This window comes from Camellia sinensis, chromosome 9 (assembly GCF_055761805.1).
Source record: "Camellia sinensis isolate YWXY chromosome 9, ASM5576180v1, whole genome shotgun sequence".
Taxonomy (NCBI): domain Eukaryota; kingdom Viridiplantae; phylum Streptophyta; class Magnoliopsida; order Ericales; family Theaceae; genus Camellia; species Camellia sinensis.
Window position 1 is genome coordinate 30,012,862 of NC_138969.1, and position 72,089 is coordinate 30,084,950.

Below are 72,089 nucleotides of genomic sequence, written 5' to 3' on the forward strand. Positions count from 1 at the left end.
TCTGACATTTGAATGATTGGGCCAAAGGCCGTCTGACACGAATGATAGTCTGACATATAAATGATTGGGCCAAAGGCCATCTGACACGAATGATAGTCTGACACGAATGATAGTCTAACATGAATGATAGTCTCACATATGAATGATTGGGCCAAAGGCCGTTGACACGAATGATAGTCTGACACGAATGATAGTCTAACATGAATGATAGTCTGGCATATGAATGATTGGGCCAAAGGCCGTCTGACACAAGTGATAGTCTGACATGAACGATAGTTTGGTATGAATGAGTGGGCCAAAGGCCGTTGGATATGAACGATTGGGCCGAAGGCCGTCGGGTCTGAATGATTGGGCCAAAGGTCGTTAGATACGAACGATTGGGCCAAAAAGGCCGTTAGACATGAATGGATGGGCCAAAGGCCATCAGGTATGAGTTAATTAGGCCCGAGGCCATTTGATACATCTAGAACTTTAGTCGATTGATACATTAAATAGAAACATGAATTAGGCCCAAGGCCGTCTGATGTAACTGTTTCAAAGATTGTTCATGTATCTTCCTTAATTGATATTATTCACTGGGCTTTCGCTCACGCTCATTCATGATGTAGGTGAGCCAAGGAACATCCAAACCCAACCTCGGTGAAATATGTGAGAAACAATCAAGGTTTTGAAGAGTCAGCCCATACGTCACAATGTTCAACCACATTTAGTTTCAAGGTGTTGATTTAGAAATTCATCGAACGATAATATTCTAAAGTTAAGGCAAGGGAAATCTCTAGGATGGCGGGTGACAATAGGTTTTTAAGTTCACCTCCTTGTACCACCTTCCCTGTTGAAGCACAATTAGAGATGGACTTGATGCAATATTGGGACATACTGGGCTTTATGTTGTAGCTCACTATGATTTTATACAATAGTGGAAGTTTGAAGCTCGTATGATGATTGAGCCAAAATAGAAGTAGCTCTTATGACGGGCTTTTGTGTAAACCATTTGATGAAGAAAACAGAAAACCTTTGCCTGAAGGGGGTTTTTTTTTTTCCCCCTTCATGTTTTAATAAATATTATTAAAACACAATAATACCCACTTCATGAAAATTTCAGGACACAAAATCGATACCTTATGTAGTATAGGTTGAATGATCCAGCTGCTGTTGAGTGACAATAAGTGTAGTGATTGAATCACCTACATATTTAGACAGAGCATTATATAATCAGTGTGGTTGCTGAGAAAATTAAGCAAAAGAAATGACAGATTCTTCAAAATCATTTTGTCTCGCTAGTTCTAGAAAATATAAAGATAAAAATAAAATTCACCCATATATGTAGGAAATTACTAGAAAGTAACATGTAATGCTAGATTTGTTTAGTGTTTTTACATTTTTTCCCTCAGTTTTCTTGGTAGCCAAACGGAATCTAAAATGAATTTCACCTATATTTGTAGGAAATAACTAGATAATAGGCATGTAATGCTGGATTTTTAGTTTCTTTCCATATTTTCACTTAATTTTCTTGGCAACCCAATGGAGTCTATTTCCGTTTATATGAGTAACGGATTCAAGAGAATGTGGAAATAATAATTTGGTGTTTTGTTAATTTTTTGGGTTTTGAGTTGGAGTTGTTTATGGGAAACTAATTGTTTTTCATTATATATTAGGACTTAAGAAGACAAAATGATTGGATCATTTCTTACCAGAGGACTTGTGCATGTTGCTCATTAATTTAGGGCCACATACATTATATATTAAGCATCTGCATATATCCACACAGCATTATATATACACACACATTCACCTGCATATATTACACATCATGTTTGAAATTTATGATAAATTACAGCCCCAAACACTAAATTTTGAATAAACCCTAAAGCAATAATGTGAGAAAAGTGGAAAACAGAGCAAAGGAGAGAGAGAGAGAGAGAGAGAGAGAGAGAGAGAGAGAGAGAGAGAGAGAGACTGTGCGTAAGAGAGCTCGAGCGAGAGAGACAGAGACAGAGAGACACCTTCAATACGTGTACAAAGCATTATACACACACACACACATATATTAAACATAATCTTTCAAATTTTTAATAAATTAGAGGCACATACATTCAAATTTGAATAAACCCTAAACCAACGATGTCAGAAAAGGAGGAAGCAGAGCGAAGAGAGGGACAGAGAGATAGAGGGAGACTGTGTGAGAGAGCTTAAGTGACAGAGAGAAAGACGCACGGACAAACCGTGAGCGAAAGCGAGAGTGCAAGAGAGAGAGAGAGAGAACCTACGATGTGTGGGTATCACGATGGTGAGTTGTGACGATGGTGATTTGTGCAGAGGGCGGTGGCCGTCGTAATGTCAACCGTACAGTAGACTACAATGAGAGGATGGTTTTTGTGAGGTTTGGTGAATGACGGTGTATGTGTGTTACAAAGTGTGATGTTGTATAACAGAGAGAGAGGCGCGTATGAAAATAAAGGAATTGGGGGGTTGAAAATTGAACTTTTAGCAACTAATTTCTGGATTTGTCAGCAAAGGAATAGATTTGCCAACTAAATTTTTTTGTAGCCAAAAGGTTACTTAACAATGACGAAAATATTAATCACCAAAAGTACTATTTGGCGACTAATTTTAATTTTAGTCAGGAAAAATCAATATTGCTGATTAATTTATTTTTTTGGGCCTAAAATTTGGACTAATAGCGACCAATCAAATTTTTAGTTGCTGAAAGTGGAGTTTTTACCAACTAAATTGAAATTTAGTCACTAGTAAGTAATTTTTATTGACTAAAATATTTTAGTAGTGATATCTTGAACCAACGCCAACAAATTTAAATTTTAGTCGCCAAAAAATGTAATTTCGGCGACTAAAATTTGTTTAGTCACCAAAAATGGTCGCCAAAGATGTGATTTCTTGTAGTGTTTATACATAAAATTCAAGCCAAAAAATTTTAAAAAAAAAAAAAACACACAAAAATTATATGATAATATCATTTTAATAAATAAATGTCATCTTTGTAACTGTTTTATTTTGAAGTGAATTGTCTATATTGAGTTACATTATTATATAGAAATTTTGTGTGATTTTTTATTATTTTTTATATCATTACTCGATTGAACAGATTTAAAATTGTTTTCAAATTCATAGAAAGTATATTAAATTTAGTGATAAGTGTCTCAGAATTTACATCTTTTTTGTCCTTTTCTTGTGCCTTAGGAACACTTGTTTGCAAAACTTAGTTTTTTATTGCATTAAATATTAATTAGTAATTTTTTTTTATAGAATTTATTAGTTTGTAAGATTTATTAATTATTAAAAAATTAATGAAAGAAAATAATATCTTCACATATAATCTAAAGTTTTTTTTTTCTTAATTATTACATTACACATTAGTTAGTAAAAAAGTTTATAAGATTTACTAATTATTATTAAAAGATTAATAAAAATAAATAGGGTAAATTACACATAGACACTTTGAGGCTTGCTTAAAATAGAATTTCTCCCCTGTAATTTTGGAAATTAAATCCCGTCCCTTAAAATTTTAAATTCATAATAAATGGCTCCTTTTATTAATAAATCATCAAGTCAATTAAATTTTTTCAATGATTTCATAAATTTATTTCAATTAATAACTCAAGTAATTTTATTATTATACAAGAGTAAAGTTAGAAATTTTATTTTTTCAGTTAATTCTATTAAATAAATTTTTTTGACATAGAATTATTTATTATTTTTCAAATCTCCTAGAATATATTTATAATTTATTCAAATAAATCCCCCCCCCCCCCCACTCCTTCCTTTTTCTATATATATTATTGTACTGATAGTTTTATCTTTGGATAGATTACAGTTAATTTGTTTAATCAACAATGATTCATCCCACTAAAAATATCACCACTAATAGCACTAATGCATTAAAAAAGTAAAAAAATAAAATAAAAAATACAACTCCAAGACCAAAACATCACATCATTAATGGCGGGACTCACTGCCACCTAATTAGTGGGAGCACTAATTAGTGCTCCCAAGCATTTTTCTTGTTTAATATGATGACATGACAAGTTTTATGGCCATATTTGATTTCATTTTCTAAAATTATTTTGTGAATTTAAATCAGTTTGTCGAAATTAAATATCAAAAATATATTTTAAAAAATTTAAAATTTATTTATGTTCTCCAAAAAAATTATATAAAAATAATAAATACTTTTCATTTGTTTTTAAATTTTTTTTTAGGAAAATAATTATTAGCTTTTGTAAAAAAAAAAAATGAAATAAGATTCCAAAATTTCAATAATTTACACTTCTCAAGGACTGTCTGGTAGGCCACCGAAATACCTCTAAGCCTCATGAGAACTTGATGTGCCTAACCCAAAGCCCAACTAGAAAAGAATAGATTCTGGGCTTCTAGATATGCAACATGGTCTAGGCCCAACAAATAATTCCTGGCATCCGTTAGGCAAAAGCTGAGTTTGTTGGGATGGTTTGGTACAATTTATTTGATCTACCCATAACTTATTTTATTTTGGAGCTCTATGTTAAACTATTTGGTAAAACTCCTACTTATACTTTATTAGACAGATGAGAGGGAGATTTTCGTAATCTTGGCTTGAGTCGCGGTTCTGGCCGAGCTGAAAGTGGTCCAAGCGTATTTGGACTGAGCTGGGCTAGGCCGTGCCGAGAATAAGCTTGTTCAGCCGAAATCCAGACCAGAGTTGGCCGAGATGATCCTCTGTCAGCTTGTCTTCTCTTGTTCGCTCGTTTTAGCTCGGTGATCGCGATCTGCCGCAAACCGGCCTAACTTGGCTGGAGCACAGTCGCACCGGAGTGCTGCTGAGCTCGGTAGTGATGGTGCTCGGCGAGGAGCATTGTTGGGCTCGTTAGGCAGCATGGTCGAAGGAGGCCGGGATGGTGCTGCCGAGCTGTCCGTTCCTGCTAATGTTGTCTAGCGGTTTGATTAGGTGGTGTTTAGCTGGATTTGCGCTGACAGATGGGAGAGCAGCTCCACGTGTCAATAGACGAATGGGTGTAGAGGTGAACGCAGAAAGTATATAAGCATGACTGCACCCCCCATGCTGAGGATGGAACATGATTTGGTGAAATAAACTTACATTCATTCAACTTCTCTCTCCTTCTCTCTGAGTGTGTGCTAACTTGACCATCAGAGGGGTTTTCTAGCAACACACCGCCGGGTAGCTCACCGTCGTTGTGTTCTCAGGTTGATCGGATAAATTCGGAGCTTGGACGAAAGGAGTACGGACAGCGACGAATATCTCTTCCTCGTACAACTGGCGCCGTCTGTGGGAAGACTGAGAAAAAGGGGCATAAAACTCGCAGTTTGTAAATGGTCGATCCATTTCTAGAACATCAAGCTCTGCCAATCTAAAGTTTTGTTCTTAGTTCTATTTTTGTAACCCTTTTTGCCATTGCGCAATGAAACAAGTAAACCGTTTTCTTGAGAATTGTTGTATTTTTGCCTCGCCAAGCAGATTTAGTGCGGTCCTAGGGGGAACGAACAATCATTTTGACAGAAAGATCAAAATTCCTTGCAGGGCGGATTTTGCTCGGCAAGAGTTTTGTTTATGGTTTTAATCAACTTTAGAATTACTTCCCGAAGCTGATCATGCTCGCTAAGAAGAAAGTCGCCGAGCTGACCTTGCTCGCCGACCTTGGAGTTCTTTGCCAAGCTGATCTTGCTCGCCAAGGAGCAAGTTGCGGAGCGGACCTTACTCTCGCTCTTGGAGTTCCTTGCCGAGCTAATCTTGTTCGCCAAGAAGCAAGTCGTCAAGCTGACCTTGCTTGCGGACCTTGGAGTTGCTTGCCGAGCTGATCTTGCTCGCCAAGAAACAAGTAGCGGAGCAGACCTTGCTCACCTTGGAGTTCCTTGCCGAGCTGATCTTGCTTGCCAAAAAGCAAGTCGCCGAGCTGACCTAGCTCGCCGAACTTAGAATTCATTGCCGAGCTGATCTTGCTTGCCAAGAAACAAGTCGCGGAGCGGATCTTGCTCCCAACCTTGGAGTTCTTTGCCGAGCTGATCTTGCTCGCCAAGAAACAAGTCGCGAAGTGGACCTTGCTCACCGACCTTGGACTTCTTTGCCGAGCTGATCTTGCTCGCCAAGAAGCAGGTCACCGAGCTGACCTTGCTCGCCGACCTTGGACTTCCTTGCCGAGCTGATCTTGCTCACCAAGAAGCAAGTCACCGAGCTGACCTTGCTTGCCGAACTTGGAGTTCCTTGCCGAACTCATCTTACTCGCCAAGAAACAAGTCACGGAGCGGACCTTGCTCCCGACCTTGGAGTTCCTTGCCGAGCCGATCTTGCTCGCCAAGAAACAAGTCGCGATGCGGACCTTGCTGGCCAACCTTGGAGTTCCTTACCGAGCTGATCTTGCTCGCTAAGAAACAAGTGGCAGAGCGGACCTTGCTCGCCTTGGAATTCCTTGCCGAGCTGATCTTGCTCGCCAAGAAGCAAGTCGCAGAGCGAACCTTACTCCCGCTCTTGGAGTTCCTTGTCGAGCTGATCTCGCTCGCCAAGAAAAAGTGGCAGCGAACCTTGCTCGCCTTGGAGTTCCTTGCCGAGCTGATCTTGCTCACCAAGAAACAAGTAACCGAGCTGACCTTGCTCGCCGACCTTAGAGTTCCTTGCCGAGCTGATCTTGCTCGTCAAGAAACAAGTGGCGGAGCGAACCTTGCTCGCCTTGGAGTTCCTTGCCGAGCTGATCTTGCTCGCCAAAAAACAAGTCGTGGAGCGGACCTTGCTTGCCAACCTTGTACTTCCTTACCGAGCTGATCTTGCTCGCCAAGAAGCAAGTCGCCGAGTTGACCTTGCTCGCCAACCTTGGAGTTCCTTACCGAGCCGATCTTGCTCGCCAAGAAACAAGTGGCGGAGCGAACCTTGCTCACCTTGGAGTACCTTGCCGAGCTGATATTGCTCTCCAAGAAGCAAGTCGCCGAGCTAACCTTGCTCGCCGACCTTGGAGTTCCTTGCCGAGCTGATCTTGCTCGCCAAGAAGCAAGTCGCTGAGCGAACCTTGCTCCCGCTCTTGGAGTTCCTTACCGAGCTGATCTTGCTCACCAAGAAGCAAGTCGCAGAGCGGACCTTGCTCGCCGACCTTGGACTTCCTCGCCGAGCTGATCTTGCTCGCCAAGAAACAAGTCGCAGAGCGAACCTTGCTCCCGCTCTTGGAGTTCCTTGCCGGGCTGATCTTACTCGCCAAGAAGCAAGTCGCAGAGCGGACCTTGCTCGTCGACCTTGGACTTCCTTGCTGAGTTGACCTTGCTCGCCGACCTTGGACTTCCTTACCGTGCTGATCTTGCTCGCCAAGAAACAAGTGGCGGAGCGGACCTTGCTCGCCTTGGAGTTCCTTGCCGAGCTGATATTGCTCACCAAGAAGCAAGTCGCCGAGCTGACCTTGCTCGCCGACCTTGGACTTCCTTGCCGAGCTGATCTTGCTCACCAAGAAACAAGTCGTCGAGCTGACTTTGCTCGTCGACCTTGGAGTTCCTTACCAAGCTGATCTTGCTCGCCAAGAAACAAGTGGCGAAGCGGACCTTGCTCGCCTTGGAGTTCCTTGCCGAGCTGATCTTGCTCGCCAAGAAGCAAGTCGCCGAGCTGACCTTGCTCGCCGAGCTGATCTTGCTCACCTAGAAACAAGTGGCGAAACGGACCTTGCTCGCCGACCTTGGACTTCTTTGCTGAGCTAATCTTGCTCGCCAAGAAGCAAGTCGCCGAGCTGACCTTGCTCGCCAACCTTTGAGTTCCTTGCCAAGCTGATCTTGCTCGTCAAGAAACAAGTGGCGGAGTGGACCTTGCTCGCCTTGGAGTTCCTTGCCGAGCTGATCTTGCTCGCCAAGAAGTAAGTCGTAGAGCGGACCTTGCTCCCGCTCTTGGAGTTCCTTACCGAGCTGATCTTGCTCGCCAAGAAGTAAGTCGCGGAGCTGACCTTGCTCGCCTTGGAGTTCCTTGCCGAGCTGATCTTGCTCACCAAGAAGCAAGTCATCGAGCTAACCTTGCTCGCCAACCTTGGAGTTCCTTGCCAAGTTGATTTTGCTAGCCAAGATACAAGTTGTCGAGCTGACTTTCCTCGCTAACTTTGAAGGTCCTTGCCGAGTTGATTTTGTTCGCCAAGGAAGTTGCTGAGCTTATTTTATTCACCAATAAGCAAGTTGCCGAGCTGACTTCGCTTGCCAACTTCGAAGTTTCTAAATCGAGCAGAATGAACCACCGAGTAAAAAGTCTAGCCTGGCCTTGTAACGTAATTCCGGTCACACAAATGCGGACGAAATTAAGGGGCAATTGAGAGGGAGATTTCCGTAATCTCGGCTTGGGTCGCGATTCTGGCCGAGCTGAAAGTGGTCCAAGCGTATTTGGGCCGAGCTAGGCTAGGCCGTGCCGGGAAGAAGCTTGTTCGGCCGAAATCCAGACCAGAGTTGGCCGAGATGATCCTTTGCCAGCTTGTCTTCTCTTGTTCGCTCGTTTTAACTCGGTGATCGTGATCTGTCGTAGACCGACCTAACTTGGCTGGAGCACAGTCACACCGGAGTGCTGCTGAGCTCGGTAGTGATGGTGCTCGGTGAGGAGCATTGTTGGGCTTGTTAGGCAGCACGGTCGAAGGAGGCCGGGACGGTGCTGCCGGGCTATCCATTCCCGCTAATGTTGTCTGGCAGTTTGATTAGATGGTGTTTAGCTGGATTTGCGCTGACAGATGGGAGAGCAGCTCTACGTGTCAATAGACGAATGGGTGTAGAGGTGAACGCAGAAAGTATATAGGCATGGCTACGCCCCCCATGCTGAGGATGGAACATGATTTAGTGAGATAAACTTACATTCATTCAACTTCTCTCTCCTTCTCTCTGAGTGTGTGCTAACTTGACCATCGGAGAGGTTTTTCAGCAACACACCGCCGGGTAGCTCACCACCGTTGTGTTCTCAGGTTGATCGGATAGATTCGGAGCTTGGACGAAAGGAGTATAGACAGCGACGAATATCTCTTCCCCGTACAACAGAAATAATTTAAATAAGATAAAAAAAAAAAATAGATAATCTAGAAGTTGGAAAGATATTTTTGGAATCTATTTTCTTATTATCATTTTTTTAGCTAATAATGAGGGTGTTTGTTTGGGCTTTTTTGAGCCAACTTATGGTTTCTGGCTTTTGAAAAATTATTTTGGACCGTTTGGTAAAACTTATTTGCTTCTGATTCTAACAACTTATTTTAAGTCAAAAAAGCTGATTCTGATAAGTAACTCACTCCTTACTTCTGATTATCAGTTTCTGCTGTTGACATATTAATTTACGATCATACTCTTAGATTTTTTTTATTTTTTATTTTTTATTTTTTGAAAAATAGAAAAAGACCCAAATGGACTACAGAATATTACTATTATTTTTTATGAGAAATGTAGACAAGTAGTGAATGATAAAAAATAAAAGTTAATTGAAAAAGTTACTTTACAGCTTATTTAAAAATACTATTCAATAACTTAAATCTATAATCCAACAGGTACACCAAACAGATTAACAGCTTCTAATTAAAGTTATAATTTATAATCTGTTTTAACAGTTATATCAAACGGGGCCAATAAACTACACCAAACATACCCATTTGCTTTTTTGTGTGAGTCAGCCAAGTTTAGCAAATGATATTTTGCCTCCGTTTGGGAAGTGGGTTGACTTTTTGACTTTTTAGCTTTTTTGGCTATTTGAGCTTGGGCTCAAAAGCTTGGTTTGGAAAGAACTTTTTGACTTTTTGACTTTTTTGACTTTTTTTGTGAGAGAATAGTGTAATGATTGTGGGTTGGATGTGATGTTTTGTCTATTGTGGCTCAAATAGCCTATTCTATCTTTTGTGGTTCAAAGAGCCAAAAAAGCCCAACTGAACTCTTCCCAAACGACTTCTTTTTTGTTTCTTTTTTGTCTTTAGTATTTTTTTTTTCAAAAAAATGTACTACTTTTTTTACCATTTAAATCCTACTAGATTATAAAGTCTTAAATATTTGAAACAATAGATTTTTCTTTATTTTTTTTAAAAAAAAAGAAGCTAAATGCAACCAAAAATCAATTTTTCTAAGTATTTTTTTCTCAATTTTTATTTTTAATGAATCTTTTTAAATATGAATATATATATATATATATATATATTAAAGTTTTAGATCTTAGAAAGACCTAAAAGTAAAATAATTAATAAGTAAAAAAAATCACTACAGAATAGAAGGCCGAAAAGGGTTGCAAAATGATATGCACAAAAGTTCATACATATTATTCAATGAATGTTGAATCTAAGATATGCAAAAGTTTTAGTAATATGCATCTTTTAATAAGTGTTCTAAGAGTATCTCCAATGGTTCATCAAATTTTTTATTAAATTTGAGTAAAAAAATCATCATTTTTCCAATTTGGTATCAAATGCTCTAATGGTTCACCTTTCACCAAATCTATCCCGGGACAACCAGTTGGTCGACCAGCCGATCAACCAGCTAGTCGACCGGTGAGGGAAATTTTTTTTTTTTTTTTTGAATTGTTTGAACCAGAAATGTTGAACTGTTTGAACTCTTTCCGAGACAACCGGCCGGTCGACCGGTAAGCCAAAAAAAAAATTTTTTTTTTTTTTGAATTGTTTGAACCAGAAATGTTGAATTGTTTAAACTTTTTCATGGACAACCGATTGGTCAACCGGCTGGTCGACCGATTCGTCTCCCTCCAACGGTCATGTACAGTGTTTTGGTGAAATGCGAAGCCTGTCCTCAGTTTGATGAATCGTTTGGTGAAATCTCATTTTGATATCGATTTGGTGCAACCGTTGGAGCACCAAGCAGTAACTTTTTCATCAAAATTTAAATTTGATATCAAATTTAATGAACCGTTGGAGATGGTCTAAGGATACAACGTTAATAAAATTCTTTAATAATTGAAAAAGATTTTAAAAGTCAACATAAAGTATGTTTTGTAGGACTTGAAATTCTATGCTGTAAAATTAAAATATTAAAAGAAAATTAAAATCAAGGCAACTTTATTTAGCTTGTTAGTTGATTGCAATATTTTAAGCATGCTTTTCTAGTCACTTTTTTCCTTTTTTTCTTCTAAGTAGACTGCTGTTGTTTTTTACAAAAAGGTTTTTAAACTTTTAAATCCAAAAAAAAAAAAATTGAAACGAAAAAAAAGTATATCATGTGACAAAATTACTCATTTAATGGGCCCCTAAAAGTTTCTGTAATAGCCCTGTGGAAAAATCTTGACAATAAAGTTTGCATTCAAAGTCATTATTAATAAGCCAGTTTTAACGAAAATGATCCAGAGCTCGAAACTTTACAGCTCGAAACGGCTCGAAATTTTTTTTCCCTTTTCAAGCAAAGGAGCTCTGCACAAACAAAGGGAAGAGAAAAGGAGAAAGAGGGAGAGAAGAGAGGAAGAAGAGAGGAGAAGAGAAAGAGGAGAAAGCAGCACCACCGCCGTCGCAGTCGCAGTCGCCTCGCCGCCGTCGTCGCAGCACCACCTCCTCACCTTCTCGCCGATCGTCGCACCACTGCCTCGCCGATCGTCGCAGTCGCAGTCGTAGTCGCAACCCCCTCCTATCCAGTTCGTCGCAGCAGCTAGCCCGGCACAGCCCCGCCTCCTTCTCCAGCCCGATTTTTATGGCCCCCTCCCCTCCCTCCTTCCTCTTCCTCCCGATCTTCTTCTCCACCCTTCTTCTTCTCCCTTCTTTTTCTTCTTCCTTTTCTTCTTCTTCTCCGTTCTCTTTCTCTGCAAACAACACAGGGAAAAAAAAAAAAAGACACCAAAACGACGTCGTTTTGGTGTCGAGCCAAATTCGTGCCAAAGAATTTCGAGCTACGTAGCGGGGTTGCAGTTTTAAAACAATTATGTTTGGATTGAGAGAAAGTGAAAGTGAAGTGTAGTCGCCTGGGGGATAAAGAAAAAATTATACAATAATCTCAGAGAAAGTGAAAGTGAAGTGTAGTTCTATTCAGATTTTAATCATGGTTTATATGCTCTTATTGATAGTCACATTTTATGATGAAACATTTATCACACGTACTAATCGTGATGAGAAATGTATATAAATGTGATCTTTTCTCATTATTAATCATAAATTATTTAAGTTTAATCTTAGGTTTTATTAATTATTAAGCACACTTAAAATTCGTGATCTAAATGTTTATTAACACATAATGAAATTAGTTTTTAATGATGATCAAAAAGTGTGATCGAAAATGACATTTAACAATCAATCTCTGAAATATCACATTTTGACAAAATAAAAAGTTTAAAATTCATATTTTATTTATGATTTTGTAATAGTGAAATAAGAGGACCACATGAAATAAGAGGACCACATGAAAAAAAATGTTTTAATAGTAAAGGCAATTAGGTAATTTCATTTTTATGTTAAATTTATTAGTGGACTAACTTGATAACTATTATTTAATTTTTTATTCCTTTTATTACTATTTTATTTTTTGTTTGTTTTCATGTTCTAGTTAGTCCACGTTGGTCACGAGGACACGCTTCTAGGCCTCGCCACCCTCAAGTCACAGAGACTGAGGGCTTGTTTGGTTTGTATTTGATAAATATATTTTGAGATAAAAAGTATAAAAATTTGTTTGGTTTAATTTTTTTTTAAAAGATGTTTTGAAAAATTATTTTGAGAGAGAATTTTGAAAAAAGTGATTGATTTGATGTGTATGATAGAGAGATTTGTTTGAAAAACTTGTAAACCAAACAAGTTTTGAAAAAAAAAATTTGAAAAAATTTGTTTAATTTGATTACTTTTAAAAACTTATTTGTAGAGAATTTTTCCTAAAATTTTTTGAGAAACTCTCTCTCTCTCTCTCTCTCATTTTAAAAAAAGGGCAAATTACATATACATCCCTCCAGGTTTGGCAAAATTACAGATACCCCATGAGGTTTGAGAAATTACGAATTCCCCCCTGAATGCTATATTTGCATAAGAAATTAGGGGGTAATTTGTTATGAAATATAAACCTCAGGGGGTAAATTGTTATGAAAATACAAACCTCAGGGGGCGGGATGTAATTTCCGAAACCTCAGGGGTATCTGTAATTTAACCAAACATGGAGGGGTGTATATGTAATTTGCCCTTAAAAAAAATGTAGGCTTGGTTGGGTTTGTTTATAATTTTTAAGAAAGAATTTTAAAAATTTGTTAGTTAAAAATTTTTGAGAAAAAAATTTAAAATCATATTTTTTTTCTTTCTTAATTCTCTCACATCTTAGAGATCAATCAATTACTTTTTTTCTCATAACAATTTATTCAACTAAAATAAATAAATTAAATCATTTCAAACTCTAAAATTATTTTTAAAATATACAACCAAATAATATTTTAAATTTTATAAACTCTATCTATAAATTATTTTTTTAAATTGTTTCATAAATACAGACTAAATATTATTTTGAGATAGTTTGAGATACCAATGATTGAGATTGAGATTGAGATTGAGATTGAGATTGAGATACCAACTATCTACATTGAGAGTGTTTTGCTAAGGATTGATTGGGAAGATGAAAAAATAGTTAAAAGGTCAACAAATTATTTAAAATATTTAAAATTTTATATTAAAATAATGAATAATTTCTTCTTTTTTTCTTGCATGTTTTTTATTAAAAAACTAAAAATTATTTTAAAACATTTTAAATATTTTTATCTCATATTTTAATTAAAAAAGTCACTTAAAAAAATTACTTCTTTCAGTGTCGTATAGAATTTAAAGCATCTTTATATTACATCATTGAAATGAAGATCTCAATGTCAATGCATAAGATTGTACTACATCATTTAAAAATCAAAAATCAATGGTCTGTAGTTATTAAGTGAATTTTAATTTTCAAATTTGTCTTAAATATTTAGAATTTGAAATAAATTTTATTGATGTGAATGAATAATCTTCATTTCAAACAGAATCCACCGTGCTCAAAACTCTATACTCAAATCATAACCAACACATAACAAAGAAATAAAATATTTAAAATTATATGTATAAAATAAAATAAAATATTTAAATAAAAAATAAATATTTAAAATAAAAAATATATATTTAAAATAAAAAATAATATTTTAAAATTTTTTTAATGTTAAAAAAAATACAACACATAAATGTATGAAATATAGCGCACATTAAAATAAATAAATACTTAAAATATAAAATATTTACTCTAACAAATAAAATTAATAAAAATTTTAAATATTTAAAAATAATAAATTCAAAAAATTTCAAAATACAATTCAAAATTTTTTTCAAAACTCATAACTAAACAAATTTTATTTTATTATAACTCAATTCAAAACTCATAACTTAAAAGACGACTCCACACTCAAATCATGATTCTAAAAATAATTTTATAAGCCTCCGTTTGGCAAGAAAAAGCCCAGGCTTTTTTGGCTAAAATAGCCATAAAAAACAAAATAGGCTATTTTAGCCACAAAAAACAAAACATCAAATCCAACCCATAATCATTACAATCCTCTCTCACAAAAAAAGTCAAAAAAGTCAAAAAGCCAAAAAGTCCTTCCCAAACCAGGCTAAAATAGTCCAGGCTAAAATAGCCAAAAAGCCAAAAAGCCAAAAAGCCAACCCACTTCCCAAACGGAGGCTAAATAAAATAAAAAAATATTTTTTGAGTTTTTTTTTTAAAATAGAGTTTTGAAAAGAGTTTAGTTTTGAGTTTTGAAAAAAAAATTAAATTAAATTTTAAATAATTTTAAATTATGTATTTAATTATAAATTTTAAAAAATAATTTGAAAATTCCGCCTAGCAAGCACCGCCATAATTTTTAAGGGAAGTGATTCATCCCCCGAAAGGGGGACCCCCGAATCCCCCGAAAATCCATTTTAAGTAAAAAAAAAAAAAAAAAAAAAGAAAAAAATAAAAGAAAAAGAAAACAGTTTCCAGAAAAGGAAATTAGGGGGATTAGGAGAGGGATTTTAGGGTTCTAAATCATTTTCCAATTTTTAATAGATCCCACAGAGCACTGATATTTTTCCTTGGACAGAATTATTGAGAAGGGATGACATTATTAAATGCACATGCAGGCATTAAATGTTAGATGACTGTAGCACTGATATATTTTAGGATAAATTATCAATACACTCTTTAAGTTTTCTAAATTATAAATTATTTTTTTATAGTTTTAAAAATTATATTATGCCCTTAAGGTTTCTAATTTCATAACAAATAGGTCCTTTAAATTATCAATTTAATTAATAATTTTTAATAATATTAAAATTTTATTTCAATTAATAATTTAGAGAATTTTATTATTGTATAGGTAAGCAGTTAGAAATTTCACTTTTTCAATTAATTTTATTAAATAAAAAATTCTGACAATAAATATTTATAATTTTTCAAATTATAAGAGACAATTCGTATTTAAACAAACCTCATAGAATGAATTTGAAATTTACCCTTTTTCCTTGGACAGAATTATAGAGAGGGGATGACATTATTAAATGCATACAGAAAAATTAATTGAAAAATAGATTATTTATTGAAAAATTAGTGAAATATCTCTCTTAAATTTTGTGTAGTATAAGAGGTATAAGATATATTTTTTATTAGTTAAGACCCTTCAATATTTTTACAGAGAAAATTTGACTAAGAGAAATTTTATCTGACTCAGAGAAATTTCACCCGACTCTAGAGAAATTTCAAAATTTTTCTAGTATGATCGCAAAGAAATACCAAATAAATTTCAAAAATTTCTCTGTAAAAATTAAAAATTTTCAAAGTCCCAAAATGCTTCTAAATCAAATTTTCTCTATACAGATATTGAGGGACCTTAATTATTATAAAAATATTATATATTTTTTATCTTATAAAATCTTAATACCAATCATCTTAAATTCGTATATTTTAAAATGTTTTAGGGAGTCAAGTGTCCAGGGCCACGTTGCCCACGCGGAGCTTGATTCTAGCCTTTTCTTGAAAAGAAAAAAACAAAAAAAAAGAAAAAGAAGACTTCGTACTTTGCATTTTTATTTTATTTTTTTAGGAACATTTTAAAATAATTGGAAAATGTCAAAAAAAAAATAATATATGCGTACAAAAATAGTATAATTTGACTCATATTTTTTAAAAATATGTAAAATATATTTGACAAATTAAAACTTGAAAAATCACAATGACACAATATATATTTAAGTAAATTACACTATTAATCTTTATGGTTTAGATGAAGCGTTACTTTAGTCCTTATAGTTTTAATTTGAACAATTTGACTCATCTATTTTCTAATTTGTTGTAATGCGATCCCTTCATCAATGTTAAAATTTCAAACGGGAAAAACCTACTTGCAAAATTGGAGTGCCAAAATGCAATTTTGAACATAATTTTTTTAGTTCAAATGTTAACAATGAATGACAGAATAATCATATTAAAACAAAATTAAAAATACAAAATTCAAATTATTTAAATTAAAATTATAAAAACTAAAACAAAACTTCGCTCAAACCAAGACTAGTGATGTAGCTTACCTTACATATTTTAAGGACCTGCTAGTGTAGTTTATCCAAACTCAAAATTTGTATTGAAAAATCAGATAAAACTTTTCTTTCCATCCTCAGGTCTGTCACAATGTACAGGTGGCTGTTTGTGAGGTGTGAAACTGGGAAGCTGAATGCAGCATTGCAGCTGTTCAGAGGCCTAGTTTTTTATTTTTTCTTCTCTGTCTCTTGGTTTTTCTGGGTTGGTTTCTCGTTAATCTTGGGTCAAGTACTAGTAGATGATATTGCTTCCTTAACAGTGTCAACCTAGTTGAAATTGTTAAGATTAGTAGTGATACTTTTTGCACTTCCCACTTTGTTGAAGTAAGTTTTATACTTGTATTGTTTTTTTCAACAATAACATTCTTTTTGCTTATCAAAAAAAAGTCTGTCACAATCTATGGTGGTGGTTGCATTCTATTAGAAACGACATTTATGTGGTTTATTTATTTTATTTTCTTTCTATATTCATATTTACCAAACTAACCTAACTAATATCCCTATAAATACACAAATATCAACCTTGCCCTGGGTAGCTCAAACTCAGTAGTTCTTGAGAACACTTTCTTGCAACAGTGAGTGCGAAGAAGAAAACTATGTGGACAGTTGGGTTGTGTGTTGTAGCACTGGTTACAATATTCATAACTCACTGGATTTATAAGTGGAAGAACCCTAAGTCCAATGGAGTCTTGCCGCCCGGTTCAATGGGACTCCCTTTCATTGGTGAGACCCTTCAACTTCTTATGCCCAACAAATCATTAGATCTCCATCCTTTCATCAAGAACAGAATTCAAAGGTAATATATTATATGTAAGCTAGCTCTTATTTTGCTTTTGCTTTTGATTTTGATTTTGATTTTTCTTTTTTCTTTTTTTTAAAAAAAATTTAGAAAATACTTTATTCTTTTTGAAATTTTCATATAGAACCGTTCATCAGAATGGATGAATGATTTTACACAATATTACACATCTAAAAAAATTATTTAAAAAATTATCTAGGAAAAAAATCAATGGTCAAACATTTATTGTGGCTCAAATTTCAATGATTTTAAATTTACATCCCCACACTGCTTTTTATACGAAAAAACATTTCAATTATTTTTTTGGTTTTGTTTTGAAGTGTAAGCTCATGAATTTGTCATATCTTATGTGTATATATATATATATATATATATTTTATATGTGCTTTTTATTTGTAAATCATTAGTGTTTGTGTTTGTGTTTTGTCTTTGCTAGTTACGCATTCCTTTGTTTGTTGTGCTGCTTTGCTTCTTTCAAAAAGAAATCTTTTTTAGTTTTATTTCTTTGAATTTTTTATTCCTATAATCTTTCTTTACATGAAAATTTATTGTCAAAATTTAAATTTTAAAAATAATATTTTTTTACTTTTTAATAATTAATATTTTTTTCAAATAAAGGTAACTATAATTAAGAAGTTGAAGTCAGAATACAAAAACTATTTTTTCACCTTTATAGCTATTTAAATTATTTTTACTCACTATGGCACACATTTTTAAATTAAAAAAATATAAACAACTTTGTGGATTGCACCAAAATAACCTAGAAAGATGCTAAGTTTTAATAATTAATTTATCTAAACATTTGAACTCTTGAAGGTGCAACTCATTTATTTGTGTGGTTCATGTATCACATATAAGTTAGAAAAATGATTTGTAAACACCGGTTTTTTTTTAAAAAAAAATATTATATGAAATTTTATTAGCATGTTTGATAATAACATTTTTTAAATATAAAATTATTTTAATGAGTCTTTAAGTTGAAATAGATAGTTAATGATTACCGAGAACACATCCAACAATACTCTCTAAAATTTTCTATAGAAACCATAATGCTGTGTTTGATTGGGAGATTTGGAGAAGGATTTGGAAAGGAAAAGAAAAACAGTGTGTGAAACTAAGTGAAATGTAGGTATATTTTATTCACATTTCATTAACTTTTCTCTTTCCCTTTCCAAATCCCTCCTCAAATCTTCCAACCAAACACAGCGTAAAAATATGTTTCTAATTTAGAACTCCATGTTGATTCCGATTATAATTTTTAACAAATGCCAACAAGTACTTGAAGGTGTTGTTTAATACTAAAATTTGTAAAATATATCAGATTTAAATTAATTAAATTTAAAAAAATCAACAAAATGTATTTTAGAATTAATTAAAAAGGTTTTGTTATTTATTTATATATTTTTGTATCCTCCGGACATTTATTTTATATTTTAGAATTAATTGAAAATGTATTTTTGTATCCTCCGAACATTTATTATCAAGACTATTTATTTGATATTAATGTATCATTTATGATAAGGTACAACAAAAAATTGAGAAGAACTGGAGGGGGTATCATTTCAAATGCCTTCGTTTGGGAAGGTAGGTTGATTTTTTGACTTTTTAATTATTTTTAGTTTAAACTAAAAAACCGTTTAGTTTGGTTTTTTTTTTTTTTTTTACTTTTGCAAGAGAAAAAGTGAAATGATTATAATTTGAATGTGATATTTTATTTTATTGACATTTTAATCTGTTATATCTTTTTATGACTAATTTAGAACTCGTTTGGAAACATACTAGTTTAGTAACTTTTTTAATTTTTTACGAAATGTAAAAAAATAAAAAGAATAATATGATAATTTATAATAATTTTTTGAATAAATTGAAGGTTATTAAACAAGGTCAGTCAAAAAGCCAAAAAAGGCTCATTTGCCAAAAAAAAAAAAAAAAAAAAAAAAAAGCTTTTGTGGAGTACTGATAAGGGCCCATGAATCATTCTAAAAATTTTGGATAAATTATAAATTTATCTATTGAAATTTATTTAAAATACGAATTATTTTATGTAATTTTTAAAAAAATTATAAATATTTTATTGTCATAATTTTTTATTTAACAAAATTAACTAAAAAAATAAAATTCATAACTACTCTCTTATACAATAATAAAATTATTTGGATTATTAATTAAAATATATTTTTGACATCATTAAAAATTATTTATTAGCTTAACCATTTATTAATAAAATAGGACTATTTGTTATGAAATTAGAAATTTTGAAGAGCTGAATATAATTTTTAAAACTAAAGGAGGCAATTTGTATTTAAAACGAATCTCAAGAGATGTATTTGTAATTTATCTTAAAATTTTACAGTGTAGAATTAAAATTTCAAAATAAATTATAAATTTATCTGGTGTAACTTTAATAATATGTGAAAAAATTAAATATATTAGCGGAGTTTATGTCCCTAACACCTTTTAAAAATTATAATTCTAACAAAAGAAATTTGATTTTTATATCGAGATATATTTAAGAGTTTTACATATTATAATTTTAAAAAAATAAATAATTTTTTTGTCTAAATAATTAAAAAACTCAAATAAATTATAATTTAAAATTATAATCAAATACCATTAATTAAAATTTTTTTAAGTAAATAAATAAGTATTATTAAACATGGCCAATGTGTTTATACAAATGGTGGTGAAAAGAGATGATTAGGGTCTTACCAACAAATTATTCTTTAGGCATAAGAAAATGATAAATAAAAAAATAAAAAAATAAATAAGTAAATCTCGTGACACTTTACTGAATTTAAAACACTTTTTAATAATTTTTTAACACTTTCTAACTTTCTTTTAAAAAAGATTAATTTTTCAAACTTTTGTTTACATTTATCTTGTATGCGAAAAAAATTATTTTCAAATTTCTATGTCCAAAACTGCAAAAGACAGACAGAAGTGTTTCATGTTACCGAGACTAGATCTGGATGTGTCGTTTTGTGTATAAATAATTAGACATTTCATTAGCTTCATTTGATATTATCTATTGTAGTTAATTTTTTTGTATTGAGATTTTTTTAATTTATTTTTTTAGTTTCGTTTAGTTTTTATTTTTGGATTTTTTTTTATTTTTATGAAAAAAAAAGTGTAATGATTATGATTTGAATGTGACAATTTATCCTATTTATTTATAAAACTTATTTTATATTTTTATGTTTTTTTAAGCTCAAAATATTTGCCGTACGGGACTACATCTTTGTTGTAGTTTGTGGATGAAAAAGTATTTATAAATTTTGATTATTAATTTTTAGTAGTTATTTGGGGTTAGATTTGTTAGTAATTTTTTTGAATTTTTTAATGATTGTTTAATTAATAAATTTTAAAAATTACTAAAAAAATTATTTTTTATGAGAAAAAAATTAATGTAATATTTAATTTTTTATTTTTTTGATTGTTTTAATAGTAGGTTTTTTAATTAATGTGTCGGCTAAGATCATTATCAAACAAAAAGATCTCTTTACTTTACTCGTGGGCCGCATGCTAACACACTCCCAAAATGACAAATTTAACCTTGATCTTAACATTTGAGAGTAATAAAAAAAATAGTTGAACCGATAATATTTAAAATGAAAAAAGATTAGGAGCTCGAGAATTTTTGGCTCGAGTGGCCCGAACATTTTCTCTCTCCTCTCCTCCTTTCCTTTCCTCTCTATCTCCTCTCCTCTCTGTCTCTATTCAAACACTCTCTGTACTCTCACCTCTCATCCCTCTCTCTGATTTGGGTTTGATGTTTTAATTTTGATTTGTTTTTTCTTTCTCTGAAACTGTTTTTTTTTTTTTTTTTTTTTTCTTGCTGGGTTTGATGAATCTCTTCTTCTTCTTCAACTTCATGAATCAAACCCATTTTGTCTGTTCCAAAAAAAAAAAAAAAAAAAAAAACCCCATTTGCAGAACTCTATGAACCAAAAAAAAAACCAGGCTGTGAACTCGAGTCAGAACATGAGATGCCATGTCTTCTTCACTACGAAAATCAAGGGATTCTCAGACAAAACTAAACTTGCAATGCATACATATGCATACAATTAATGGATATATATATGTGGATTATCCAAAGTCTAGTGTGAAGATTAATAAAAAGCAGAGAGGGAGAGAGAAATTGACCATGAAGTCAAACATCCACCTAATTAATAAAGAAGATTAATTTGGAATGTTGAAGTTTACAATTTTCAAAACTCACCAACCCACGCAATATATAAACACACACATATATATACATACATACATATATATAGACTTAAATAAAATCAAATATATGTAAAATAAGTTGAAAATTCTCCAAAATTAAGCATCAAAAATCCCAAACCGAACCCTACCCACAAATCCCATTTCCCATTTCATTCCAGAAATCTTATTATTGCACAAAATCAACAAACACAGAGAGAGAGAGAGTAACTATCCACGAAGAGAGAGAGAGAGAGAGCGAGAGAATAACAAGCCAGATGGTGATGGTGATCTTGAGGAAGATGTACCTGTGTGTTGATTTTGGTCGTAAAGATTTCAAACGAAGAATGAGAGAGAGTGAAGCTCTGTGTCTTCTTCTTTCCAAAGACAGAACATCAAACAAGACAGAGAAAGAGAGTAAAAGAAACAAAAAAAAAAACAAAACAAAAAAGAGGTACCAAAACGACGTCGTTTTGGTACCTCGAGCCACTCGAGCCATGCCACTTTCGAGCTATCTAGCAGGGTCGATTTAAAATTTTGTCATTCTCATCATTATAGAATTCCTAACAGAATTCCTAACAAAAACCAAACACTCAGTTAATATTCACATATATATTTTACTAATAGTAATGAGATTCTTCAGCAATGGGATCTTCATTCCCCCTCAAAATTTTTGTCATCCAAACAAACATTTTGTGTCAATAACATTTTGTTTTTGTCTTCTCACATTCCTAGCCATTCTTATAATTAAGTTATATTTAAATCATTAATTTGAGTAGAGATTGAAAAAGAAAAAGAGAAAAGGTGTGATTGAAACATAAACAATTTTTTTTTCTCTATTTACCTTTTCTTTTCCAAATTTATATCCAAAAAATTTATGACCCAAACACCATGTTATAGAATTTCTAACTAAACCAAATACTCTAATAATATTGAAACATAAATTTTATTAATAGTAATAAGATTTTTCATGTCAATAAAATGAAAGAGAAAATGCGAGTGAAATATAAGCTCTTTTTTTTTTTTTTTCAAATTCCTATCTAAATTCATAATTCAATACAGCGTTACAAAATCCCTAGCAAAATCAAATACTCGAACAATATTGACATTACTTTGAAAATCTTCACGTATAATTTCCATTCTCCGTCAAAATTCCTGCCATCCAAACACGCCCTTTGTTGTCTATATAACATTTTGTTTTTTTGCAGACATGGGCCAGTGTTCTCAACAAACTTGGTGGGTAGGCCCATGATAATATCAGCTGACCCACAACTCAACAACTTCATATTCAACCAAGAAGGGAGGGCAGTGGAGCTATGGTATTTGGACAGTTTCCAAAAGCTTTTTAACCTAGAAGGTGAAAACAGGCCCAATGCTGTAGGACACATTCACAAGTATGTGAGAGGTGTCTATTTGAACCTCTTTGGTGTTGAGAGCCTTAGGACTAAGCTTCTTACTGAGATTGAGAAAACTGTTCGAAGCAATCTTCGTGGTTGGTCCTCTAAAGGAACCCTTGATGCCAAACATGCCACTTCTAAAGTAAGCCTTTTTACTCTCTTTTGTGTATCAACAATTTTGTGTATATTTATATGATGGTCATCATCATTTGGCCCGAAAACCCGCGCTTAGGCTGGCTTGATCGGCTTTTACTTGGCTACAACTAGTACTCTTAGGCTTCGTTTGGGAAGCCTTGGTTGGAGTTTTTTTTGACTATTTTAGTCACAAAAAATAAAATAGGTTTTTTAACTTCATAAGACAAAACATCACATTCAACCCATAATCATTACATTATTTCTCTCACAAAAAAATCAAAAAAATCAAAAAAGTCAAAAGCCCTTCACAAACCAAAGTTTCGTTTGGGAAGTGGGTTGTTTTTTGACTTTTTTAGTCTGAGGCTAAAAAGCTTGGTTTGGGAAAGATTTTTGAATTTTTTGACTTTTTTTACTTTTTTGTGAGAGAATGAATGTAATGATTATGGGTTAGATGTGATATTTTGTCTTATTGAGTTAAAAAAATTATTTTGTTTTTTATGGCTATTTTAGCCAAAAAGGCTCTAAACCTCTCTTCCCAAACGGAGCTCAAGTTTTTTAGCCCCAGATTAAAATAGATAGAAAGTCAACTCACTTTCCAAACGGAGATTTTAGTAGACTAGCTCGACCCAAATAAGGCTTAGGTTAGACTTGGAAATAGATTTTGAAGCCCGGCCCGTGAGAAGTGATCCAGTGGCCCGGCCCATGAACTTGGCAAGAAAAAGGAAATAATTTTAAAAATTAGAAAAACAAAAAATCAAAAGAGGCTAAGGGGTTATCCTGCATGACAGCTCAACTTGACCTCTGGCTTCCTGGCCTAGCTTGGCCTGATGCAAACCCATAGAGTCAACACATTTATTAGGATTGGTTGTTTGGTATCGTGTTTTCATTTTTAATTTTCGTATTTTTGGAAAACAATATAAGAAAAATAAATAAAATTAGCTTTCTAGTGTTTTTTTAAAAGTGCATTGTTTTTTTATAAATTTAAAAAAAAAATCAGAAAATACTTTTCGGAAGTAGCTTGCCAAAACGGGTTTACTTTTCCAAAAATTGTACACAAAACAAAAAATAAAAATGATACCAGACATGTCAAATTTTGTTTGATTACTAAAAAATAAATTTTGTACAAACTATTATCTTTCCATTTCATTTGCCCATTTTAATTTGATATATCCAAGATTCAAATGTAATGTTGTACTAAACATCATCTCTTTTATGTTTGTGCTCCAATAATAGATGGTGGCTGTTTTTGCTGCAAAATACTTGTTTGGATATGATGCTGAAGCTGAAGGTTCATCTGAAGATATTGCAGACACCATTGATGGTTTTGTACAAGGTCTTCTCTCATTTCCATTGAACATCCCTGGTACAAGGTTCCACAAATGCATGAAGGTAACTGAGAAAAAAAAAAATTTTTGTCCTAATTTAAATAACAGTATCCGGGATGTTACCCCTATATCGGCCAATATCAGACAATATCAACTGACATATTGGTGAATATTGGTATCGAAACACCAAAATACCTCTACGTTTCAACCAATACTTAAAGCTCCTGTTCTGTATCAATGTTTTGTACTACAATTTTTCTATTTGTATAACTCTACTATTATGAATAATTAAGCTTGATTAATTATTTTGATTTAGGACAAAGACAAGTTGGAAAAGATGATTAATGATAAGTTGAAGGAGAGAATCAGTTCACCAGAGAAAGGTCAAGGGGACTTCCTTGATCAAGCAGTGAAAGACTTGAACACTGACTTCTTCTTGACAGAGACTTTCGTTGTCTCGGTCACCATGGGAGCTTTGTTTGCAACTGTTGAGTCCATTTCTACCTCAGTTGGACTGGCTTTCAAGTTCTTTGCAGAACACCCTTGGGTGGTAGAGGATCTGCAGGTATAAATACCTATTCAAAATCAGTTCTTCCACATGCACAAAATCCGATTACAAAATCAGACACAATTCTTTCATCTGGGCTGAGACTTACACTTTTGGCAGAGCCCACCTCATTGTATTTTACAATAAGTTTTGAGCTTTAATTTAAAGATTGCGCTTTGTACACATTTTTTGAACTGATAAATTACAATCCTGATAATTTTTCAGGCAGAGCATGATGCTCTTCTGAGTAGGAGAGAGAACGAGGATTCTCCTCTCACATGGGATGAATATAAATCGATGACTCGTACTATGCACGTAAGTACTCTATTCTATATAAGATTGTTAGTATATACTTGTTAATTAGAATAGCTTTAGCTTTATAATTATTAATTGTATAGCTTTACTTTATGCTTTCGGTGGTAGTGGGTTTTTTGGTATCCAATGCCCATATTTCTCTCTATAAAGAGAGACTTCATTCTCTTTGTAAATGATAACAAATATAGAAACATTTCAGAGTCTCTCTCTCGCTCTCTAGCTTCTCTCACTCTCTCAAACTAATCTTTCATGGTATCAGAGCCCAGTATTACATTTCTGGCAATTTTTTAGTCCCGTATACAGTGGCACACTACATCAAACTGTTCGAAATTTTCTCCTGATTCCAACGGCACCAAGCCCGTTCTCAGAAAACCTAACACGCGCCCCCACGCGCTGCCCTTATCCTCTGCGCGTCAACACTTCCGCCACCACTCTCACACGCGCCCACACGCGCCATCTGCTGTCGCTCACTTCCGCCACGCGCCCACATGCGCCCACACGTCCGCGGCTCCCATACGCCGCGCCTGCTACCGTACGCGTCTCGTGCGCCACTTCGCTAGTGTGCACCCGCGTGCGCCAAACCAGCTAACATGCGCCGCGCCTGCGCCTGTCTGCTACCGTGCGCCGTCACCTACCTGCTAACGTGCTCCTCCCTGCACTCTGCTAACGTGCGCCGCTGACATCACTGCTGACATCATCTCTGTCCAGCATACCTTTCCTTGCTATTTTCGACCTTCCGGACTCACTGGTACACTCTGTTTTACCTAATTTTGCTCCTACGGGTCTATTCCTATTACTTTAACCCTACTCAACTAGTATTATGGATCGTCATGATGCCTCACATCCCATTTCCATCGTTTTAAATGGTTCAAACTATGTTCTGTGGGCCCAAGCCATGTCCTCTTTCCTCAAAGGCAAGAAGCTCTGGCGAATTGTCACCGGGGATGTGGCTAAACCAATAAAAGACAGTGCCACTACTGAAACTCCTGTTCATACTGCTACATATGAAGACCGACTTGAGGAATGGGACAGTAAGAATTACCAAATCATTACCTGGTTTCGTAATACCTCTGTTACCTCTATCAGTCTTCAATTTGGCCGCTTTCAGCTTGACTCTGTAACTACTCCTGCGAAAGACATCTGGGATTTTTTGAAAGAACGATACCAGACTACTGGTCTTGCCCATCAATATCAACTTCAGAACCAACTTCACCGCATGTGCCAAGAATCCACTCAGTCCATTAATGACTTCCTTTCTCAAATATACTCTGTTTGGGATCAGCTTGCTCTTTCAGAACCAGCCTGGCATGACCCCGAAGATGCCGTTTTATTTACTATCCATCGCAACCAGCAAAGGTTGGTGCAATTTCTCATGGCTCTTACCCCCTCTTTTGAGCCCGTCCGTGCCTCTCTGCTTCATCGCCATCCCTTGTCCACTTTTGAACAAGCCATTTCTGAGTTGCTATCAGAGGAGACTCGTCTAGGTACTCTTCAAACTCACCATGTGGACTCTGTTCTTGCCACTCCTCCGTCCCGGCCATCATTTACCCAGCGGACCACTGCTTGCCTCTATTGTCAGAATCGGGGCCTTCCTTCAACCCATCTCCTGGTCAATTGCCCCGTCAGATCCTGCCGCTACTGCAACAAACTTGGTCCTGGTCATCTGCAACAGGATTGTTTTCGCAATCCATCCCGCTCATCCTCCAATAGCCACTCCTCTCGCGGTGGCTCTTCCCGGGGAAGCTTTCATCGTTCCGACAACCAGTCTCATCACACTGCTACTTCTGCTTCCGGGAATCAGTCTTATCACACTGCTGCTGCTGCTTTCGGGAATCAGTCTCATCACACTGACACTGCCACCTTTGCAGGGTTCTCTGAGTCACCTGCTCCATCTACCCCTCACTTTTCTCCAACGGATGTAGAGGCCATGCTCAAACAACTTCTCTCCTCATCTGGTACACCTCCTCCTACTGCTTTGTCTGTAATCCCAGGTAACTCTTCTTGGTATTTTGACTCTGCCTGTTGTAATCATATGACCTCCAGTTCTACTATCTTTTCTTCCTTATCTTCATCTCCTCATATTCCCTCAATACATACTGCTGATGGTTCCCTCATGTCTGTTCGTCATGTTGGTACTGTTTCCACCTCTTCTTTATCTATACCTCACGTTTATCATATCCCTGCTCTTACCTTAAACCTTATTTCCATTGGTCAATTATGTGAACTTGGTCTAACTGTCACATTTTCTGCTACTGATTGTTTGGTACAGGACCCTCAGACGGGACAGACTATTGGGATCGGCCGTAAGCGTGGACGTCTCTATGAACTCATTCACCTTCATGTTCCTGCCTCTCCTCAGATTGCTGCTCCTACATCTACTTCCTCATTATCTCCCTTTCATCTTTGGCATTGTCGCTTAGGGCATATTTCTGTTACTCGCTTAAGGTCTTTGGTTTCTAGTGGACAGTTGGGTCATGTAATTCCCGATAATTTCGATTATATACCCTGTCAACTTGCCAAACAACCTGCTTTATCATTTAATAAGAGTACTTCTGTTTCTCTTGCCCCTTTTGATCTTATACATAAGGATATTTGGGGGCCCTCCCCTACTACTACTATGGGGGGATCCCGAAGTGAAGACCATGGAACATAGTGCCTTTGAGGTAACGAAGGATGCGGAGTAGAGCAGTATAGTGGGGAGTGCGAGGAGCCGACATGTACTGACTGACAATGTGAACAGCATAGGCAATGTCAGGACGAGTGACTGTGAGATAGACAAGACTGCCGACGAGCTGGCGATAAAGAGTAGCATCAGAGAGAGGAGTCCCATCGAGAGGAGTGAGACGAATCTGAGGATCAACCGGAGTAGAGGCAGTTTTGCAATCAGTAAGACCAGCACGAGCCAGAAGATCGGATGCATATTTGGCCTGGGACAAATAGGAACCAGTAGAATCATGAGAGACTTCAAGGCCTAAGAAGTAGTTAAGAGTACCAAGGTCCTTCATCTCAAACTGTTGGTGGAGAAATTGTTTGAGGTGGAGAATACCAGCTTTATCATTACCAGTGATAATCATATCATCCACATACAGAAGAAGAAGAGTAGTACCATGAGAAGTAGTCCGTATAAAAAGAGCAGAGTCATAGGAGCTAGAGGTGAATCCGAAGTCATGAATGGTAGAACTGAACTTAGCAAACCAAGCACGAGGCGCTTGCTTGAGACCATAGAGAGCACGCTGTAGTTTGCAAACCTGATGAGGTTGAAAAGTGGACCCAGGTGGAGGTTGCATGTAGACCTCCTCAAGAAGATGACCATTGAGGAAAGCATTTTTGACATCCATCTGAAAGAGCCCCCAGTGGCGAGCAGTAGCAACAGCAAGTAAACTGCGAACGGAGGTAAGCCGAGCAACAGGAGAGAATGTCTCCTCATAATCAATGCCATATTCTTGGTTGAAACCCTTGGCAACAAGACGAGCTTTGTAGCGTTCAATAGAGCCATCAGAATGTGTTTTGATTTTGTAAACCCATTGAGTTTACCTGTGGAAAATGATTGATATCTCAGCAGAGGAAATGATTGATATCTCAGGAACTCCAGAGCCAGAGGAAATTATGCTCGAAGTATGCAAGGGCCTTCACGAAGTATCATATATTTGGTCCATGGGGTGGGTCGGCTCGTTGAGTTTTTGGCTTGTGAAGTTTCTGCAAATTAGAATTTAATTAATTAGTATAGTTGAAAAAAAAAAAGAAAAAAAAAAGAGCAAGCCTCGGTATGCAGAAAAGCTTAGGTCCACAGACGCCAGCAACAGAAAAGTGCACAAAGCTCACATGAGATGGGCTCACACAAATGCATCTCCATTCTTCCTTTGAAATCTCATTCATTTTATTATTATTATAATTCTTATTATTATTATAAACACCATCAGCATCTATGACCCAACCCCATGCTCTCTCGTTTTTCAAACCCATTTTACTTTTCTTCCTTTATTATTTTTTTATTTTTTCTTTTCATTTATTTTACACCACCAAACACTTTACACCCACTCTCTCTCTCTCTCTCAATCCGGAAAACAGATTTTCTCTCTCTCACTTTACTTTTTCCACCACCCACAAAACATTATCATCACCATTCCACCAATACTAATATATATATATTTATGTCTCTTTTTATTCCATCCCACCACACTTATTGGGCCACCTGTCCACCCACATTGGCTCCACTTTTCATTACAAAAAAAAAAAAAACCCTTCCTCTCATTTTTTTTTTTTTTTAACATCTTCCCTCTGTGTTGAGCTGTTTTGCTCCACTTTATCAATCCCTTTGTTTCAACCTCAAATAGGTTTCTATCTTCACACCTATTTGAGTTTGAGGGGGGGTTATACATATATCATGGTGAGCATGGTTATATACCATGGGAACCACCCAAGCCACCCCATGGCGTACTCCCTAAGTCGCCCTCTTGGTGCACTACCAAAAGCTTCTACATCGGTCCGGCATGACCCCGTAAACTGTCCCGACATTGATTCCGGTCAGCTTCTACAACGGTCCGGCATGACCCCATAAACTGTCCCGACATTGATTCCGGTTAGCTTCTACATCGGTCCGGCATGACCTCGTAAACTGTCCAGACATTATCTGCTACAACGGTCCGACACGACCATACAGTGTCTTCTCCAACGGTGTGACACGACCATACCGTGTCTTCAACAACGGTCTGACACGACCATACAGTGTCTCCTATCCTATTTTATTTTATTTTATTTTTCTACTCTCTCCAAACTCAAGTTGGTTGGTTCCTATCCTCCTTGAGTTTGAGGGGGGCTGTTAGAATATAATATGTAAGGTATTGCTTTAATAATTAGGTTAGTATAATAATTAGTATGCTTTAATAATGTACCTTTAATAATGTTGTTTGGTTTGTGCTTCTACTTTAGGTTTGTAATTGTTCTCCCTCTCCTCTATAAAGGAGAGAGCTCAACACAACATTCAATACATCAATCATAATATATACACAATTTATGCTCTCTCTCTCTATCAGTGAAAGGAGGATAGCGACGAAAACATTTGGTGTTCCCAGAAAACGACATGGCGGGAGATACGAAGACGTTTAGAGAGAGGATCCCAACAGCGAAAGCCTTTATGTTCAATACCATACCCAAGAAAGCAACAAAGTCGAGAGCGAGGTTCAAGCTTGGTGTGTTCATGGGATTGAAGTAGAACAAAACAGGCAGAGCCAAAAACCCGGAGATTGGCGTAAGGAGGGGGAGTGCCATGCAGACGTTCAAAGGGAGTTTGATTATGGATGACAGGGGTAGGAGCACAGTTGATAGTGTAAACAGCAGTGAGGGCAGCTTCTCCCCAAAAGTTTTCAGGGCAGGAAGAAGAGAGAAGGAGAGCGCGAGTAGTGTCAAGAATATGCCTATGTTTCCGTTCAGCGCGGCCATTTTGCTGGGACGTGCCAGCACAGGAACGATGAGGCAGTGTACCATGATGCTGAAGAAAGGAAAGGAAATCTGAATCCCGATATTCCATAGCATTGTCAGAGTGAAAAATTTTGATGGCTTTGGAGAATTGGGTGTGAACCATTTGTGCAAATCGATAATAAATGTGTTTAAGTTCAGACCTATTTTTCATGAGAAAAAGCCAAGTAAACCGGGAAAAATCATCAATAAAAACAACAAAATAGCGGGATCCCCCCATAGTAGTAGTAGGGGAGGGCCCCCAAATATCCGAATGTATAAGATCAAAAGGGGCAAGAGAAACAGAAGTACTCTTATTAAATGATAAAGCAGGTTGTTTGGCAAGTTGACAGGGTATACAATCGAAATTATCGGGAATTACATGACCCAACTGTCCACTAGAAACCAAAGACCTTAAGCGAGTAACAGAAATATGCCCTAAGCGACAATGCCAAAGATGAAAGGGAGATAATGAGGAAGTAGATGTAGGAGCAGCAATCTGAGGAGAGGCAGGAACATGAAGGTGAATAAGTTCATAGAGACGTCCACACTTACGGCCGATCCCAATAGTCTGCCCCGTCTGAGGGTCCTGTACCAAACAATCAGCAGCAGAAAATGTGACAGTTAGACCAAGTTCACATAATTGACCAATGGAAATAAGGTTTAAGGTAAGAGCAGGGATATGATAAACGTGAGGTATAGATAAAGAAGAGGTGGAAACAGTACCAACATGACGAACAGACATGAGGGAACCATCAGCAGTATGTATTGAGGGAATATGAGGAGATGAAGATAAGGAAGAAAAGATAGTAGAACTGGAGGTCATATGATTACAACAGGCAGAGTCAAAATACCAAGAAGAGTTACTTGGGATTACAGACAAAGCAGTAGGAGGAGGTGTACCAGATGAGGAGAGAAGTTGTTTGAGCATGGCCTCTACATCCGTTGGAGAAAAGTGAGGGGTAGATGGAGCAGGTGACTCAGAGAACCCTGCAGAGGTGGCAGTGTCAGTGTGATGAGACTGATTCCCGGAAGCAGCAGCAGCAGTGTGATAAGACTGATTCCCGAAAGCAGAAGTAGCAGTGTGATGAGACTGGTTGCCGGAACGATGAAAGCTTCCCCGGGAAGAGCCACCGCGAGAGGAGTGGCTATTGGAGGATGAGCGGGATGGATTGCGAAAACAATCCTGTTGCAGATGACCAGGACCAAGTTTGTTGCAGTAGCGGCAGGATCTGACGGGGCAATTGACCAGGAGATGGGTTGAAGGAAGGCCCCGATTCTGACAATAGAGGCAAGCAGTGGTCCGCTGGGTAAATGATGGCCAGGACGGAGGAGTGGCAAGAACAGAGTCCACATGATGAGTTTGAAGAGTACCTAGACGAGTCTCCTCTGATAGCAACTCAGAAATGGCTTGTTCAAGAGTGGGCAAGGGATGGCGATGAAGCAGAGAGGCACGGACGGGCTCAAAAGAGGGGGTAAGAGCCATGAGAAATTGCACCAACCTTTGCTGGTTGCGATGGATAGTAAATAAAACGGCATCTTCGGGGTCATGCCAGGCTGGTTCTGAAAGAGCAAGCTGATCCCAAACAGAGTATATTTGAGAAAGGAAGTCATTAATGGACTGAGTGAATTCTTGGCGCATGCGGTGAAGTTGGTTCTGAAGTTGATATTGATGGGCAAGACCAGTAGTCTGGTATCGTTCTTTCAAAAAATCCCAGATGTCTTTCGTAGGAGTAGTTACAGAGTCAAGCTGAAAGCGGCCAAATTGAAGACTGATAGAGGTAACAGAGGTATTACGAAACCAGGTAATGATTTGGTAATTCTTACTGTCCCATTCCTCAAGTCGGTCTTCATATGTAGCAGTATGAACATGAGTTTCAGTAGTGGCACTGTCTTTTATTGGTTTAGCCACATCCCCAGTGACAATTCGCCAGAGCTTCTTGCCTTTGAGGAAAGAGGACATGGCTTGGGCCCACAGAACATAGTTTGAACCATTTAAAATGACGGAAATGGGATGGGAGGCATCATGACGATCCATAATACTAGTTGAGTAGGGTTAAAGTAATAGGAATAGACCCGTAGGAGCAAAATTAGGTAAAACAGAGTGTACCAGTGAGTCCGGAAGGTCGAAAATAGCAAGGAAAGGTATGCTGGACAGATATGATGTCAGCAGTGATGTCAGCGGCGCACGTTAGCAGAGTGCAGGGAGGAGCACGTTAGCAGGTAGGCGACGGCGCACGATAGCAGACAGGCGCAGGCGCGGCGCACGTTAGCTGGTTTGGCGCACGCGGGTGCACACTAGCGAAGTGGCGCACGAGACGCGTACGGTAGTAGGCGCGACGTATGGGAGCCGCGGACGTGTGGGCGCGTGGCGGAAGTGAGCGACAGCAGATGGCGCATGTGGGCGCGTGTGAGAGTGGTGGCGGAAGTGTTGACGCGCAGAGGATAAGGGCGGCGCGTGGGGGCGCGTGTTAGGTTTTCTGAGAACGGGCTTGGTGCCGTTGGAATCAGGAGAAAATTTCGAACAGTTTGATGTAGTGTGCCGCTGTATACGGGACTAAAAAATTGCCAGAAATGTAATACTGGGCTCTGATACCATGAAAGATTAGTTTGAGAGAGTGAGAGAAGCTAAAGAGCGAGAGAGAGACTCTGAAATGTTTCTATATTTGTTATCATTTACAAAGAGAATGAAGTCTCTCTTTATAGAGAGAAATATGGGCATTGGATACCAAAAAACCCACTACCACCGAAAGCATAAAGTGAAGCTATACAATTAACAATTACACCGAAAACATAAAGTAAAGCTATCCACCCCTCTCTACTGTGACAATCAGAGTGCCATTCAGATTGCTCACAATGATGTTTTTCATGATCGCACCAAACATATTGAGATTGATTGTCATTTCATTCGCCAGCATGTTACTTGTGGAACTGTTCATCTTCTTCCTATTGCTTCAGTCGATCAACCCGCTGATATCTTCACTAAGGCTCATCCTCCTGGCCGCTTCAATGATCTTGTTTCCAAACTCAACTTGGTTGATACTTTCCCTCCTTGAGTTTGCGGGAGGCTGTTAGTATATACTTGTTAATTAGAATAGCTTTAGCTTTATAATTATTAATTGTATAGCTTTACTTTATGCTTTCCGTGTAATTGTTAATTGTATAGCTTCACTTTATGCTTTCGGTGGTAGTGGGTTTTTTGGTATCCAATGCCCATATTTCTCTCTATAAAGAGAGACTTCATTCTCTTTGTAAATGATAACAAATATAGAAACATTTCAGAGTCTCTCTCTCGCTCTCTAGCTTCGCTCACTCTCTCAAACTAATCTTTCAAAGATAATGTTATTTATATAGAATTTATCGCAAGAATGATGTATCAGAGACATTTTTATAATTAGATATCATTTAAATGAACACTTTTACATCATTTTGTATATAAATTATGTATATTAGTACACATTATATATAGGTTGGCTTCTCATTCCAATTCTTCTTCATGCACATTAAGACCATGTTTGGATTAAAATTTGAGCATGGATTTATAGAGGGAGAGGAAAAAGTAGGGGAAATAATAACTTTTATTTCATAAACTTTTTCTATTCTTGTTTCTTTTTCCCTTCAAAATTCCTCTAACAAACTTTAATCCAAACGCAATCTAAAAAATTGACATTGCGGTATTAACTAACATGTTTGGTTTTGCAGTTTATCAATGAAGTCCTTCGATTGGGAAATGTTTTTCCAGGGATCTTAAGAAGAGCATTGAAAGATATTCCACATAATGGTATGTATGTAGTAACAATTAAATATTTTTACATTTCAAGATTGAAGATTGTATTTGAATTTTCAATTTATAAAGAATTTGTAGAAGAAAAAAATATATATAAGGAATTTATAAAAAATAAATAAATTATTAAATACTCTCAGAATTTGCCCCGTGATATTTGTTATCGGACTATTGTTTGGGCACCAAATTGCCAATCCCTCATGTTTTGGTATTATCCAATCCTACCTTTCCCGGGATTAAAAAATAATTTGATCAGCATGTTTGGTTAGAGTTTTTCAAAAACTCTTTTTAGAAAATTTTACTTTCTTATTTTCCGTATTTTTTTATTTTTACTGAATTTTTTAATATTTTAAACAATTTTTTTTTTACTTTTTAGACATACCTAACATAAATATACCGAAAAAGTAAAAAATTTGTGAAAGAAACCTTTTAAAAATTCACTAAATACCAAAAATACAAAAAAATACGAGAATTCAATACATTTTTTGTATTTTTATGTATTTATTAATTTTTAAAAATATTTTTTCACAATTTTTTTACTTTTTAGATACATCTAAATAAGGTGCATCTAAAAAAGTAAAAAAAATGTTTAAAATTTTAAAAATATTCACTAAAAAAAAATACGAAAATCAAAAAACTCAATTTTCAAAAAATTTAATCCAAAAAACTCAAACCAAACACTATTTTTTAATTTATAAATATAAGTCTTTTTAATGATTTTTTTTTAAAATAATAAAATCAAAACTTGCAACATTATTGTGTACAAATTTTATATTTAATTTTTCTGTTATTTGTCACACTAATATTGAAATATATCTGAATTTAATTGTGGAATAATTGGTCTACAGGTTACACAATTCCAGCAGGATGGACTATCATGGTGGTGACCTCTACTCTTCAAATAAACCCCAAAGTATTTGAAGATCCCCTCTCATTCAATCCTAGGCGTTGGAAGGTGCATCATTTGATCTCAACTCTTCTAGTATACTTTTAGAATTTGATCATGAAATCAGACACAATTCTTTCATATTGGGTGGGACTTTTACATTTGATCAGTTCTATTAATATGAGAGAGTTATATCTGATTCTGTGATCGTCTTTACAATTTTTCGATCACTTCTTTGAAAGAAAAATATCTGTGGTAATAACAGTTTTAAAAATATAACTCTTCATCTTTCTTTTATTATTTATTATTACAATGTGTCTAATTAAAAATGAAATAAAATGAATAATCAATTACAGTATAAATCATAATTATATATAAACTCACATGGTGAAAGTCAAAATTTTAATTTCTTAATCAAGTACAAAGGTTCTACGCTTAACAGGCTAATATCGTTGATTGATTATATATACGAGGCATCTTAACAGTTTTTCTTCTCTTTTTCTTTTTTTTTAAGTGAAAATCAAAATTTGCTATATCATTTTGTATTGATTTTTGTTTATATAACACTACTACATATATTCAACGTAAGTGTACTACTGGTCAGTGACATTTGATAAACTCAATTTTTTCTTTTTCTTTTTCTTTTTTTGTTTGATGAGAACAGGACATAGATCAAGACACACAATCAAAGAACTTCATGCCTTTTGGTGGAGGGACCAGACAATGTGCAGGTGCAGAGTTGGCCAAGGCTTTCTTTGCCACCTTTATCCATGTCTTGATCAGCGAATACAAGTAAGTTGAACTATAAACAAGTCAAGTAGAATCAAATCGAATTTTAAAGTGTTTATGTTTGACTACTGAAAATTACTTGAACTTGAGCCAATTTCAAGTCGAATTTAAAGAATCAAATTAAAACACGACTTTATTAAACCTAAATTAATATGAACATAAAAGTGTAAAAAGTCCAGCGGAATATAAATAAATGCTAATATTATATAAATTTGGTAAACATAACTTTCGTTGTTTATGGCCTTAATATTGGTAAATTCGATAATTGAAGACAAGATACACCAGTCATGTAAAATATATTGACTTCTCACAAGTTGGTATATGTCATAGTTTTCTGTGTCAGTATTGATCTTTCTTAATTCTTTGAGAATAGGTGGACCAAAGTGAAGGGAGGAAATGTGTCAAGAACACCAATGTTGCGATTTGATGATGGAATACTCATTAACATCTCCAAGAAGAACAACTGAGACACACTCACTCTTCCACTTCTTCTACTTCTTCTTCTAGCAATGGATCAATGTGATTGAAGCCCACCTGGTCATAAAAAAAAAAAAAAAAAGAATAGTATTACCCTTGTATATGGGTTTGTGTTTCTCTTATTTTATGAGATAATATTAGTTTAGATTTTGTAATAAAGTCGGTTGGCATTGTACTTTTTTCAAGTGTTTTGCACTGAACTGGTAAAAAAGTTTTAAGGGTATGTTTCTCATTTGTTATTTCAATGGCAAATAATTTATCAGAAAATTAAAGTGTAATGTGAGGCATAGCTTTGGCCCCTCCATATATACATAGAAAATTTATTAAAACAAGTCAACGGTCATATGATACGATTTAAGATAAGAGGACAGGAGAGAATAAAAACAAATAATCCCTGTAAATTATAACTAACAAATTAATTTGCTAGCAATTCATCATCATCATCTAGTCTAGCCATGCACTATGAGATGCTATGCTTATCTTGTGGGTGCAAAAATTATTTATGTCCATTTTTTAATTTTTTTTTATATATTTATCTATCTCAAAACGCACATAGTAATTGAATAATTTGAATTTTTTGAATTATTACAATCTTTAAACATAATTTAATAGTGTATGTAATTGATCTTGTGAGTTCAAATCTTCAAATGGCCTAAAACCAACAAGAGAACGATAAATCTTAAATAATACTAGTGTGCTAGTTAAAGACTCTTTCACGGTTAAGTTGAAGGATGAGATTTTTTATAATTTACCTTGTGGTCTAAAATTTCTTTATATTTTCACATGTTTTCTATTCAACAAATCAGAATTTTTTTAATTAATTTTTTCTAGAATATTTTTTATTAAAATTATAATAGTACTAGTATCACTCTAAAAATCCAAACAAATCACCAACGGTGTTCTCGTTTGGCTTTGTAAAACAACTTTTGTTAGATATGGTGGGCATGATTTAGGAGCTATTTGATAATTTAATACAATACTTGAAATAAAATTTAATTAAATTCATTTTTAAGTAGCAAGATACTTAGGTGGTATTTGATAAAGCTGAAAACTGAAAATTAAAAACTAAATATTGAAAATTAAATACTGAATTTTTTAAATTGAAAAGTTATTTGATAAAAATTTAAATGTTAAACTAAAAATAATTGTTAAACTAAAATAATTGTTTGATATATATAAGATCAAATTTAAAATTTATTATTTTTAAATTGTATATTTTAATTTTTATATTGTAATGGTGGTAGTGGTAGTGGTAGTGGTAGTGGTGGTGGTGGTGATGGTATGATGGTTGTGGTGGTGATAGTAAAATGATAGTGGTATTTATGATAAAAATGACAATTGTGGTAAAAATGGTGATAGTAATGGTAGTGGTGGTGGCAGTGGTAGCGTTAATGATGGCATGATAGTGGTGGTGGTGATGGTGATGGTGGTAGTGGTGAGTTGTAATAGTATATATCGATACTTATGTTTAATATTTATAAATTTAGTCAGAATTAAGTATGTTTCATATGACTTAAAATTTTCTTAACTTTTAGCTTACATTTTAAGAGTCATTTAAATTTTTAAGTGATATCAATTGTACTTATCAAACGAATTTAATTAATTATCACTTAATAGATTCATATAAGTTCTAAATTATGTTATCAAATGCCCTCTTAATCTAATATAAATGTATAAGTAACATAAATCGTTATAAACTCATTGCCCACCACTATTGCCACCGTCAACGCCTCTACTACTGTGACTATTATTATCGCCACCACTACTGCTATGAGCAACTCCACCACAATTGTTATTGTTGCCAGCTGTGTGAAGAAACGTGCATAAGAGAAAAGAAAAGAAGGGGGGGAATGGGCGGGAGGCTCAAGTGTTATTTTTTTATAATTTATTTTAGGATACAGCTTATTTTCAACGGTAATGATAGAGAGTTTTAAGTACAAAATTTTAAATGGAGTTTTATACTGTTGACAGTAGAGGTGTAATTTGGACGGACTCAATCTAAGCAATTCGTACTTAGTTTGAGTTGTTTTAGGGCTTGGGTAACAATATATTGTAATCTGAACGGGGTCTGGGCAAATTTTTGATGCCAAATTGTAATTCAGGCCGGGCTTAGGCAGAATCTGTGGGTAACCCGAGCAATTCGAACCCGAACTGCATTTAATATATTATTTAAATTATATAATATATGTATAAATTAAATAGGTGGTCCTTAATTTTTTTTTTTTGGGCTGGTATGGCCCTTGGATTAGAATTTTTTATTTGAACCATTAGATTAAAACTAAAAACAAAACCCTACATTATCTATTCTTTTCTTCCCTCTTTGTCTCAGACTCTCATTTCATTCTTTCATCAGAATTAAAGAACGACGAAGATACAAAGGCCACAAATACGAAATCCAGCAACCAACAACGACGCCACCCTTTCGACTCTCAACGACACCACAAAAAACTAGTAGATCCCTCTCTGTGTTTGTATTTTGGTCACTCGTCATTCGATTACCACTCAAAACCGGTGGATCTATAAATTTAATTTTTTTTCTTAATAGATTTGCAAAATATGTTTATGTTAGTGAAATTTTGTGTATATATTTGTTTGGGTAATCTTCTTCCAACGGTCTTGGTCTTGCAATCTGAGACGCTCGAGCTAAGCCACACCCATTTCTCTCAGTGTTTGTTTCTTTCTTCTTTTTTGGGATTGACTCGTTAGATTTTGAATATCTTCTTCCACTCTGTTTTGTGTTCTCGGGTCTAGACGAAGAGAGAAAAATAGGTTTGATTATGGGGAGAGAGAGAGAGAGTGTGTGTGTTTATGCTGAGAACCAACAAGAAATATCAGTCGTGGGCTATGTCTGTGCTCTGCTTGTGTTTAATTCCAAGTTTATGTTTAAGTTTATTGTATGGACTTATGTATAGAATAATAAAGCACTATTTGTTGTATGGAATAATGATGCATTGCTTGTTGCCTTGTGAAATTCGGACAATTCGGGCTAACTCAATTTCAAATTATGAAGCTTGGTTCAGGTTTGGGCAACCAAGCTTGGGTTGATGGTCAGGTTTGGGCACTGCCAAACACAATTCGGGTTGGGCCTAGGCAAACCTCCAACCCGACTGAATCCCCCCAAGTTGCACTCCTAGTTGGTAGTGAAAAAAAAAAAAGGGAAAAAGACAAATTAGAGTTTTTCTTTTAGAGTTCTAAAACATTTTCCTATTTTCAATTGAAGATTAATATTAGACCATTCAGTCTGTTTCGTGGGTTTATTTTTAAGTCTCGTTTCGATGATCTGAATTATTCACATTTTAGAGTTTGTCGAGTACATTATCCTTGTAAAAAATCAAATCGATTGGATAATGAAACTTACGTGTTCAAAACAATTTTGTATAAAAAAAATAAACGGTTCATTTAAAATTGATTTGAACACGCAGTTGTTGTTATTCAGTTAACTTAGTTTTTTACAGGAATAATGTAATTGACGAATATTAAAATGTAAACGGTTCGGATCATCGAAGCAGGGCCCAAAAGTAGGCCCACATAGCGAACTAGACGGTCTAGTCTTGATCTCTAACTACTTTATCAATTTTATATTCACTCAACACGCATCTATTATAACACTCCACACATTTACTAACTATGGGCATCTCTAACTATTCATCTTTTTTCCTTGTTTTTTTTCTCATTAAATTTGAGTAAAAACTCTATTTGATATAAAGTTTTTAAAAACTCTATTTGATATTAAGTGCTCCAACGGAAGAATTTGACCTTTTATCAAAACACCGGTCAACTGAGCGAATGTCTAGCTGATCGATCGGCCAATGAATATTTTTTCACAAATTTTTGCTTAGAGGTGGACATCCGAAGGACATTCGGTAATGAAAATCTAACAGCTATAAATAGTAATTTGATAAAAGCTTCCAGACTTCCTTAATTGAGTGAAAGATTTTTGATATCCTCGATTTGATACTAATCTGATGAAATCATTGGAGCAAAAAAAAGTTAATTTTTTTAGCAAATTTAAATTTAATAAAAAAATTAATAAACCGGTCAAACAAACCCTTAATACGCAAAATTGGGTCTTACTTTTATGATTTTTTTATCTTACAACATACTAAAGCACACACAAATGTCTTCAAAATGAGTTTAACGCGGGCGCCCGGGGGAAGGAGATAAGATGGTTATTGATTTATTTTTATCATATCATTTTTTTACTTTTTTACATATTTTTCATAATAAATAAAAAATTAAATACTCAAATTACCCATAAAATACACAGTTTGTTATAAAATATATTTTAGGTTATTTAAATCATATTTATTTTATATTTTTTGTCAAAATTTTAATATGTTATTTTATCGTATTTGTTACTAAAAAAAAGTTGTTGATCTATTTTTTAAAAAACACACTAATAATTTATTTCTTAGAAACAAACATGATAAATTGAATAATTTATAATTATTGAATTAATCTAAGAGTAACAATATGAATTATTAATATCACTATATTAAGGTCCCGTTTGGGGATTTGGGTTTATAACAAAAAAAAAATTTATTATAAATTGTCACATTGCTCATTTTATTTTTTACGCGTCATTTTATAAAAATATAAAAAAAATAATTAAAATAATCAATTCCAAATTAAGCTACAAACAAACACAAATTATGTTCCATATTCAACCTAAATACAACAATTTTATGAGTTTTTTAAAAATATTTCAAAAAAGCAAACTATCTATTCAAGTAATCGACTTTTCAACTACTTAATAAATTAATTTACCATTTAAAAAATACAAGTTCAAGATATTGATATGACCTTGGATCTTGTCAAAATGAAATCGCATTTTAAATTTATAATTTTAAAAAATCAATTATTTTGATACATAGTTTTAAAAATTATTTTTTTTCATGAATAGTTTAATTTTTAAAATATTTACAAAAAAAAAAATCCCTCAAATTTTATCATTCAATCTCATTATATTCATAATTCTACCCTATCTAGTCCAATAATCAAATATAGTTATAAGTTGGGTTGCAAATAAATTAAATTGTTCGCGAGCTGGTTTGACTCGATTCGTTAAGGGTTTGACTTGACTCGACTCGTTTAACTCGAATTCGAATATTACGCTCGTTTAGTAAATGAATTGAGTTCGAATTCGAATAAGTTTGGCTCATTTATCTTTACTTAAATTATATAATAAATATATTATTTATATGTTAAATAAATCTCAAAATGTGATCTTGTAAACTGTTTAGTCCTTTTTTTTTTCTTACGAACCCAAAGGTCTCATTAAAGTAAAAATTACACAAAGGGTAGTGATTTACATGTTTGGGTTTAATTTTCTAAGGATAAAAGTTGATTTTTCTAAATGTAAAACTACACATTTGGGCAATTCGCATTATAGAGGTTTTGGATTTTCCCTCCTAGAACAAATCTCACATTACGAAAAAAATGTAACACTCTAATAACGTAACACTTTAATGTAACACTAACGTAACATCCAATGTAAAACACTAAAAAACTCTTTGATACATTTTTTCCAAACATAACAACTTAACACTCTAAAAAACCCATTAGTATACTTTTTCTAAACATAGCACTCCAATGTAATACACAAAAAAAACTCATTAGTATATTTTTTTTTCCAAACGTAGCACTTCAATCAATGTAACACACTAAAAATAAAAAAAAAATCTTAGTGTACTTTTTCCAAATGTAACACTCCAATTAATGTAATCCCAAACGTAACACTCCAATGTGACACACAAACATACTAAAAAATTTCTTAATGTAATTTTTCTAAACGTAACACTCACAATTTGAAATTATACATTTGCTCAAAACTTACTAAGGAAATTTTGTCCTCCTTTTGGAATAATTTGAATAATTTCATATTTTTTTTTAGTATTACATTAGAGTGTTACATTTAGAAAAGTACACCAAGGAAGTTTTTTGTGTGTTACATTAGAATGCTACACTAAGAAATTTTTTAGAGTGTTATATTGGAGTGTTACGTTTGGGAAAAGTATACTAAGAATTTTTTTTTGAGTGTTACATTGAAATGTTATGTTTGAGTGTTATATGAGAGTGTTATAGTTTGAAATTATACATTTTCCCAAAGTTTACTAAAGGATTTTTGTACTCCTTTTGGAATGTTTGAAAAATCCTATATTTCAAGTTATTTTTATAATCCTTTTGAAATGTTTTTCAAATAAAAAAAAATTCCCATATAAAAATTCATTATAAATTTGATTTTCAGATATTGTATACATTACCTTTCTAGCACAAAAGAAAAGAAAGAGAAGGAAACATAATAAGGGTATAACTGTAAATTTAATTTCTAAAAATATATTAAGAGTGCTGCTATTAGCACCTGTCAAAATTCTTTGGACTCCCCATTTTATAATTTTTTTTTATTACAATTATACCCTAAAGTAAAATTACATTAAAAGACATTATTAAATTAAACACCCACCTATCAATAAGAACTAATACTCTATAATATTGGACACCAACACCCACCCCCACCCCCAACCCCACCCCACCTCCATCTCCAACTCCAACTCCAACTCCAACTCCAACTCCAACTATATGTATTCCATGTTTGTAAACCCTAAACCTATTACTTTTCATAATCAACTAACATAAACCCTAAATCTATTATTTTTCATAATCATCTTAAATCTTGAATGTGTCATCTTCATTACCATCATCAACGCTATTGAACTTGAAAGTTTTGCTTCAAGTATAACGTATACTTCATCATCTTATAAGTTTATCTGAAAACACAAAGCTTGCATCATTATTACAGTGATTAATTTTTCTCTCTCTAGAGAGCAGGTTTCTTCTTCGTTTTGAGGAAGCTTTCTTCAGGGTCTTTTTCTAATTGGTGTGCGTTTTGGGAACGTTCTGGTGCTATTTACTCTGTTTTCTATTTCTGGTGTGTTGCAACTCGGTGTCTTTTGGTTTTGGGGAGTGGTTGGGTAGGTTTTTTGTCTGGTCTTTTGGGGAAAATGAGGTATATTTCCTTTCTCATTGTTTCTTTCTTGGGATGGCAGGGACTACTGGGGCTTTGCTCGAGAAAGGAGCTGGACTGACAGTAGTGATACTGGAGTAGAAAGTGAATTTTCTAAAGAACGGCGCTCTGCTTTTTCTCCTCATGCGTATATTCCACTATCCTCGTATCATCCTCAGTGCGGAGTGAGTATGGAAATGGATGAGGATATCTGGGGTGTGGGTCGTAGTCTTTATCAAAACTGTTTAGTTGGTTGCGTACATGATATAAGGGAGTTCAATGTCTATCTCATGCAATCTTACCTAGATGATTTGTGGTAACTGGATGGCTTTATGCATGTTATTGGTCGTAGTAAGAATGTCTACATTCTCTCTTTTGAGCATGAAGATGATTTACAAAGGGTGGTCGCCAATGGAACTTATGCTGTTGCTGGAGCTTTTTTCACTGTCGATTATTGGCGACCACGGCTAGTGCTAGAGAAGCTAGTTATTTCTAAAGCTGCGATATGGGTTAGATTGGTGGGGTTACCGCTTGAATGTTATACATACGAGGCTGGCCTTTGTTTGGGTAAGGCTATCGGAGAGGTCCTTCAGGTTGATGTGAACCCTCTTTTTCCTCAGAATATTCGTTACTTGAGGATTAAGGTGTGGATTTATTTGGAGGCACCGTTGATTAGTGGTTTTTTTCCTCAAGTTCCCAGATGGCACTCATCATTGGATTGAATGTCAATATGAACGTCTTTGTCGATTGTGCCGAAAATGTGGAAGGATTGGTCATACGGATGGACAGTGTGCAACACCCTTTCTAGAAGGTCAACATCTTATTCAAACTCATCTAGCTAGTGTGGCTCAACGCTTGGGGACTAGAGTGATTCATCAAGAAAACCAACTGATGTATACGTCCAGAATTCGGGCGAATGCTCATCGGGCAGATAGACGGTCAACACAGTTAGCTCGTCGCACCACCATGAGGCATGTTTCTGAAACTGGTATTGCACATGGTAAGGGTGGGTCGATTCCGACTCGTTTCGACCATACCAATTATTTTCATGACTCGGAGCTTGTAGCGGATCAAGTTTTGGTACCGGAGCAAGCGAAGGATGGAAGGCATTTTCTGGATAATTCTATGCAAACCGATGTAATAAGTGACCAGCTACAAAAAGATGGGGTGGCTGACCACTCTGAGTCAACTTAGGCTCTTGAACCACTACCCAACGACCCAGTAAACTCAGTAGTTGAATTAGAATTAATGTGGAATAAATGGGCTGAAGGATTGCAATCTTTGGGTATTAATGCTAGACGGCTCATGATTGATGGTGATCACTTTGAAAGGATGGAGCTACGGCGAGTAGGACAATGGTCTGCAGAGATGAGGATAGAACTGATGGGCCAAAGATTTTTTGAATTTTCAAACTGGGACCATACAGTTCAGTTCATTCCACCGCATGGAGTAGGCCGCAGATTAAATATCCCATATGGAGAACACCATTTGGGCCTCAGGAGAGGGGGCTGTCTCAGTCTAGTGGGTCTCAACCAGGGGCTTCTAGTTCACATGGGCCAAGTCCCTTAACTCCTTCTGCCGATGACAGTTTGGTACACGAATTGTTTGTTGGGCCTCCACTTAAAAGGCGTCATTTGGGTCTCCACCAAGATGTAGTTGTTGCTTATTACTTCGAGGGTGTGACTGAGGTGGAAGGAAGGTGCGAGGAGGAGGAGTCTTACACCCGTGATATCGGTGGCATGTCGGATTCGGTTGTGTTAGTGCATTACGGTGGCCGACGCAGAAGGAAAGCTCACCATGGTTTAATCAATAGCAGGCTACTTTCGGTTCGGGCCCCCAAAGACCATATTCCTCCGCTGGGTGCTGTTTCTCATATGCCAGATGCAGTTTTATGGCGTCACCAGCAAGGCTCTAGATCACAAAGAGATCTAGTCAGATCTGGGAGATATCAGAAGCGGCCATTGCTGGGCCAACGTAAGGATTGCAGGCTGGTTGAAGATGGTTTCTTCCGATGGCGTAAACGCCGTCTCAAACCCAAGACGTTCGTCATACAAAGGAGTGTGGGGGGATCGGAGTCGGGTTACAATTCGGAGCATAGTTCAACGGCTAATAGTGAGCAGTCCATGCATCCTGCCCATTGATCTGAGTTGCAGCGCTGTTTTATTGACCAAGAGGCGGCACGGATGGAAGATCTCGAGATTTCTTCACCAGATCAGGTTCATGATGGGGTTTCTCAGGAGGTTATCCCACAATAACCTCCTCTGGCGCCATGAGGTTATTTAGCTAGAACTAGAGGGGTTTGGGTCATCCTTTTACAGTTCAAACAGTTAAACAATTGACCCAAAAGTGGAGGCCAAATTTCCTTTTCTTAAGTGAAACAAAAAAATTAGCCCATCAGGTGGATTTTTTGGGGATGTCTCTGGGTTATAAGCATAGCTTTGGCATGAATTATCAGGGTAGTAGGGAAGGCTTATGGACTGCTTGGGATGATAACTATGATATGGTTGGTGTGGAAGCTTCCGATCGATTGTTGATTTTGGAAGTATTGGATAAGCTTATGGGTAAGTGGTATCTTTTCTTGGTTTATGGGCCCCCTATTACGAAAGATAGAGAAACTTTTTGGTTGGAGTTAGAACAGAAAATTCGAAGCTGTGCGTGGCCGGTTGTGCTTGTTGGGGATTTTAATCAGGTGAGAAATTTGGTTGAAAAATGGAGCCCTACGCACTGCAGAATTAGAGGTGAGATTTTATTTAATAATCTGATCTTTAATACGCAACTGATTGAAATCCTGTAGATACCCCATTTTTGACCGTCCTCAAGACTTGGACGTCACCATTGGAACACTTGGTGATTACCTTTGTTTGTGTTCGTCTTGAGTTCCCGAAGGTCTCGGTTGCGCGCCTTGCCTCAAGATCTCTCGACTTGACCGTGTTGTGTCTGGTTTTGCACCAAACACTTGTGTTCTGCCTTGGAAGGGCAGGGAATGCCTTGTGAGGCATCCCCACACATCACCGGCCATGGCTCGAGGCCACCGGCCAGTGATTTTATGCCATCGACAATATATATTGCCGGTCGGCATTCTTTGTTGCCGGTCGGTCATTTATTTTGTCAAAATGGCAATTTTGGATGGCCGATCACTGTTCATCTACTTTTAGTAGATATTTTGTGCCAGCTGTGATAGCTGGCACCCACTTTGTTCCCCTCCATACGTGTATGGAGGGATTTCCCTCTTGGATGGCTTGTTTTGGAAGCCTTACAAGAGGGAGTTGCCTATAAGAAGAGGCTTCCTCTCTTGGCATTAGGGTTACAAAAAATTTCAGAGGGAGCTCTGGATTAGGGTTAGGGTTGATACATATTTCCTATCTCTATATCTCTCTCTTGTGTGTGTCTAGTGTGTGTTTGTCCATACTATTGCACACAAACACATAGAGTTACACCTTCTCTTGGTTGTTGAAGGACCAGAGGGTTGTTCTTGGTGTTCTTGACTGGATTTGAGCTCAAGGAGGAAACAAGATCATCATTTGTGAAGGAGGACTTCAAGGGTAAGAAACTAGCCCCTTTTTATCCCATTTTTGCACACTACTTTTACCTATCTTGAAACTATTTTTTGGCTTTGCATATAATACATAAAAGTTTTGTTTTTAAGGCCTCTAAATAGTTTGTTAAGAGTGTTTTAAGCTTTGGGGTTGTTTGACCCCTCTTAAGCCTTGTTTGGCCCTTGTTTTGTGCTATTTTGTGTGAGCTCCGGGACTTTGGTGTTTGGGCCTCCTCACCACTGAAATCTTGAGGGATTTCAGTGGTAAGGATGGTGCTTTGAGGTCCCAAGAAGGAGAGGGCCACCCCCTCTCCTTGTTGTCCTTGAAAAGGACCATTTTCGCCTCTTGAGGGAGCACCTAGCTTAGGCTCTTGTTGGCCATGCCTTAGCTGTTATTTATGCTTATTTTGCCATGAAATAGCATTGTTTTAAGTTGGTTTTGGTACACCATGCTTTCTTAGCATACATGCCTTGTAATGCCATTTTGTTGCCTTAACATGCCTTAGGTTGTAAACCATTATTCTAGCATGTTTTAGGCTTGGCTTTGTGAAGCTTTCGTGTTTATTTTGCCATGCTTAAGGTCTGTCCTTAGTTGTTTGGGTCGACTTTGGCATGCATTGTATAGCCCTTTTGCATTTTGGCTTGTTGGCCTTAAGGGTGTGAGTGTATAGCATGCATTACTTGCTTTGATTTAGTGGGTTGGGACCATTTTCCATGTCATTTCAGTCCACTTAGTATGCTTGTATGCTTGCATTTCATGGTCCCTTTGATGTGTCAAAGGCTTGTGTTGCATGCTCCATGTTTTGGTCATTGTGCATGCTTTTGAATCCAAGTCATTTAGATGCCATCTAAGTAATCTTTTGGGCTTTGTTTTATGTGCTAAAACTCTGTTTTGGGTCATTGAATTCATGCCATGTTTGGTCTTGTTAAGTGTGGTTCAATACCCCTTTAGCTTGCTTTGAATCTTGGACTTTGCTTGCATACCTTGATTGCATTGTTTGGGTTGGTTTGGCACCATGTTCTTGCATGATTTTCAAAGCTTAATTTACATGCTAATTGTCCATTTTATGCCTCTTTCAAGTGTGCTTGAGAGTTGCCCTTTTGTGCTTAAGTATTAGCCCTTTTACATGTGCATGTGTGTGCGTGTGTTGGCCTCCATGTTTGAGCACTTTGGCCACTGATTTAGGCTTGTTTGAGAATTGCCTAATCATGTTTAAGTCCATCTCTTTGCTTGTTTGCATGCTCACCTCACATGGTTGCTTGCATACTTGTATGTACACATTGCATTGCCATGTTGCATCCTTAGCTCGCATGCCTAGGTTGCATTGCATTGTGCATGCATTGCCTCACCTCTTGAAGTGAGTCATGATAGAGGTAGAAGCCCCTTGGTTTGACTATGTGCATTGTATTACATTTGAAATGAAAAATGCACAACTTGGTCTCTTGGGCTATCACGCATTGAAATGCGCCCTTGATGGTCCGAGAACCAAGGACCATGTCCCTTTGAGTCATAAACATGATAAGGGATATGGTCGGTGCATACATTGCTTGAAATGCATTGCCATGCTGTGCCTTGCCCTCTGCTGCTGTCAATTGCAGGTTCTGCAGACATTCTTGGCCGACCGGCAGTATTCAGTGCCGACCGACCATAAATCCGTGGCCGATAGCTTCATCAACAGCCGATGATCACATCTTACTGCCGGTGGCCATTCTCCTTAGCCGATGGTGTCTCCCAATGTCCAGGGAAGCAATTCTGAGACTTTGGCAGTTTTCAGAGGGGCAGAGCAGGGAAAACAGAGGCAACTTACGCATGGCAGTGGACTTCCGAGCAAGACCCAAGCACGCGTGCATTGAGCCCTCTTCCCGAGGCCCTTTTTCTTGCTTTCTTAAATTAATTAATTTGTTTAATTAATTTAGTTGGTCTGTAATAATTAATTAGCTAGGATAGTTAATTCACTATTCGAATTGTATTATTCTTTTGGTCCCTCCGAGCAAGGGTGAATTTGTAATAAGTGTGGGTGAGTGTGTGCATGTCTTCAAACCCCCACTTCTTTCTCCCTTTTACTTATCTGCTTTGATGGTTAGTAATAGGTCATGTTTAATTTAGCATACCTTATGCTATGCATACGTGCATCATTCATCAATATTGCATGCACCGGGCTCGGCGCATCATGCTAACTGCATTAGTATTTCAAATCTAACTTGAATACATACTACTTGTGCATTTTCACATGTCATTCATAGACTAGCCGAGCCTACTCTAGTGACATTCCGTATGCGTTGCATTAGACATTTAAACATGGACTTGGATCATGCATTGATTGCTAACGAGTTCTTTGTTTTGGCACGGAGTACGATGTAAGTAGTTATGCTTTAGCATCCTTGCATGCGTGTGAGTGTTGCCATGATAGCATGATTACCATGAGGCTAGCTGCTTATGTGATATAAATGCTTGAATGCCTGTGGGTGAAGGTTGGATTGTCTGAGTTGGAATAGCTCATTGAAATCCGTGTTGTAGCCTACTTGCGAGTAGCAAATTCCAAAACATTTTTCCAAAACAAACGGATATGCAATGCTTATTCCCAAATTAGGCAATCTAGTCTATACTTTTGTGCTGTGCGCATAACATAGTAATTCTAGGCTAATAATCGGGATAAGAACACATAACGTTTTCAAAAACGAATATCACGGTTAGTAGAGGCCGATCTTCGAATCGGGCGAGAGGAGGTGCTCATAGCTGACCTTCCCCAATCGTACCCTAGCTCCCGAGCCGAGACAACTTTGGTGATCATGGACACATGGCCTTTGGCACCGAGTCAGGGTTTCCTAAATTCCCCCTTAAAAAAATATTTAGGTGGCGACTCTGTATCTGACAAAGCAGTCCATGTTTGGCACTTCTTTTCTAAAAATCTGTTTTCTCAAAACAATTTGCTGGATTTGGACTCTTTGGTTCAAATTAAGAACCGTGACACAAAATCGAGTCTGAACTGTAGCGAGGTCCCTCGCGGACGTGTCTACAAATCCCAAATCAAGGGATGTGGTATACTTGGGGCAATAACAGAGCTGATTCGGATATTATTTATGAAAGGCTGGATTGGGTGTTGGTCTCAACAGACTGGTTTGAAAAATTCCCAAGTGCTTCGCTCATTGTTTTACCTATTCAACGGTCGGATCACAGTCCGTTGATATTTGACACAAATTTGGTGTTCAGATCCTCTAAGAGGGTTCGGCGTTTTAAAGCAATCTGGTTGAATGATGAATCATTGTATCAAATTATTCCGCGAGCGTGGAATGTTTCGGTTCCCGGCTCTAGCCAATTTGCTGTGTGTCGAAAGCAGCAGATTGTCTTTAATCATCTACGTAATTGGAGTAGTTTGTCATATCGGAGTTTGCAGAGGCAAATTAACGAGGTACGGGTGTTACTGCAGCAAAAACAGAGGCACATTCGAAGCATGGCTGATTCGGATGCGGACTGGAATCTTCGGCAATGCCTAGATGAGCTCCTGAACAAACAAGAATTATATTGGGCTCAACGTTCTAAGCAGCACTGGTTATAATTGGGGGACAAGAATACTAGGTTTTTTCATCAAATGGCCTCTTGGAAGAAGAAGAAGGTTCAAATTCTTGTTCTACAACGGGAGGATGGAGTTCTACTCATAGACCAGAAAGAGATTCATCAAGCTTTTATCAATCATTTCAAAGCTTTGTTTCACTGTGATGCTCCACTTCCTACTCTGACTCGGTCATATCCAGGTGCTTTTCCTACTCATTTTGATTTACTTTCTGTCTTTAGTTGTAAACTAAGTGAGACCCATCAAAATTTATTGAATCTCCCATTTAATGAGGCTGAAATCAAAACTGCGGTTTTTCAAATGGGGAAACTAAAAGCTCCGGGGCCTGATGGTTTCATTGCGGGGTTTTATCAAAACTATTGGAGTATTGTTGGACCTTCAATTGTTGAAACAGTGCTGGCTTTTCTCCAGTTGGGTTATTTGCTTAAGGAGTTTAATAAACCTTTCATTTGCTTAATCCTGAAGATTAAGGACCCGATGACTGTTAATGATTTTAGACCGATTAGCCTTTGCAACGTGATCTACAAAATTGGGTCTAAAGTGTTGGCCAATCGACTGCGTGAGGTGCTGCCCCATTTAATTGCCCCTAACCAAAGTGCTTTTCTTCAAGGTCGCATTATTTCTGATAATATCTTGATTGCTCACAAGTTGATTGAATTTATTCGGCATACTAAAAAAGGGCGTAAAATATTTTTTGGTCTAAAGTTGGACATGAATAAAGCCTATGACCAGGTCAATTGGGAGTTTTTACTTTTTGTCTTTCGGTGTATGGATTTTAGTGATCATTGGGTAAAGTTGATCCATCAATGTGTTTCCACAGTTTCTTTTTCCGTTTTACTTAATGGTCACCCCTCGGAATTTTTCACCCCAAAAGCTAGGCTACGTCAAGGGGATCCATTGTCGCCTTATTTGTTCATTCTGGTTATGCAAGCTTTATCAAAGGGGTTAACTCATTTTGCACAACAAGGTATTTGTCGAGGTATTGCTATTAGTAGGCACTCCCCGCCAGTCTCTCATTTGATGTTTGTTGATGATTGTTTTTGTTAGAAATTGAGCGCCCATGTGGCATGACCCTTTGAACCTGAACCTTATCCATATAAGTTTGAATTTGAATTCAAAACTTATTTGGATAACCATTCAGGATATCTATATCTATCATATCAATAGATATGGATAGATGGATAGATTGATATATATGTGGTTATATATCAGATTATATGGTTAATCTATGAGATACGTATATCAGATATACGTTATGTGGTTTTTATTCATAACCATTTTTCTCATACTCTCTCTCTGACTCTCTCCCGGAAAACAACGATCAAGCCATTTTGCACTGTGACTTGTGTGGGTAATACTCATTTTGTACTATCACTCCACTGCTGGATTCGTTGACTAATCAGATTTAGGAAGCACTTGATTTACCCACGAGGTTGTGTCATTAAGGTATGATCCGAATTATTTTTATCCGCTGCGTTAATTTATAATGTTTTATGATTTACATTGGTATCAAAGCCTATATGGGTTTTTTCGTGCTTATTTTTTTATGCATTAAAATATGTGTATTTTTTTTATATAAATATATACACATTATATGCATGAAAATTAATGGAGGAGAAAGATGAAGTGCACGGTTTTTTGCACTTCAACTCTCATTGATTGAGAATGTGATACACTTCATTTTATATTCATTAAATGTTATTTTTAATGCCATAAATGTTTTTATTGTGAAAAATGGAGTCCGACAGTACAAAAATCGAACCAGAAAACACCCTGGAAGGCGGAGCGTGGGCCTCACGCGCCACCTGACGCCGTGGGAGGCTTCCACGCGCTCTCACGCACCTCTGTGAGTTCTTACGTGCTCTCACGCGCCTCCATGAGCCTCCGCAAGCGCGCTGTTCCGCGCTTTCCACGGGCGCGCCCTCTGCGCCACACACGCGTGCCTGTAGACACCCTATTTTTGACCGTCCTCAAGACTTGGACGTCACCGCTTGAACACTCGGTGATCATCCATGTTTGTGTTCGTCCTGAGTTCCCGGAGGTCTCGGCTACGCGCCTTGCCTCAAGATCTCTCGACTCGACTGTTTTGTGTTTGGTTTTGCACCAAACACTTGTGTTTTGCCTTGGAGGGGCAGGGAATGGCTTGTGAGCCATCCCCACACTCCACCGGCCATGGCTTGAGGCCACCAGCTGTGTTTTGTTGCCACCGCCAAATGCTTGGCCGGTCGGCACTATAGATGGCCGGCCGACTATCTTTTTTTGGTCAATTTCACTTTTGGCCAGCCGACTACTGTGCATCTGCTTTTGCAGATATTTTCATGCAGCTGGCATGCACTTGGCTTCCCTCCATACACGTGTATGGAGGGATTTCCCCCTTAGCTAGCTTGTCTTGTAAGCTTACAAGATTGAAGCTCTATAAGAGGAGGCCTCCTCTCCCTCTTTGAAGGGTTAGACAATTTAGACAACATTTTCAGAGCTTGAGCTTTAGGGTTAGGGTTTACATATATCCTCTATCCTCTATCTCTATATCTCTCTCTCTTGTGTTTAGTGTGTGTTTAGTCTTATTTTTGTGCACAAACACCCACCATCACACCTTTTCTTGGAGTTGAGGCCCTTGAGGGTTGTTTTTGGATTTGTGGAGCTGGTTTGAGCTTGAAGAACCAGCTGGTTCACCATTGGTGAAGAGAGTCTACAAGGGTAAGAAACTTGTCCCTTTATTTCCCATTTTTGCATTGCATTTTTGCCTACCTTGCATCTGTTTTTGAGCTTTGTGTATAACATATAAAAGTTCTGATTTTTAGTGCTCTAAATAGTTGGTTAAGGTTGCTTTAAGCTTTGGGGTGGTTTGACCCCTCTCAAACCTTGAAAGGCTCCATTTTGTGCCATTTTGGTTGAGCTCCGGGACCATTGTGTTTGGGCCTCCTCACCACTGAAATCTTGAGGGATTTCAGTGATGAGGATGGTGCCTTGAGGTCCTAGGAAGGAGAGGGCCACCCCCTCTCCTTGTTGTCATTGAAAAGGGCCCTTTTTTGCCTCTTGAGGGAGCATCTAGTCTAAGTGTGTGTTGGCCATGCCTTAGCTGATTTTCATGCTTATTATGTCATAATATGCCTCTGTTTTTAGTCGGTTTGGACACACCTTGCTTGTTTAGCATACATGTCTTGTAATGCCATATTGTAGCCTTAACATGCATCTAGGTTTTAACCCTTGTTCAAGCATGCTTTTGGCCTAGCTTTGTGAAGCTTTTGTACTTGTTTTGCCATGTTTAAGGTCTGTTTTTTGTTGTTTTGGTCAACCATAACATGTATTGCATAGCTCTTTTGCATCGTTAGCTTGTAGGCTTTAAGTATGTGAAGTGTTGAGTATGCATTGTTTGATTTATTTTAGTGGTTTGGCACCACTTATGGCATCATTTCAGTCCCCATGACATGCTTGTATGCTTGCCTTTGATGCCTCTTTGATGCCTTGAAAGCTTGTGTTGTACACTCCATGTTTTGGCAACTATGCATGCTTTTGGATTTGAGCCATTTAGATGCCACCTAGATGTGTTGTTGGCTTTGTTTTAATATGTTAAAACTCTGTTTTTGATCATTTAATTCATGCCATGTTTAGTTTTGTTAAGGGTAGTTTGATGCCTCCCTTAGCTTACCTTGGGTTTTGGATCTTGGTTGCATGTCTTGACTTATCCTGTTTAATTGATTTGGCATCATATTTAACATGATTTCAGGGCTTAATGTGCATACTAATTGTCCATGTTTAGTCTCTTTTAAGTGTGCTTAAAATTTGCTTTTTTTATGTGTTTAAGTGTTGGCCTATTAACATGCGCATGTGTGTGTGTGTGTTGGACCTCACTTCCATAGCATTGGCCACTGTTTTAGGCTTGTTTGAGAGTCACCTAATTTAGTCTAAGTCTATCCCTTTGCATGTTGTTGTATGCCCACCTTGTATGTTGTTGCATATTTGTGTGTTGTTGCATGATTGGAGTTGCATGATTGAATGAAGTCACATGCTTGCTTGCATGCTCGAACACCCACATTGTGCCTTGCATACTTGTTAGTTGCATTGTCTCATGCCCTATGTCTTGCATAACCATTGTATGTCTTGTATGCTTCTTAGCATTGTCCATGTTGCATACTAGTCGACATGCTTAGGATTGCATTGCATTGGCACGCATGCTTCGCCTCTTGAATTGCTTATGATAGAGGTTGAGTTCAATTTGCTTGATTATGTGCATTGCATTCCATATCAACATGCACACTTGATTCTTTGAGCCACCATGCATGGAAATGCATGATTGGTGGCCCGAGAATCGAGGCCCATCCCCCTTTGAGTCATAAATATGATAAGGAGTGTGGTTGGTGCATACATTGCTTGAAATGCATTGCCATGCCAAGTTCTGTCCTCTGTTGCTGTCAAACCAGTTTTTGCAGGAAGATTTGGCCGGCCGGCCATCTTAAGTGCCGACCGGCCATCCATAAGCAGCCGATGGATTAATTTGTGGCCGGTGACCATTCTCCATGGCCGGTGATCAATTCCCTCAGCCGGTGGTGTTCCACAACACTCAGGGAAGCAACCTTGAGATTTGTGTAGTCTTCAGAGAAGGATAACAGTCAAAGCAGAGGCAACTTGTGCATAGCAGTGACTTTTCAAGCGGAGCCGAGCACGCATTGCATTGGGCCCTCTTCCCGAGACTGTTTATTGCTTTCATTAGATTAGTCAATTTGTTAATTAATTAATTGGTCTGTAATATTTAATTAGCTAGAGTAGTTAATTACTTATTCGGTTTGTATTATTCTTTCGGTCCCTCCGAGCGAGGGCAAATTTGTAATAAGTGTGGGTGCGTGTGTGCATGTCTTCCAACCCCCACTTCTTTCTCCCTTTTACTTACCTGCTTTTGATGGTTAGTATTAGGACATGTTTACTTTAGCATACCTTATGCTATGCATGCGTGCATCATTCATTAGTCTTGCATGCACCAGGCTCGGCGCATCATGCTAACTGCATAAAGTATTTCAAATCTAACTTGAATATATGCTATCTGTGCATTTTCACATGTCATCCTTAGATTAGCCGAGCCTATTCTAGATTGCATTCTGTATGCGTTGCATTAGCCACTTAACGTGGACTTGGATCATGCATTGATTGCTAACATGTTCTTGTCTTGGCTCGGAGTACATTGTAAGTATTTTTATGCTTTAGCATCTCGCATGAGTGTGAATGTCAACATGACAGCATACTTACCATGTGGCTAGATGCTTATGTGATATAAACTGCTTGAATGCCTGTGGATGAAGGTTGGGTTGTTTGAGTTGGAACAACTCGTTGAAATCCGTGCTTTAGCCTACTTGCAAGTAGCAAATTTCAAACTGTTTTTCAAACAAACGGATATGCAATGCTTCGTTCCAATTCAGGCGATTTGGTCTATACTTGTTTGCTATGCGCATAACATAGTGAATCTAGGCTAATAACCGGAATAAGAACACATAACGTTTTCAAAAACGGATATCACGGTTAGTAGAGGCCGATCTTCGGATCGGGCGAGAGGGGGTGCTCATAGCTGACCTTCTCCAATCGTACCCAAGCTCCCGAGCCGAGGCAACTTTGGTGATGACGGACACGTGGCCTTTGGCACCGAGTCAGGGTTTCTTAAATTCCCCCATAAAAAATATTTAGGTGGCGACTCTGTATATGGCAAAGCAGTCCATGTTTGGCACTTATTTTCTTTCAAAATCTGTTTTTCTCAAAACAAATTGCCGGATTTGGACTCTTTGGTTCAGATTTAGAACCGTGACAATTTGAGAGTCCGAACTGTAGTGAACCCAAAACGAACAGAACGGGACTCGTCCTCCCGGGGCGTTCGGGGACGTCTACAGCACCGCGCGTTGAGCCGCGAGCCGAGCCGCATGCTGAGCCGCGCCGTTTTTCCTCTGCCGGCTTGGCTGCTAATGTAAGGGTCTGTTTGTTTTGTTTTTAAATTCAGAATTACGTTAAATGGTCATAATTAATTCGTTATAGCTTTGTTTTAAACGTGGTTAGTACCGTTAGACTCAGAATTATATTTTCTATCTTTTGTAAAATTTTGAAAATTTTATGAAAATAAAAAGTATTTTTCCTGTGATTATAATTTATTATTTATGCTTTAAAATGCTTTTGGTATTGCATAAGTTATTTTCTGGGGTTGAATTTTTTATTGTAGACTTCTGAAATGTTTTACTATTTACTGGAATAATCTTTTCAGTTTATCAGATTCTGGAATTTTTTATTTCTAATTTAATGTGTGTTTATTAGTTATTTAGAATTCCAGAAAATTTCAGAAAAATTTCAAAAAATTTCAGAAGTGATACAGTTTCTATTATGGCATAATTTGAATATTAAATACAGTATATTATTTTTTTTTTAGGGTTTGTAATATGTTGTGATTAGAATAGCATGATTAATTTTTTTTTATTTTAATTCCGTTATTAAATGTAACATAGCATATATTGATTGTGAATCTACATTATGATGCTATTGTATGGAATTAAAATTTTTTTATCATGCTTTTAGACATGCCATAGTCAGTGGGAGGTTATTCGGTTGAGAGAAATCTTTGTAGATTAACTTCCGAAAACCAATATTTTGCGCATAAATTAAATTAAATTTCGGATAATTGTCACCTGTGGCGCAAGAGATGATTACGAGCATAGCGGATTTTCGATCTTGCGACTTGTGTAATATTGTCACTATTTAATTTAGATTTTTGTGGCAAAATTATATTATACTAATCAAATTAATCCCAATGCGAATTTCTCTCTAAATTGACTTAGCTTATGGAAGTTAATTGGTTGACCTAGACTTAGTAAAGATGTTCAAATGTGAACAATGTAATCCCATTCTTTAGATGAGCAAAAGTCTTGGAGACTTTAGGTCAAGTTTTAATTGAGCCAAAGTAAGGAAACATGACTCAAAGTCGTCGTGATTTTGTTGCCTTGTTTGGCATAAAGTTTTGGTTGGCGAGTTTTGGAGTTATGAAATTAGTAAGCCCTCAATAGATCTGTATATGATCTTGACTATTGAGCTGCACGGATTGACTTTGTAATTTGACTTGTAAATAATGTTACATCATTGGATGAAGTAACATTCAAGAGTCACGTCATCCAAGAAATGCGAGCTTAAATAAATTAGTCATTAAGTGTAAGACGAGTAGCCAGTATGAGCAGTGTTTTGCTCTCTACCCAATTATTGGGAGTGGATGGAGCAAAATTTCATGCACTATAATAGTATGCGTTGAATTAACACTAAGTGAAAAGATTAGCGCTTAGAAGCTGCAAAATCTATTAACATTATGTGAAAAGATTAGCACTTAGAAGCTTCAAAATTTATTAACACTAAGTGAAAAGATTAGCGCTTAGTGGCTGCAAAATCTATTAGTATTGTCAACTTGTCTAAGTCTGGACACTTACTGTTTTCACACTTGAGTGTGAGACATGAGGAGGGGCTTCTTTGTATGATTCCTTAGCTAGGCTAACGTTTTTGAATGACATTTACCACTAAGCGCAAACGTTGCAGCATAATAATGAAAAGGTCAAGGCTGACAAGGTTGTTATGACTCTAAAAATTTGACGCATGGCTCGTGAGAGTATTGTGTTGAAATAGACTCTTTAGCCTAATTCGCGCTTAAGTTACTTCAGGAGCTGTCATAGTTGATAACTTATTCTCTCCTTCTTGTGGATAGTAGAATTAATTGCAAGTAACTATGAAGCGAGAAATAGATATGGCAAGAGGAGTATCGTCATCTTTCAACTAGATGTAGTAAAGTGTATGGAGAATAAAATTGACTTGAAGGTGCAGGGGATTAGCACTTACTAGTTAAATTAGCGACTTAGGCGCACTTGATATCTCCATGACATCCTTTTATGATCTAGTGAATATGAATTAGTCGTGAGTCATTACCTAGTTGGGCCTAAACCTTTTAAACTTGTCTTCGAGAACTCACACATTAAGATGATTGGAATTAGTTTATGACATTTGTCATGAACCAGTGGCTTATTATACTTAATCACATTAATAAGATGATGACACGATGGTTTGAGTAGGCCTTCTCGGGCCCACTCGCTTATGACATCCTGCTCTCATGTGAATGTGTAACTTTATTCGCAATGGTTGAGTAAGTAGGAAAGCCATAAAAGGTCATTTGTATTGGCTCATTTAGTCCACTATGATATTTGTGACTAGATATGTGTAAGGATATGATAGCTAAGCCTCAATCTCGACACATTTATAGATTACAATACGCATCTTAGTCAAGACTATTTGATCTCCCATAAGTCAAAAGTTTTGAGATGATTTTTGACATAGCACATATGAGGTTGAGATCAATGAGATAATAGCTTTCGTGCCTTTAGTTTTAACCAAGGTGGCGAGTATCTATTTGAGTTATTTTAGAAAACTCTGTGAAGAGAGATAGATGCTTAGAAAATTGATTATTCCTAGTACTCAACAACACAATGGTGTAGTAGAGATAAGGAATTAAATATTGTTAATGTTAGGTGGATAATGGCGCAAAATGTTTCCCAATTGGGAATTGCACTAGTTTGTTGCCTATATCCCTAACTAAGTGCCCTCCATATCAGATTTTACACTCCATTTGAGTAATGGGTTAGCGGAGAGCCATCTATGGGCGATCTGTAACCGTTAAGCAGCTTATCATTATTTTACTTCTCATAAGATTGCGAAGTTAAGACCTAGGGTTCTATAGCGCACTATTGTATGCTGTCTTGTAAACACAAAGGGTCGTGTGGCGCATTATTGTATGCGGTAGTGTAAACCCTTCGGGTCATGTGCATATAGGTAAGCGGCTTTGTGGTAGTGTAACTAAGTCACATAAAGTTTTATTAGTAAAGGTGACGTGAATAGAGTTTTTGGAACTCTATAAGATAGAGAATTCTAAGCATATCGCTCTATGTAGCCTAGTTGAGAATGGAAATAAATTTCCAATATCCTAGGGACAGTGGGAGCGATGTGCCTACTAATGGATTACTCCATTAGAGAAGAATACTCTACATTCTTAGTTGCGTGGTAGCGAATGTGAAAATTTTTCACGTCATCACTGGGTGATTGAGAGGGAAACATTTTGCAAGATGATAAAGAGCCTAGGATAATGCCTAAGGCTCCAGTCCCCTATTTTTAGAAAGTGGATCAATGTTGCGCAGTTTAAGACAAAGTCTTTGAGAATTAACCATTTTTATAATTTGGTTGACTTTCCATTATGACGCAAAACTGTTATAAAGTTATGCGTAATTTGGATAGTCATTGTTGAGGCATAAGGCTCGCTAGATACCGAAAAGTCGCACCATTGAGGAAAGTGTAGACCATGAGAAGACTTCCTCCTATGGAGTGAGGTTATTTTGACTTAAGCTATGATTGACATAAGTTCAGAACATTGATTTGTGGACATTGTGACCCAACTTTCTCGTTAGAGAATTGGATAAGTAGATCCATAGGGATTTACCTTCTACTTTTATGGTGAAAAGTTAGGAGCGCAAAAAGGTTGCTAGTTCTAATAAATCTTTTATAGCCTAAAACAGTTATCCAAATAGTGGTTCTTAGATTTCGTCAAGCCATGATAGGCCAACGATGATCGATGAAGACCACTGAGGCATGATCAATGGTCCAAAAGAAGTTTTCCTTACTTAGTCATTATGAGCCAGGAATTTATAAGGTTGTCGCCACCTAGGGTGGGCAGTCCTCTATTTTAGATATGATGGACATGGGTGATGTAATTTATATGCTCGAATGTACGATCCTTAGGAATTGTTTTAGAAAAATTCTCGGTTTGTCTTCGATGACTTATATAGAGAATATCCTAGAATGATTCTAGATGCAAAATTGCAAATCCATTGACTTACCTATCGATAAAAGCTAGAGCCTTAGCTATTGAGTGAATCATCGGATTGTCTTTGGGAGAAACAGATGACCTATATTCCTTGATCTTTTTTGTTGTGGGAGCCTGAAGTACGCTATGTGGGTGTGTTTGGCATGACAAGTGTTATCTTTGGTAAATGGTCAACTGAGTTATTTAGACATTGACCTTGCTCATTAGACTGTGGATAAAATACTTTACTAGTAGTATATTAATTTGCTCCTTGTAAGATTCAATGCGCTAGTTGGGCGCATCTGTGCTAGTTGGGCGCATTAAGAATGAATGCAAATTGGTCACCAAAATATCTTTAGAAAGGTTATTGCGCAAGAGGTAGTGATCTTAAATTACTTCATGTGAGGCGCACATGGTGGATTCCGTTGTATATACTTATCGCAAGAGGTGCTGATAAGGCTTATGTTTGGAATCTATAATTGCGCAAGCTGTGGTCTTTTTTTTTAAATCGATCACTTATTTTGAGATAATGGGATGTTGACACTATTATGGTTTGTGTCATAATGATTAGCAGATGATGATGTCAGCAGGCAAGATTGGCTCACTTACACGAGCAATCGCCCTTGGCGCTTGGGAGCGAGCAACGATGAGACTAGTGATATTTTTATTTGGAGCCAAAAGAGGCTTAAATAATCCACTATATATGTCACCTTGGTTACAACCAAGATGAGGTCGTGTTAAGGATCAAATATGGATATTAGTACCCACTTTCCATGTTGTGCCTGTTATGATTAGCTAGATGCGAGATCTCATTTGGCGCCTAGAAGGCGAGCAAATAGAGAATTCGGGTTAGGCGCTAGAAAATGACTAGACTTATATCTGTACGGTGTATTGAGGATGACGTCACTCTTTTGGAAGAGTTACTCCACCGTAACATGTATTCATACTATATGTGCTTGGCGACTGAGTAATGAGGTGAGAGAATGGATCCCCGTTTCCTCACCGTGTGAGTCTTACGTGTCATTATTGATATGACTTTCATTTATGTACCCTTTTGTGACTTTTGACTATGTCATAAGGTAAGGGGTTGATGTTTTGCTACTTTGGTATGTTGTCTGCGGTCATGTATGATTTGGCCTTAAGGGACATCACTGGGAAAGCGGTCAATCCTAAACTAAATGGCATGAGGGCAAAGGGAACACCATCTAGTATTACACCACTGTTGTATATCACTGCCGGCAACTCACATCGCTCTGTATGAGAAGCAGATTGAGTGTGAATATATTGCAAGAATTAAGCGAGTCAAATATGCTCTTTTGAGGGATTAGAGATGTTTTTTGGACTGGTGTAATTAGATGGGTCTGGGGTATATGAGACACTATTTCTGTTCTTTTTGGGTTGATGTCTCTATGCTGGCTCATTTTGAGTTTCTAGTATAGAGCTCCCACATGCAGGTGTTCTTAGCAGTCGCACGGTGCATTGGCTAGTATGAGATTGTTCTTTTTTAAGGAGATTGAGATAAGAGATGTGGCAGTGTCATGCCAACTCATGTGCGAGTGGGAGATGTTAGAAATTGGACGCCCATGTGGCATGACCCTTTGAACCTGAACCTTTTGAACCTTATCCATATAAGTTCGAATTTGAATTCAAAACTTATTTGAATAACCATTCAGGATATCTATATCTATCATATCAAAAGATATGGATAGATTGATATATATGTGGTTATATATCAGATTATATGGTTAATCTATGAGATACGTATATCAGATATACATTATGTGGTTTTTACCCATAACCATTTTTCCCATACTCTCTTCCTGACTCTCTCCCAAAAAATAACGATCAAGCCATTTTGCACTGTGACTTGTGTGGGTAATACTCATTTTGTAGTATCACTCCACTGCTGGATTCGTTGACTAATCAAATTTAGAAAGCACGTGATTTACCCACGAGGTTGTGTCATTAAGGTATGATCCGAATTATTTTTATCCGCTGTGTTAATTTAGAATGCTTTATGATTTACAGTTTTTTATTTATGCAATTCAAAGGAGAAAAGTTATGGTGCTTACAATGGCTTTTAAATGCGTTTTGTGAACAATCTGGGCTAAGAATTAATATCTCCAAGTCTGAGTTGTATATAAGCCCCAATTTTGGCGGCCGAGAAAGGGGCATCTTGGATTCTATTTTTAGTTTTAAAGTAGTCCCCAATCCTGGCATTTATTTGGGAGCATCTTTGCATTATTCTGGGAGGACAAAAAGGGAAGTCTTTAATATCTTGGTTGAGAAAGTTTCGCGTAAGTTGCAAGGCTGGAAATGTAGGCTTTTAACTTTTTGCTGGTAGATGCATTATGGTTAAACATATCCTGCAAGCTGTCTCCATATAGCTCATGTCTGTTTTTAAAATTCCAAGTGGGGTTCTCCAGAAAATGAACGCCATTATTCGGCGCTTTTTATGACAGTCTGATCTGGGACATGGGGTGTTCTGGAAAAAATGGGATAGTTTGTGTCTACCTAAAAATGAGGGAGGGTTGGGTTTCCGAGAATTGGGTGCTTTTAATCAAGCGCTCTTAGCAAGGCAAGCTTGGCGAGTAATGTTCAACCCGACTTCTTTGTTTGCTTCAGTGTTGTTAGGAAAATATAGCTTCGGAAAAAAAAATTTCTGGACATTCCGTGTGCTAAAGCTGCATCTTGGGGATGGAAAAGCTTAATGTGGGGTCGGGAATTGTTAAAGGCAGGATTAATCTGGAGGGTTGCGAATGGGCAGTCCATCAAACCTTTTGAGGATCTTTGGATCCCAGGGTAGCTCAACCCAGTGCGAGGTATGGAGCTGTCCAATTTTTTTCCAGAAATGAGAGTGGCACATTTGATAGATTTTCCAAATAATTGTTGGAGAGGTGATTTGCTTTCTTGGTTGTTTCCAGCAGAAATGGTTCCATTGATACTAGGTATCTATATCCCTTTGGTTTCGTGCCCAGATAGATTGGTGTGGACTAACACTACAAATGGGATCTTTTCGATTAAGTCGGTTTATTGGTCGGCTATTAAACCACGCGGGAACTCCTAGTGCTAATACAGTGAATACTTTAGTTTGGAAAAAATTGTGGAAGTTAAACTTGCCCTCTAAATTGAGCTTACTTTTGTGGAAATGTCTTCATAATATCCTTCCGATAAAATGGCAACTTAGCAAAAGAGGCATTCCTATTGATACAATATGTGCTCGATGTGGCCAAACTAAGGAAACAAGAGAGCATGTTTTCTTTGAGTGCCAGTGGTCTCAACAAGTTTGGAGGGGCACAACTTTAGGACTAAATTTCTCAATTGGTCAACCTGTTGGTTTTAACATTTGGTGGACGGAGTGGATAACTTCTGCTCAGGAGGATGAGCTTATTCTCCATTTTGTGGCTATCCTTTAGGCGATTTGGCGATAGCGTAACCTTCGTGTTTTTGAAAATGAACAATTATCCATTGAACAAACATTAATTCTGGTTGATGATTTTAAAAAGCAAGGGTCCAACAATTCCATAGATGTTATAAATGCTAGATTGGACTATAAGCATGCTCTGTCGAATGATTCATCTTCTAACCACTGTTATGTTCTTGCCAATAATTGTGTGGTTTCTAATGATTTTCAGCTGTTTACTTGTGTGGTGGTTGGAGCATGGCAGTAGGCCACAAGAGCAGCAGGAATTGCATGGGTTTGTTTTGATGAATATCAACTCTAGATATATCAACGAGGGATTTCAACTCGGTTGTCGTCTCCATTGCTAGCAGAAGTAAGAGCTCTTTTGCAAGCTAGTGGGCGATTACGAAGAAAATTACATGGTTGTCTTTTTTTACTGATTGTAAAGTTTTAGTTGATAGCTGTGCACAAAAATATTGTTCTAATTGGAAGGTAGATATAGTGATACAAGATATTTTGATGTTAAGTTCTGCCTTTCACTTCTTATGTGTAACTAAAGTGAATAGAGTGTTGGTTGAACCAGCACATAAACTTGCAAGGTTTGTAATCTCCTTATCCTATGGTTAATATATATGGTTCTTTGCCTGGTGCTCAAAAAAGTTTATCTGTCTTGTATTAACATTTTCGGTCGTTCTTGTTTCGTTCGAACTGTTCGGTACTGGTTTGCTGACTGTTAGAATTATGTTCGGTAATACAGTACTAAACATAATCCTTTCGTTCAATACATAGGTTTCGAACATTAATGCAGATAGTCAGTTATGTAATTTTCTTTGTTAAACTAACTTAGAATGGAAAAGAGTGAATTGGAATGGATTTAAGTTATGTATTTTGAATGGATTTAATTCATGTTATTTTAAGTTGTGAATTGGAATGGATTCAAGTTACACAGTGATGAACAAATTTTGTTCGGACATACAGTGCTGACAGGATCATTATTGTTCGACAAAACAGTTCTGAACAAAATATATTTTTTCAGCTACACAGTGGTGAACAAATTGTTTTGGGCTACATTTAGAATTCTGATGGCGATTCAGATGATGATTCTGATGGCGATTCAGACGATGATTTTGTTTTTCCTCATCTTGCAAACGGTTATACAAATCTCGTAGAAATTAGAGTATCTTCGATCGATCTCAGCGATGACGAAGATACAAAAAGCAACGAAGAAGATGATGATAGAGGTTACTGATTCAGCGATACGGAGAGCGTTCAGAGAAGATGAGAGTCGTCAGAATGCTCCATTGACGACCGAGACGGCGACGAGAGTGATGGAGGGTTGGGGTCCAAGAATTCCATACTGGACCAAAACTCCAAACTCTGAAGATTGAGTGAGTCAAGGAAGGAGAGTGATGAAAAATTAGGTAAGTGTGCATTTCATTGTGAAAATATTATGAATATGGGTAGATTTGGTAATACGTGGGGTGTCCAAAAAAATATTATTAAAATTTAGAGTTTAGGGTTGGGGTCCAAAGAAATGGGGGTCCAAAGAATTTTGGTAGGTGTTAATAGCAGCACTCTATATTAAATCTACCTTTCCAAAATTAATAGGATTAATTGGTCTATAAGAAAATTCTTGGAACTAAATGAATTATCATTTCTCAAATTGGGATTTATAAGTAAATTTTTCTTTTATATATTCATTGTATTTTTAATTTATATAAAAAAATTTAATTGTAGAAGTGAAAGAAACAATTATTCAGGACTAATATGATATTGTGTTAAATTGATCTGAGTCATTTATTTATATAGAATCTACATGAAAACTCACAAAAAGAATAACTTAAATTTACTTAAGATAATTCATGTAAATAAAAACAAACAATTACGCAGCGGATAAAATAATCAGATCATACCTTTTGATGATAGAACCTCGTGGATAAATCACGTGCTTCCAGACTCAATCAATCAATCCCAGCAGTGAGGTGATATTACAATGGTGAATATCACCCACACAAACCACAGTGCAACTGACTTGATCGTTGTTTCTTGGGAGAGAGTCAGTATATGGGTAGAAAACAGACTCAACCTCGTTTCTTTTGGATTACCCATAACCATATAACAAATATTTAATATATTATAATATCTATCCATATCAGTTAAGATACAGATAATATCTAATATATATTATATCTATCTATATCAGTTCAAACTGATAACGTCTGTTTCAAGAGTGATTATCCTAAATAGGTTTGATTTCAAAATCAAAACCTATTTAGATAAGAATTCAAAATCAAATTTAATGGTCATGCCACATACGCGCCCATTACTAACAATTCAGGTAGTTAATGACATCTAATAATTTTGACAATAACCAATGAAGTTGCTTTTTCACTACAGTCTGCAATTGTACAAGTCAAGAGCAAGCATCATTACCTCCATGTACGTTTTTAAAAGTTAATAAAGAAAAATTATTCAAAAAGAAAAAATCATTAGACAATGGAAGGTCACTAGAATACAAAATATATGTAATCTTTTTCTTCATGCAACTTTTTATCTCGTCATGGTTAAAGAATCTTGAGGAGTTCTTTCATGATCTTAATGATTGATTTGAGATTAAATTTGATTTGTTTTTCGTCTGCCATTAGGTCATCTTTCCCTCGTTTCCTATATTCGCATCTACTTTAACCATTATTACATGAGAAGTTATTTGATGTCTTACATTGCTCGACATTATCTTACAATATTTATTTTATTATTTTTTTAAAAATACATAAAAATAATAAATCTTACTTTTTAAATTTTTCATCAAAACTCTTTGTGGATTCTAGATGGAAAACATCATATTCAGACTTGCAGCAGATTAAAAGGTTTTATACAATTGAAACTATGAGGATTAAAATAGAATTTTATTTATACTCTAAGAGCTGAGTGTGTTTTTTTTGAATAAATTATGCTGTTTATTTTTATAACTTGACTTGAATTTTATATTCATTTTTATTGTTCCGATTTGAATAATTTAGTCTCTATATTATAAGTCAAATTTCAATTTGATTCTTCTGTCTGCATTTGTGTTAATTTTATCTACATGTATATCATCTCATAGGATTTACTAGGGTGTTTGCGGATTGGTTTTGTGTGATTTGCAGTTCGGTTTTGACCCGCTCGCATCTATGCGGTTTGGGAAAAAGTCAAACCGCAACTGCCCGCAGTGCGGTTTGTGGTTTGTGAGGATAGGGTTTGCGGATGTGCGGGCGGTTTGCGGTTTAGATTTTTTTATTTAAAAATTATTTTTTGAGTTTTTTTTTCCCATTTTGTAACATTCCAAAAAAAAAAAAAGTCAAAAAAATAAATTATAATCCAGATTTCAGATTCAATTAAACAGATTCATAGCCCTCTTATACCTTCCAAAAAAAAGGTCCAAAAAAACAACCAAAAACACTTTTTAGTGTTTCTGAATAAAGCATGTAAATTACAATCCATACAAGAATCTGATTGTGAGCTACTAAATATGTAAGAAGATCAACACAGCTCCAACTTTAATTGCATTACCACAAAAACATCACAAAATTAAGAAAACTAGAAAACAAATAAACCATCTTTGTTTGACCAAAATTAAGAAAACTAGAAAACAACTTTAATTGCATTTCCAAGTTTTTTTAAAAATATATATATATATATTTGGCTAAGTGCGGGCGGGTTGTGACGGGTGCGGTTCAAACCCGCAATCCGCCCGCAACCCAAAAATCTTATATATTTCAAACCACACCCTACCCTATTCAATTTACGAAATCACCCATATATGTGTGGTTCAGATCGGATAGGACGGATTGTGCAGGTCGGATAATCCTATGCTCTGTCCTAGGATTTACAAATGTCTTAAAATCATTAATTTTGAATTTGCGTAATTTGTAGTACATTTTCCAAAGCTACATCAAAACTTAAAAAAATAAAAAAAAAATAACAACAACAACAGAACATGCTCGTTTTCTTTACCTCTTGGCCTTCCAAAATGATATACTGCATGCAATGCACTATAGATGATTTAAATTCCTTTATTTCAATCTCAAACTTTGAAAAAAACAAAAAAATATGAATTAAATTATGTAATTTAAAATAAATAATGATTAAAATAGAATTTGGTTCAAACTTTGTATTAAATATTTTATTAATTTTTTAAAAATAAATAAACAAATATTAAATAATAAATAATATAAAATAATATTTTAAAACATCTTCGAAACCATCATCGCCTTCCTACGGAAATACGGCCAAAGACACACAAGAAGACAAGCATAAATTACTCCACTAAGATAGCCGGCATTACCGCTTGACGAGTCCCAGCCTAAAAGCAAATTGGGAGTACCCATTCTAGATTTAACAATGTTCAGAATTTTTATTGGTTTAAATAACTCAAAACGATATGATTTTAAGTATAGAATGTCGTCATTTTGATATATTTAAATCATTTAAATCACATAAATTTGATCTATTAATTTTTTTTTTTAAAATTAAGCTGCCGTTTGGTAATAATTTTTTTTTTGTCTAATAAATATAAATCAAATCTCAAGTCTCTTTAAATAAAATATAAAAAAAGTAGATTAAATAAATTAATAAAATAAAATATTATATTCAAATCATAATTATTAATAGGTCATCCTTGCAAATAATATATTATTTATTAAAAATATAATAATTATATTTAATTTTTTATATTTTGTTTCTTATAAATAAAATTTTATATATAAGTTTAAGAGTTTTGTTTCATATGTTTTTTTTACTATAAGAGTTTTGTTTCATATGTTTTTTTTACTATAATATATAGTATAAATGGTTTAAAATTATTATATTGACAATTAACAATTAAAATTATGATTTCTTATAAAAAAAAAATGGCGTAGTTCTAATATATTACTATTTTAAAATAACAATATATTAATTTAAAAAAATTGTTATATTGGTTTTTGAAAAGGAAATATTAAAAAAAAATTACAACTTAATGAGTAAAAAAGAATTATTGTAACATGTAATTTAAAATATATAAAAAAAAAGTAAAAAATGAATAAAGACTTTAAAAGGATGTGATTACAATTAAAACTAAGGGTGAAGCACTAATAAATCCAAGTTTGTGAACTTGTGCACTAGTTAGTCCTGGTTTTTTTTTTTCTTTTTTTTTTTTTTTTTTATACCAAAAGGTTCTAAAACAATCAGATTGACACATTTGTCCTCTTCCATACACGTTTTTATGTTTTTAATGAAGGCGAATGAGAAATTTCGTTGTGGGTGAAATTACATTTATGGACATAAAGCGCACTATAGGCATTTTTTGGTTCCTCTATTTTTGATTGAATGTTTGATCTACATAGGGAAACATTGTCAATAAATATTCTCACATTAAAACATTTCCATGTTAGGGGATTGGAACACTATGTAATTAAGGGTTTTCTGAAGAGTTGTTCCCACAAATTTCACATTTGTGTTTTTGATTGAAACCCTAATTGAAGGAACCTCTTTGCCGACGGACCACCTTCAACAACAGCCAATCAATCTTTGCCGGTAAGGGTTTGACGTTGTCGCATTTGGAGACATACATACAACACAGTGGACAGTGTTCGTCATCGTACATGCCGATTACGCCATTGCCGTAATTTCAAACGTCAACAATGAAAGGCGAAGGTGTGTAATGTTTGACACTTTAATTGTTGATGTGTGCTGCAATTTGTTACCCTTTATTTGTATTCGATTTTGGTTTTATGGTTTGAGTCGTCGTTGCATGCCTTAATTGGTTGATGTAATGTGCAATGTGAAATTTGAGGTAAATTTAACATTGTAATTTTGATATATGATGATTCATGCACATCGAATGTGTATGACTAGAGGTGATGTGTGTATGGTTTTAATGTTATGGTGTTGTATATGAAGCTTGAGTAATCAGCTTAGGGTTTGATAGGATATCATCCCCTATTTATATAGATGAAGATTAGGGTTTGTAACAATTACAAGATGAGCTCTGAGGGCATAGAATAATTACAAACCAATAACTCAAATAATAATATAATATGCCAACACTCCCCCTCAAGCTGGTGCGAAGATATCTCTCATGCCCAGCTTGCCTAATATGTCATGAAATGGTTTATTCCCAACCCTCTTGGTGAGAATGTCAGCAAGTTGTTCACCAGACTGGATAAAAGGAGTACAAATGGTACCACTAGTGAGTTTCTCCTTAATGAAGTGGCGATCAATCTCAACATGTTTTGTCCTGTCATGTTGAACTGGATTGTGAGTGATGTTGATGGTGGCCTTATTATCACAGTATAACTACATGGAGTCCGTCTAATCAATAGCTAGATCACTCAACAATGACTTGATCCATAAAAGTTTACACACACCTTGTGTCATAGCTCTAAACTTAGCTTTTGCACTTGATCTGGCAACCACATTCTATTTCTTACTCCTCCAAGTAGCTAGGTTGCCTCCAACAAAGGTACAATACCCTGAAGTCGATCTCCTATCAGTTACTAATCCAGTCCAGTCAGCATCTGTATAGGCTTCCACACGAAGATGATCATACTTTGAAAAATATAGACCCTTACCAGGAGCAGACTTCAAGTACCTCAAGATTCTCATGACAGCCTCAAAGTGAATCTGATGAGAAACATGCATAAACTGACTAACCACACTAACAGCAACAGCAATATCAAGACGGAAGTGAGATAAGTAAATGAGCTTACCTACTAATCGCTGATAGCTCCCCCTATCAACAGCTTCTCCTCCTTCATCATCCCCCAATTTCTGATTGGGTTCCAATAGAGTGGCACATGCCTTGCAACCAAGCATCCCAGTTTCCTTCAACAGGTCAAGCACATATTTTCTCTGTGAGATAAATATCACATCCTTAGAGTGAGCAACTTCAATTCCCAGAAAATACATCAAGCTTCCCAAATCTTTGATTTCAAACTCACTAGTTAAAAATTTCTTCAACAAAGGTATTTTCCCACTATCATTGCCCGTAAGAACTATGTCATCTATATAAACAATAAGTGCTGTAGTCTTACCACGTAAGGAATGTTTCACAAACAATGTGTGATCTTCCTGACTCTATTTGAAGCCATATTTAAGCATAGCCTGAGTGAATCTCTCAAACCAAGCCCTTGGAGACTGTTTGAGACCATATAATGACTTCTGAAGCTTGCATACTTTGCCTTCTGTCTGATGATCCTCAAAACCAGGAGGAATGTCCATATATACCTCTTTTTTGAGGTTACCATGGAGAAAGGCATTCTTGACATCAAACTGATAAAGCGGCCAATCTAGATTAGCTGCTAGAGAGAGAAGTACTCTGACTGAATTCATCTTAGCCACGGGTGCGAAGGTCTCCTGATAATCAATGCCATTTGTCTAAGTAAACCCTTTTGCCACAAGTCTTGCCTTGTAACGCTCAATAGACCCATCTGCTTTGTCTTTCACAGTATATACCCATTTACATCCCACAGGTCGTTTGCCCGTAGGTAACTCAGTCAATTCCCAAATGTCATTCTTCCTAAGTGCTTTTATTTCCTCAATCATGGCTAGTTTCCACTCAGAGGTAGCAAGAGCATCCTGAAAATGGTTAGGAATGCTAACAGAGGAAATATTGGACACAAACGCTCCATATGAGGATGACAAATGAGAGTATGACACAAAATGTGAGATAAGGTGTTGAGTACAAGATCTCACACCCTTCCTCTTGGCAATAGGAACATCAAGATTAATGGACTCAAGAGATTCAAAGTTACCTACACTCTCATCAGAAGCGGGAGATGGCAGTGGAGGAGCAGAAGTGGTCCCTTGTACCCAATTAACTTGTTGTCTGTCTGTGTCCCGGACATAAACATGTCCGTCTTTATCCTTGGTGACATTGGGTTCTATAGTCCCAGTAGAAGAGGGTGGTGCAAGAACAACTGGTTCCACCATAGGAAGCATAGTAGAAGAGGGTGGTGCAAGAACAACTGGGTCCACCATAGGAAGCACAGGACTCACTTTACACTAAGACTCCCACGGAAATGAGGACGGTGACACCAGAGAGGACAAGAAATAGGACTGAGACTCAAAGAAAGTAACATCCATGGACACAAACCACTTACGGGAAGAAGGGTGGTAA

The 72,089-nt window shown here is 36.1% G+C and overlaps 2 protein-coding genes across 3 annotated transcripts; both read left to right on the forward strand.

Moving 5' to 3' along the window:
- Nucleotides 1-16,503: 16,503 nt before the first annotated feature.
- LOC114308130 (beta-amyrin 16-alpha-hydroxylase CYP87D16) lies at nt 16,504-36,853 on the forward strand. 2 transcript variants are annotated; one of them, XM_028253619.2, is made up of 9 exons: nt 16,504-17,271; nt 22,686-23,016; nt 24,243-24,398; nt 24,651-24,899; nt 25,107-25,196; nt 34,353-34,431; nt 35,283-35,389; nt 35,985-36,112; nt 36,483-36,853. In XM_028253619.2, exons 1-9 carry the CDS (start codon nt 17,072-17,074, stop codon nt 36,574-36,576), a joined length of 1,434 nt encoding a protein of 477 aa, XP_028109420.2. In that variant the 5' UTR covers nt 16,504-17,071; the 3' UTR covers nt 36,577-36,853. The 2 variants fall into 2 exon arrangements, with proteins under 2 accessions (XP_028109420.2, XP_082742544.1); XM_082886418.1 differs by lacking the exon at nt 16,504-17,271 and adding an exon at nt 18,521-18,858.
- An 8,919-nt stretch (nt 36,854-45,772) lies between these two features.
- LOC145799325 (uncharacterized) lies at nt 45,773-50,681 on the forward strand. The gene is made up of 3 exons (XM_082888877.1): nt 45,773-45,829; nt 46,045-46,150; nt 50,239-50,681. The coding sequence occupies exons 1-3, from the start codon at nt 45,773-45,775 to the stop codon at nt 50,679-50,681; spliced, it is 606 nt and encodes a 201-aa protein (XP_082745003.1).
- The last annotated feature ends 21,408 nt before the right edge of the window (nt 50,682-72,089 follow it).

Bases quoted from the DNA above. Each gene is read 5' to 3' on its own strand.
- LOC114308130 (XM_028253619.2), top strand. From the start codon at position 17,072: ATGTGGACAGTTGGGTTGTGTGTTGTAGCACTGGTTACAATATTCATA. The intron at 23,017-24,242 runs GTAAGCCTTTTT...CTCCAATAATAG, and splicing joins CCAAACATGCCACTTCTAAA to ATGGTGGCTGTTTTTGCTGC. The intron at 24,900-25,106 runs GTATAAATACCT...ATAATTTTTCAG, and splicing joins GGGTGGTAGAGGATCTGCAG to GCAGAGCATGATGCTCTTCT.
- LOC145799325 (XM_082888877.1), top strand. From the start codon at position 45,773: ATGGAAGATCTCGAGATTTCTTCACCAGATCAGGTTCATGATGGGGTT. The intron at 45,830-46,044 runs GTTATCCCACAA...ATGAATTATCAG, and splicing joins ATGATGGGGTTTCTCAGGAG to GGTAGTAGGGAAGGCTTATG. The intron at 46,151-50,238 runs GTAAGTGGTATC...TGGTCTCAACAG, and splicing joins AGTATTGGATAAGCTTATGG to ACTGGTTTGAAAAATTCCCA.